The following is a 65805-nucleotide window of genomic DNA, read 5'->3' as shown; positions in this document are numbered from 1 at the left end:
TGGAGTGGATTGCCATTTCTTTCTCCGGGGGATCTTCCCAACCCAGGGATCGAACCCACGGTTCCTGCATTGGCAGGCAGATTCTTTACCACTGAACCACCAGGGAAGAGAATTTACTCCATGAATAATCTTTCCTGTAAGTCCACATGGATCATGTTGGATTTTTGTAGAGTGAAATCACCTGCCACCCACAGCTTCCAAGGGCAGGTGAGGGCTCACCCCTTTTGAAATTTAGCAGACACCCAAGAACTAGATTCTTACTGAATTTGCTTCCCAATTCAGGAACGTGAACTTGGCTTCCAAGATCATAGAAGGCCTGGATGAGGGACTTGGGGCTTTCATCCCCGGGATGGGTGGGATGGGGTGGCCAGAATGCCCTGGTTTGAGAAATGAATCTGTCCTGTGCAGGCCCCAAAGAGGAAGTCTCAGTTTCGTGTTTTGAAGTCATGGGCAAGGAGACAGAGCCATGGTGCAACCTGTTCCAATAAAAGTTACCAGATGAAAAAAACATTTCTTTATTGAATGCTTAATTGGTGCCAAGCCCTCTGCTAACTTTTGAATTATCTAATCATGGCAGCAATTTTGAGCAAGCATCTCTTTCCCATTTTATAAATGGTAAGTCTGGGACTCTTTGAGTCTGGGGAATCAGCCCTCAAAAGTTGAAACCCAGATCTCTGCTTATTCCGCTCTGCCTTGCTCTGGGAGATGGTGAAGGACAGGGAAGCCTGGCGTGCTGCAGTCCATGGGGTCAGAGATGCAAAGAGTCAGACAAGACTGAGCGACTGGACAGCAACAACAACTTGATTTGGGGGAGGCCTCCAGGCAGAGCCTGAATGAGGCCTGTTGGAGTGTCCACTTCTCCAGACCCTTGTAACCCCATGTCCTGGGATCAAGGAAAGGTAAACAAAAGAATAGTCAAACTTTGGCGGAGAAATTCACATAAGTGCTTAGAGTGAATATCTCTTGCATGCAAAGATGAGTGAGAAAAAGGAGACCTGAATTTACCATGTCACTAATGCATGCTAACCCTTAGCATAAGCATTTGGTAAGCACTTCCCAGGCTTTAGGCTAGGTGCTTTACTGCATACCTAATTTAATCCTCAGAGCAAGCCTATGAGCTGTGGCAGTATCATCATTTCCCATTTTAGAGATAGAGCTGAGGCCCTTAGATAGTATTTGCTCAGTGTCTTCACAGCTAATGACCTGCCGACCAAGGTTAGTCTCACGCCTGGGCCATCTCTCCTGATGCTAAGCCCAATTAGCCTGCCCCCACCCACCCCTGCAAACCAAAAGGCACAAGACAACGGCTTACTGACAACAGCTGCAACATTAACTTTGAAAATGATTCAGAGAGTGATCAAAGAAAGTAGATTCAAACGATATGATTATCTAGGCTCTCATTAACATTTAAATACTGTGTATCCCTACAAATTTCGGGGAAGTAATGCAATCTGTGACTATTACATTAAATTAGGTCACTGATTTTTAAAGACTTATCTTGACCCAAAGTAACTGAAGTAATAACTCTGCCCAGCTGGGAGTCCTGAATGGTCAGAATGGCCTGCTGTGTATTTCTGCATTGTATACATATGTGTGTGTGTGCGCGTGTATGTATATCTGTTTTCAAACTATGACTTAATATTTAAGTATTTCGACTGCCATTTTCAGGCTTTCCTGGTGGCTCAGACATTAAAGAATCTGCCTGCAATGCAGAAAACCCTGTTTTGATCCCTGGGTCAGGAAGATCTCCCGAAGAAGGGAATGGCAACCTACTCCAGTATTCTTGTCTGGAGAATCCCACGGACAGAGGAGCCTGGTGGGCTACAATCCATGGGGTCACAAAGAGTCAGACACAACTGAATGACTAACACACACACACACACACACACTGCCATTTTTGTAAGTGACTGAAAAATACATATGAAGAAATGTCTTAGAATTTCCCTATAGAGGGAAAACAGCACTTGGGCAATCTGTCATATTTTTCAGCATTCCTCATTTTTCTCATGATTTGTGTCGCACGGAACATGTTTATCCAATATGAAGAGGAAGAGTTTTCATTGCTCAAATTCCCTGTTTGTAGCTTTTTGCCTTGAAGCAATAAATCATCAGCAAAGTGACTTAGTGGACTGGGTGAGTTTTCCTGTATTTTCAGTTATTATGAGGCAATGATGGAACATTGAACACTCCCAGTAAATGTGCAGATGGTGGACATTAGGGTCCCAGATATTTTATACATGACAATAAAAATGGCTTAAAGTTTGAAAATGCACTGAGAAATGGGAATTCTGGTATACAGAAAAGACCAGGGGGGCAAATGTGTTGAGATTGGAAAACATCTCATGTAAATATAAAATGAACATTTGGCATTCATTCACTTACTCATTTATTCAATGTCTTTTTATATTCCCAAGTACCCTGTGGGTGGGCTTCCCCGTGACTCAGTGGTAAACAGTCTGCCTACAATGCAGGAGCTGTAGGAAACTACAGGAAACTTGGATTTGGAATATCCTGGGTCTGGAATATCCCCTGGAGAAGGGAATGGCAACCCACTTTAGTATTCTTCCCTGGAGAATCCCACGGACAGAGGAGCCTGGAGAGCTACAGTCCATGGGGTGCCAAAGAGTCGGACACGACTGAAGCCACTTAGCATGCACGCATCCTGTGGGTACCTGGAGGTCTGGGACCATGACTGCATCTTCTAAGCCTAGCACATATCAGGGATTGGGGAGCATGGGTTGATGGATGGATAGAGATCTACTGGGCTTCCCTGGTGGCTCAGATGGTAAAGCATTTGCCTGCAATGCGGGAGACACGGATTCGATCCCTGGTTCGGGAAGATCCCCTGGAGAAGGAAGTGGCAACACACTCCAGTACTCTTGCCTGGAAAATTTCATGGACGGAGGAGCCTGGTAGGCTATAGTCCATGGGACTGTCACAAAGAGTCGGACACAACTTTTCTAGAGATCTATTGCCGGGTGCCTTGGGAACCAGGGGAGTGAAATGAAGTGTAAGGAAGTTTGCATAAAGAGGAAGAGGAAGCTGCTAAAGGTTGGCTTATTGATAGCAATGAGAACCATATCACCCTGCCAGCAAAGGAGACAGAATTAAGAACCAGATAAAACGGTAGAAGCAGTTCACTGCCTGGGTGGGATTAATTAACGGGTGCACAAAAGTCCCCACAGGCAATAAAAGCGATAAGGTCCTCCACGTTGTTAGCCCCAGGAACTAATCCTTGTTCTATAATCTGAAGATGCCAACAGGTGGTTGTGTGAGTTATGTGCTCAGCCAATTGTTTTCAAAGGTTAGAGTGATATAGTCCATTTTAGAAATGGCTGCAGAAGCCATTTCATCTCTGTGAGCTTTTTATCTGTGAAGTAAGGATAACTCAACCTCACAGATAAAGATAAAAAGGGGGAAAGAAACCATAAAATATGCTAAATATGACTGTTATTAGTGATACCATCTCTGCAGGCTGTCCGTATCATGAAGTCACATGGTCGGTGCTTTCTGCAGAGGGCGGGGCATTCAGGAAATTTTTCAGAGCAGGAATGAGGAAGGGCCTTTTCTTCAACAGTGAGTTTGCCTGTAGATGGATTTAATTTCAAAAGACATAGCAATTCACCTGCTACAACCACATCCATTACTAGGAATCCCTGCCGTGTGTACGTTGGGTAGGGGCTGGAGTATCATGAACTAACCTCTAACCGCACAGAGCAGTGACCCAGTTCGATCCCTGGGCTAGGAAGATGCCCTGGAGGAGGAAATGGCAACCCAGTCCCGTATTCTGGCCTGGAGAATCTTATGGACAGAGGAGCCTGATGGACTACAGTCCATGGGTTGCAGAGTTGGACACGACTGAGCACAGTGCAGCAGGGACCCAGCCAATGACCAGTAGTGAGGTTGTGTCAGCAGCTGTGTGTGAACATAGTATTTCCTCTGACCCAAAGGTGGGCCTCCCAGTTGGTGCTAGTGGTAAAGTATCCACCAGTGAATGCAGGAGACACAAGAAACACAGGTTCAATCCCTGGGTGTGGAAGATCCCCTGGAGAAGGAAATGGCAACCCACTCCAGTATTCTTGCCTGGGGAATCCCATGGACAGAGGAGCCTGGGTGGCTATAGTCCTTGGGATCATAAAGAGTCGGACACAACTGAGCATAGCATAGCAAAAGTGGTCCACAGACCCTAACCTCTCCAGTTGAAATCATCTGTATTTTTCTTATCACAGTAGTGGCAATTATCTCGAGATGCTATTATGTCCATAGTTGATTGGACAGCAAATAGACATCTGAATCAGGCTGATCCCATTCTTCTCGTTAAAAGACACAAAGACCTGATTAGTTCTGGGTCCCAGAACCAGAAGGTCAAGTAGCCTTTGGGTTAGGACCATGGTTTTATGCTTTAGAGACACAGGGAAATCTGATCTTAGAAAGCAGGAGGCTTATCTCCTCACCAATCCCATCTTCAACTCAGAAAGCCAAACTTCCCCCTTCTGCCCTTGGATTCCATGTGGGACACAGTTGAGTTTTCATGCAGCCTGAGAAGCCCAACATGGATTTAGGCTACATCTAGGGCCTCCCAAGTGGCACTAATAGTAAAGAATCCACCTGCCAACGAAGGAGATGCAAGAGACATGGGTTCCATCCCTGGGTTGGGGAGATGCCCTGGAGGAGGAAATGGCAACCCACTCTGGTATTCTGACCTGGAGAATCTTATGGACAGAGGAGCCTGGTGGACTACAGTCCATGGGGTCGCAGAGTTGGACACGACTGAGCACAGTATGGCAGGGACCCAGCCAATGACCAGTAGTAAGGTTGTATCAAAGAAGGGGAAGGAGGAAGGGGCAGATGGAGGCCTGTGTTATCCCATACAGAGCCTGCATGTGGTTGGTCTTGGTGTACACTTGGTCTTCCAGCTGCTGCTGAAACCCAAGGGTCCGGGAATCAAAACCAAAACAAGCAGCTAGAACAGAAAATAGGTCCCCAGCTGGCAAACCATCTCTAAATAGCATCCGATACATGCAAACACCTGCAAGCGTTCACTTCTCTTGACGACGGAAGCCTGAGCTCCCAGGAGCTGATCGTGGGAGGTCTAGGGGGCCCTGTGCCGCGTATGCGCCCACTGAGATGGTGATTTCCTGCTGACTCTTCTTGCCTGCATTTCCTTTGTTCCTGTCTCTCACACAGGACCCGACACAGAACAGGCATTTACTGTGAATGCAGAAAAAGAATGAGCCTGTGTGCTTCTCCCCCTGTGTCTAAAGCAGGGCCCTTAAGCTGGACCAGGGATCCATGGATTACATTCAGGGGTTGTGTGCTTGGATGAGGGAGAAATGGATCTTTGCTTTTGTCATTGTCATTGTTCAGTCATTCACTTGTGTCCAGCTCTCTGCAACTCCAGTGACTGCAGCACGCCAGGCTTCCCTGTCCTTCACTCTCTCCTGGGGTTTGCTCAAGTTCATGTCCATTGAGTCGGCGATGCTATCTAACCATCTCATCTCTAATTGCAATTTAGCATTTCTTCCTACTTAAATGTGGTCCATAAACCTTAACACTGCAGTTGAAATCACATGTATTTTTCTTATCGCAATTGTGGCCGTTAATTCTTAAGATGTTTTATGTTCATTGCTGCTGCTGCTGTTGCTGCTAAATTGCTTCAGTCTACCTTGAAATTATATTGAGACCTACCTCCACATGGCTATTTCACTTATCAATAAAGAAACGCATGATGTCACAGTTAGAACATTTGGAGAATTACACTTCGAAGTGTAAGCAGTGTCTCCTGCAATGTCATTTGCTGGATTTATTGTATGCATTAAAGCTCTTCCTGCCTCCCTCTCTGACATGTGCAGCACACACGGTCACCCTCCCCACCTTCTCTGCCCACTCACTTGCTGCATGATGACGCAGACTGCAAAAGTGTTGACAGCTTATTACAAATGCTGAGAAACTCTTCAAGGACATGAAGAAAAGCCAGTATAGATAAACAGCATGCTAGCTATTTAAGAGGAGGGTGTTAAGTGTGGGCTGCATTTAGTAACTTGCTTCCAAAGAACAAGTATGGAAAAGCAGAAAAAGTGATTTGATATAGGAGACACCTAGCAAACATGACCTTGGCCAGGTGATCAAGGTCAACCTCATCCCTGTTAAATCACGTTGACCGATCATACTGACAGCACTAGGCGATGAGGATGCCACCGAGTGTCTGCATTCTTCATTTCCAAAACTCAGAACCCCAAATGAACCATGAGAACACCATGCACACAAACCTCAATCGAGCGTCGTTGTGCAAAATGCTCCACCAGGGCTTCTCAAAACTGCCAAGGTCATCAAAAACAAGGAAAGTCTGAGAAATTCGTACAGACCAGAGGGAACAAAGGAGGCAGGATGAAAACACACAATGGGGGAAAATGGTGAAATCCCAAGAAAGTATGGAGTTTAGTTAATAGTAATAGATCAGTGTTGATTTGTTAGTGGTGACCAATGAATCGTAGTGACAAGCGATGTTAATAATAGGGGGACCTAGGGGTGGAGTATATGGAAACTCTGTACTATCTTTGCAACTGTTTGCTAATTGTTTAAATTTTTTTACTTTTTGGCTACACTGCACAGCTTGTGGGATCTTAGTTCCCTGATCAGGGATTGAACTCATGCCCCCTGCCTTGTGCACAGCATTGACCACTGGGCCACCAGGGAAATGCTTTGTGGTATAAAATTTAAACTAATCTTAAATAAAAATAGAAGATTGTAGTGAAACCTGTTAACATTTTTAAATACAAGTGCAAGAAACATTACAGGCTTATCACTGGGTGGTCTTTTCACACACTTTCCTATTAAAAAAAAAAAAAGTTTCCTTCTTAATTATAGGTTGAAAAGCTTGATTCCTTTGTCACTGTGTTATCTGGCCACTAAAGTGCCTGAAATGGGGCTGGTCTGAATTGAGATGTACTGTGATGTAAAATGAGTTTCCCAGGGGCTCAGAGATACAAAGCAGGAGCTGCAGGAGACATGGGTTTGATCCCTGGGTGCGGAAAATCCCCTGGAAGAGGAAATAGCAACCCACTCCAGTATTGCCTGGGAAATCCCATGGACAGAGGAGCCTGGTGGGCTACAGTCCATGGGGTCTCAAAGAGTTGAAGACAACTGAGCACAGACATGAATGAATGTGATGTGAAAATACACCCTGGATTTCTCAGTAGGAAGAAAAGAATGCAAGGCACCTCGATAACTGTTATATTGATTCTATGTTAAAATGTTAATATTTTGGATATGCTGGCTTTCATGTATTATTAAAATTTATTTCACTTGTCTCTTTCTACCTTTTTTAATGTGACTACTTGAAGATTTGAAGTTACATCAGTGGTTCGCATTGTATTTTTATTGGACAGTGATGCTCTGAAGAATTCCAAAGGTGAGAGGCATGTGGGCAGGAAGCCCCAGGTAAGGAAAGACCCATCTCAATGCATGATCTCTCAGGTGGGGGAAAAAGACACAAGCCACTGCAAAGTTACAAATTTATTGGTCTGGAAATAAATACAAATATCTCATTAAGAAACTCTTCTGGAAAGACTTGTACATAACAGCTTCTTGTTCTGATTCAGCCATTTCTGCCTCCCAGGTGGTAGGTGACAGGTAAACTGAGTCATAATCCCCCAAGCTACCTAGAAGGCTTGACTACTTCCTCCCAGTAACCACTAGGCCCCGGTGGTTGATGCATGCTCTTCCATTCATTCTGATCAAAACTTGCTATACGAAGATCCATGGTTAGCCAAAATGAGATTGAAAGGCAGTAAGTAGTACAGGAACTCAACAGCTATGTTGACATTGCCCAGAAATGTCAGTGGTGCCACCCTGCTCAGGGAGAAGTTAGAGGGGCAGTGAAGAGGGGAAGGCAGGAGAGAGAAGGAAATCCCATGGAATACATGTTTCAGACTCTGTACATCTTCTGGGCCACCACTCCCCATGTGAATCCCACCCCCTAGCTGAAGATTCTGGAAGGTCACCAGGTCAGAAACCTTTGGCAGTCAAGTTCAGATTCACCCCCACATTGTCAAAGATTGGAAGCAGGATTTATCACACATGATTCCTGGGAACCAGATGGGTTCGACTGAAATCACAACTGCACTGGATTCCATCACAACCACAAGGAATTCCTTACGTCTAATCACCAAAAATACCACCCCACCCCAACGCCCCTGCCCCAGTGCTGCTGCCTGGAGACACAGCACAGCCAGCCCCAGCTGTTTGCAATCTTTCTCTCCATTTCAGAGAAAACAACTACAAATCTACACACTCTTCCCCATGAATGAAATAACCACTCGTTCATGTATTAGGGGTGGGAAGTAGGGGCGATGGAGGGGGAGGCAGGCAGCTGATTCAAAGCTTTAAACACACAAATACCAAATGCCTGCCAAGACCATTTCTTTGAAAAACTGGAAGATTTTGTCCCTTACTCTTGTCCGTTAAAAAATGCCAGGAAAACAGGCTTCTGGGCGTCAATCATAAAAAGTGTATATATGCACAAACGTTAAAAAAAAAAAAAAACCTATTACTTCAAGTTACCTATGGAGATTTGCTTTTTCCAAATACTTCGGAGCCTCCACGTCAATTCCACCTCTCTCCCTGCTTCCCGTTTGGCTTTTTTTTTTTTTTTAAAATAGCTCCCCACCACTCCCTGCCCTCCCCCTCCCCAATCAGAAAGGGCTTGGTTTCCAGAATCTGGGTCTGTTTTTTCTTTAGTTGGAGAGGAAACAGGAAGTAGGCGGGCCGGGCTTCCAACAAGGTGTCCCTTTGCGCCAGGATGCTCCGGCCAGGCTAGCCTTGGATAGATCGAGTGTTTACTCTGTGCTGGTTTCTGGCAGTTTGGCGTCTCCAAAGGAGGGTAGGAAGGTGGCCTCCCAGCCCCTCGATCGGGGGGAGGAGGGGGCACTGAGGTGCACGTTTCCCTCCGGTCCGGTCCACCCCACCCTACCCTCACCAGAAAGGGCAACCCCACAAACACCCAATCTCACCGTGTCGTCACCAGAGCTCACTTGTACAAAATAAGCTTTGGATTAATACCGAGTTACGAGTTAACGTGCGGTTGGCAGGCAGGGGTGGGGAGGGGGGCCGGAGGAGGGGCAGCTACAGCGATCGGTCCCAGAGTCCAGGGGCGGCCGGCCGGCCCCGAGGCCGCCTAGCAGGACACCTCCGTGGAGTTGGGCCCGGCGCTGCTCCCGGGGCCGCCGGAGTTGGGGATGATGTCCAGCCGCGTACCCTCGCTGGTGTGCGAGCGGCTGCGAGTGCCCTCGCTGGTATGCGAGCGGCTGCGGGCACCCTCCAGGGACGTGACGCTGGACCCTGACGCTGTGCGAGACCTCATCAAGCGGGTCATGCTGGCGGAGGGCACTGGAGAGAGAGGAGAGAGCCGGTGAGGGAGTGGGCAAAGGCTGGAGACACTCGCACCTTGGCAACGCAGCCTGCCGTGTGCCCTGCCTGCCCGTGGAACCTTTGCTCCTGTTCGTCTTCAAGGCCATCCAGACACTGGGCTCCCCGTCATTTCTGTGCCCACTCGAAGAGGTGAAGAGCCAGGCTCAGGCTGGGTGAGGACTGATGGGTCCCACCCTGGCATGAACCCACCAGCTGAGTCTCGATCGCAGCTGTCTGCTACTCGCTTACCAGCTGTGGGACTCGAGGAGCGTCCCTCTCTGAAACCCCGGCCCCACGTGTAAAATCAGAATACTACCATGGACCCCTGGCTATCAGCGCCCGAGTGCATGCCCACCACCCTGTGATGTCAACAGTTTCTAGAGTCAGGAGGATGTTCATAGTCGGCCCGGCTAATCCCTGCATGCCACAGGCTGGAAACCGAGGCCGCACAGAGTGGTCAGCTGTCACTTCTTCTTGCAGGCAACCTGTGAGCTCCCAGGAACTCTTAATGGCACCGTCCATTCCGAAGGACTTAAAATGCCCTTAAACATGGCAGGTGGCTGAGACGGTGGGATGAAGAACTCCACCTGTACTGGGTTGAAGAGCACCCTCCCAAGTTCACAAGCACCAGAATCTCTGACTATAACCTTATTTGGAAATAGGGTCTTCACAGATCTATCTAGATGAGTTCATCCTTGGTTAGAGTGAGCGCTAATGCAATGGCTGGTTTCCTCCTAAAAGGAGACAGATGCACACTCAGGGAGCAGCCGTGTAAAGACAGGGCAGAGGTCAGAGTGATGCAGCCACAAGCCAAGGGCTGCTGGCAAGCACCAGAAGCTGGAACGAGGGAAAGAAGGATTCTTCTGAGAATCCATACAGGGAGCGTGACCCTGCCTACATCTCGGTTTTGGACTTGTAGCCTCTAAAACTGTAGTACTGTGAGAATAAATTTCGTTGTTTTAAGCCATGCAGTGTGTGGAGATTTGTTATGGCCACCCTAGGAAGCTACTCCATCAGCCGATTGAAGCCTCTTTGTCAAGATCACATTGAATAAAAGACGCCACACACTGAGGCAGTGATAAGTACAAATGCATGGAGGGGTTATGTTATTGGCTCAGTGGGCATATGTGTTGGCTTTCCACCACAGATACTGACAAACAGAATTCATCCTTGCATACTGAATCTTCTTCTTAAAGAGCTAGCTCCTGAATCCAGGAAAAAATCAGGATCAATCCCACACCTGTTGCTCACATACTTTCTCTGAGCCCCCCTGTTCCCTGATCCCACATGTGCAGTCTTACTGACCCTGCAGGGCTCTGGTAACCCTAGCATGGAGTCATGGATGCTAAGGGCTTGTCACAGTGGCCCACAGCTGTGAGCAGGCACTCGGGAAATAAACGGTTCCTTTCCTCATCTTTGGAGGACGCCTCTAGCTCTTTCTGTTGTCTTTCCCTATGATCTGCAGGCTGCTTTCTGGAAATAGAAGCCAACATAGTGGGTGGGGGCAAACAAGGCCGGCCTCCCACTTCCTTTCTCTCCAGAATGCACTTTCAAAGCAGAAATCCAAACCCATGGCAGGTTCAAGACGAAGAGTTACAATTCACGCCTGCAAGGTAAACAAAGCCCTTCTCAAGTTACTGCCTTTGCTGCACACTTTCCCAGAGGGGCAGAGACCCACAGACAGATGTTTTCTGTTGGAAGAGGGTTCTTTGGGACACGATCCTGCATGGAGCATGAAAATCAGGCTTGCTGCTCTCAGCTGTGCTAGAAACTAAATGTGGCTGAGGCCAATCTGAAGACTGCGGTCAGTAGACCAAACATAACATTACTATTTTAAATGAGCAAACAGTTTAAGCCTCAGGAAAATAAAGAAAAAAAAAAGGAAGTGACTAGACATTCAGACTTCTTAATTAAGATGGGCACTCGAATTAGAAATCCAGGCAGCAGAGCGAGAGAGAGCAAAACCAGCCACATGAGGGCTGAAGCCGTGGCTGACACGCCAACATCTGCCGACGCTGGCTGCTGCCCGGAGTGTGGCTGGACTTAGGGCTGGCTGTCCCGGCCTCGGGACTGCGTTGCTGAAAAGGGGCTGTGTGTGTCTGTGAGCAAACTGGAGCCATACTGCAAAGAGGCTGCAGGTTCTTTAGTTGTGCTGCTATTTATCCTTCAATTCTCAAATCTAACGATTTAGCAGACATGCTCTGCCTCGAATATAAGTGACTTTATCACCCATTTGCTCGGAGATTTGCAGTTTTCGAAGAACTTTCACAGATCCCCAATCTGCTTCTTGCTTAATTTCTCAAAGCCTCAGTTTCATCATTTGTAAAATGAGGATAAGAGTATCTCCTAGGATTATTGTGATCATTAAATGAGAAAAAAAAAAGGACTTAATGATTTTTCATCACCACCACCACCATCACCACCACCACCACTATCTCACCCAGCACCATCCTCACGCCACCACCATCCTCATCGCTTCCAGCACCATCACCACCACCACCATCATTATTATTGCCACCATCCATCCTCAGGCTTCCCTTGTGGCTCAGCTGGTAAAGAGTCTGTCTACAATGCGGGAGACCTGGGTTCGAGCCCTGGGTTGGGAAGATCCCCTGGAGAAGGAAATGGCAATCCACTCTAGTACTATTGCCTGGAAAATCCCATGGACAGAGGAGCCTGTTAGGGTACAGTCCATGGGGTCACAAAGAGTCGGACACGACTGAGCGACTTCACTTTCATCCATCCTCACGTCACCAGCACCACCACCACCACCGTTATCATCGCCACCATCCATCCTCACGTCACCAGCACCACCACCACCATGACCAGCATTACCATCCTCACGACAAGTCTCTTAGGGAAACATGTAATCAAAATTAAAAAAGATTTTCATGGTTTCATGGGCTGTTGTCTTCTTGGTTCTCAGAGGGCTAGTCCTCACCCACACCTTAAAACATTCCCTGGTGTGAAACAGCTTCTGTTCAACAACGGGGGGAGAATGAGCCACTAGGGTATGAGGAGACACTGGAAGCTCTGTACTGCGGCCCACCCTCCACACACCTAAGTACTTCTTCCCTGACATGCCTGGCGTGCGAAAAGCTAAAGCTGCCCACGGTGACACAGAATCCTCGGCCCAATCCGTTTCCAGTTCCCACCACTGCCCCTCGGCCCACCCCTGCTGGGAAAAGCCATACTCACTGTATCCCATGCCCTGCACGAAGTACTTGAAGGCCTCGGCCAGCTTGGCCGGCTGCAAGAGAAAAGAGCAAAAGTGCAGTCAGTCACCGGAGGTCCGGATCACTCAGGGCCACTGGGAGCCAGGCCTGTGGTCACCTTCATTAAAGAGCTTGGCAAAAGACAGAAACACCACGTGTTGACAGGACAAAAATACAAGAGGAAAGCAAAGAACGGGATGATTATGGAGAACCAACTTAGCTTTGACCAGGAAGAACGTTCACGTTCACTACACAGCTGGAGAAATTTAGTCAAGTTACATGACCGGTCTGAGCCAGCTTTCTCACCTATATAATATGGGCAGAGTGCTACACCTGCAACTGAGGATTTCTGTGAAGAATACATCACTGGATAAATTGATGCGCCCAGCTCAGCGTCTAGAATGTAACGGCCACTCACTGTGCTAAGGGCTTTGCAGCACTCTCTCATCTTCTCCCAACAATGACTTTGCGAGGTTAGTACCGTCTTCATATACATGTCATAGCTGAACAGATTTGGAGAGGTAACAATCCATCCAAGGTCTTCTGGTTAATTAGTGGGCCTGCACATTAACCCAGGGTTTTCCAAATCCCCTAGCAGCTTACTCTCACCCCAGTAGCAGGCAGGCTGGTGGCTGGCTGGATGAAAGGATGGTGGATACATGGATAGATGAAAATGAAAAAAGGTGGATAGAAAGAAGGAAGGAAGATGGATAGATGAATAAAAGAAGGATGGATGGTCTTAAAGAAGGAAGGATGCAAGGATGAAAGGAAAGGAAAATGGAAAGAAAGAAGGATAGGATGAGAGGATGGATGGATGGATAGATGGATGAACAGACACATCTCTTATCAACTGGGCTACTTTAAATAAAATGAGCTGGGAATGCTGCAAACATACCCAGTTTGACCAATTACTCTCAAAGTTTAATCTAAACCAGGAGGTGAATGTTTGGGTAAAGGTCATATCTGAAGGCTAATTAATTCCAACTCTCAAATGTAATGTCTATTCTCACACCCTTTCACTTCACTGGTGAGCCATCATCAGAGTGGCCTTGTCCACCTCCACCAACTCCTGCCACTGTTCTCAAAGAGCCAGATGATATTTAAAGAAGAGTCTGTGCTAAAAGTGCCCTCTAGGAGTCACGGGACAATAAGATAAGAACAAGAGTTGCAAGCTGGAGCTGCGGAAAGCCAAGGGCATCTGTGTTCAACATGGCAAACAAAACAAGATGACGGGCTTGGAAATGAGATCTCGGCCCAAACTCAGCTCCCCTGCATGCCCATAGGCAATCTCTGCCATCTGATAGCTTCAATTCCCCTTCTGTGGCTGCGGTAGAAGGCACATTCTTCCTCTCTCTAAAGCTTATTGCAGGGATTGAATGGAATGAAGGATGGGAATGCCCTTTGTAAACACACCCAACTTGCAAGGGCAGGAGAAGGCAGGATTAAAGAGCCATTGGTTCTTGCTGGGCTGCCCTCTTGCGGGGCTGGGCTAGTTTAGCTCCTGCCATGACATTTAAAATGTGTTTTGGGACTTCCCTGGCGGCCCAGTGGTTAGGACTCTGCTCTTCCACTGCAGGGGCCACAGTTTGATCCCTGGTTGGGGAACCATGATCTCACACCAAAATAAAATAAAAAATGCTTTAATTATGGCTAGGGTTAGAGTCTTTTCATTTCAAATAGAGAAAGGAATAAAGGAGGGGGAGAGGAAACAATAATGGTGCCCCTTCTCTTCAGCCAATTTAAGTTGCACTGTCTCAGCAGGGTGTTGAGCAGGCAGTGTGGATAAACAGCCCATCATAAAATAGTGTGCAACTATTAACTCTTATTTACATCTAAGCAGGCTTGGCTGGGCACCCATCTGTTCCTGCTGAAACTGAACCATCCCATCCTTCTCTGGCTACTCCCAGCTATTAAACAGGCAAAACTCAACAGCAGATATGAATGTGAAAATACTTTGTTCTTTGCCAGTAGAAACAGAGAGGGACACTGGAGATGGAGGCTAAGAGAACCACCGAGGCCATTTGTGCCTGATTACTGCTGCATGCACACAGAGACACACACATGCACACATACATGCACACACACACATACTTATACACGTGTGTGCACACATACATATACACATGTGCACGCACACACATACACATATGCATGCACCCACAGGCACATATACGCACATGCATGCACACACATACACACGTGTGTGTACACACATACATATGGACACATGCATGCACACAGAGACACATACATATATACATGTGGGTGCACATAGACACACACATACATATACACGTGTGGATGAACACACACACACATACACATGTGCACACACACATAGGCACACACACACACTTTGGCCCATCTCCTCTCTGTGCTCCCTGCTCTGCCCTTGGGCTCTGGGAGCCCATGGCTATGGCCTTTGGTCTTCGGGGTCAGGCACACCTAGATTCTGGTCCATGACTGCCAAGCTATGTCCACTCAGCAAATCCCTTCCTGCCTTGAACCCAGTGTCATCCACTCCACAGAGGCTCCTGCAGGAGGATCTGACACGTCCTGACGCGCAAGCACTTTTACAAACGGTAACAGGTCTACAACATGTCCTCAGACGTCACGGTGTGGGGGCAGGGGGGAGCAGGCAGCGAGGGGGTAACAGGTCCCAGAGACCCCTGCCCTCCACGTGGAGAGTGGAGACAGGTGTGACTCACCTGAGAGATCTGCGGGAGGCCACCGCAATCTGCCATCTGGGGAGACAGGGAAACCGGTTACTGCCAAGGCCTCGGTGGAGGGCATGCCGACTCGGGCCTGGCTGCAAGTGGGCATCCACTCTGCCTGCTGCCCTACCCGGGTCCTGCCCTGTGAGGGGACCCGGGCAGGTTATGGGTGGGGAAACCCCCACGTCACTCGGCTAGGCTGCTTTGATTATTAACCATGTCGGCATTGAACTCTGCCTTCTCGCACCATTACTGGCAGCTCCTGACAGGCCAGGCGCTGTGCTAGGCCCTGTAGGTGATTTCGCTCTGCCCCTCAAGAACCCTGGAAGGGATGGCTGTCCCACTTTAGAGGCAGAAACTGGGCCAGAGGGAATTGGAGGAACTTGTAAAGTCCCAAGTCGGGTCTGTCTGACCAGAAAGCATTCACTGCACAAGGCCCCATACACATGATTTCTTTAAAGATCCCTCGGAAGGAAAATGCAACATTCAAGCCTTCAGGTCTGATGAGGCTCCTGGTTGGCCATCCTCGGTAAATGTTGTCGCTTCTGAAGGTCCTATTAAAAAGCCACATCCAAAGCCATCGCTGCTTAAGGCCATTTCAGGCACACGTGAAGATTTATCCAAAGCCTAGGGCTCTGGAGCACTTGGGGAGGGAAATGCGGATGGGATGAGGATAGGGAAACAGAGCTGGAAGGTCTCTTCCAGTGAGAGTGAGTGAGGCTGTGGCCAGCCTACAGTCCAGGCTCAAGGTCAAGGTCAGCTAACCCAGGGAGGCCCTCAGCCTAATGAGGATGTAGTGACAAGACAAGGGAATTGAGCTCCAGGGGCCCATGAAGCAGGGCAGGGTGGTACAGTGGGCAGAGTCTTTCTAGAATCAGGCCCTGCCCACACAATTCCTGTCCATCCCTCTCCAGAGTACAATGGCCAGCAGCCCATAAGCTCCTGGAGTCCCATACATAGATCCCTTCATCTTTGCAGTCTTGGGTTGCCAGCCAGCACTCAGTAGGTGTTTGTGAACAGACAGTCATCATTTCTGTGGTTTCTGACCACCAGTTATACTATAATCAGGCACAACTCAAGTCTGCACAAAATTTTTGGTGTTTCTAAGAAAGAATAAATGCAACCCCCCATCGTTTTCCCTGTACCTTGAGGAGAGTGGTCTTCGTTGGGTCCAGTTTTGAGTTGCACTCCACCTGGATGGGAAGAGGGAGAAGAAATTTCTGATTTCCTACCTGGAGCCAAAGTCATAAACTTTACCCCCTCCCTGCCACTCTGCTACCATCATCAGAAATTCCAATATTCCTACTGGCATGAAAGAAAAAACACAAGCTGTGGCATTAAATAGATGGCTTTAAATTCTAGCCCTGCTACCATGAGCTGTGTGCTCTTGGACAAGTTACTTAACCTCTCTGAGCCTCAGTTTCCTCATCAATAAAATAAAGATAGTATCTTTTTCAAAGGGTTGTGATGAAGATTAGCTAAACTGTAGAAGGTGCTACAGAAACAGTCACTAAATGAACGGGCTTCTTTAACCAGCTGCTGCCAATGACTCTTCAGATTCAACATCCCCAGTCCTGACAACTATTCTTCGCATGAAACCACATCCACCAAACTGGTTTCTTTCTTCAATTTCTCAGTGACCCTCTTACAAGTGCATCCAGAAGTGGGAAAAATCCTCACTTGGGATGTTCAGAGTGCCTAAAGTAGAATTATCACCTCTCTTAATGTAACCTATGTATCTTTATTGATACATCCTACGATTATGTCCAGTGGACTTAAGGTTAAGTGTTAGTTGCTCGTCGTGTCTGATTCTTTGCAACCCCATGGACTATAGCCCTCCAGGCTCCTCTGTTCATGGAGTTCTCCGGGCAAGAATACTGGAGTGGGCTGCCATTTCCAGTGGACTAGATTGCATGGTTCATTTGGATACCCCAGGTCTTTACTAAATGAACATGTGCAGACCCTGCACTAGCTCACCTCCCAAAGCACATCACAATTCTAGACTTTTCCCAATAGCCCCTAAGCCTCCCATGTCCCCAGCTATAGTGATGTTGGAAAGACAGAATCCTTGTTTTACCCTTACAACATCACAGGTGGGAATTAAGGGGTGAACTGAGCCTTTCCTAAGCCTTTCCTAAGCTCTGCTCCCAGGTCCCTCTCTGCCCTGTCAGATGATAAGGCTCCAACCAGGTCTGAAAGTGCCACCTGACTCCCAAATGGGCAGAGTCTCCTGGCCAGGAATTCAAGTGGCAACATGCCCATAGAAACAAGCCAGTGGGAGGCAGCTCGGCAGGTGAGGGGGCCTGGGAGACGAGTTAGAAGGCCCACTGCCAAGGAACTAGGGCTGGCAGTCACCAGGGAAGGAGGCTGGTGGCTGGGCCCTCTGCCCAAAGTCCAGTACGGCATCTAGAAGACGTCACTTGCTCTGATGGAAGCAGAGGAGGGGCAGAGGGTGGGCAGGGAGACTTCATACAAAGTCAACCAGATCTGGACCATCGATTTTAAGCACAGAAGCTACTGGTGATTTCTACATACCACAGCGTCCACAGCAGGAGAACTGTCCCCAACCACCAACAGAGCAGGACACCTGGGGGAAGGGAGAGACCGGGAGTTAACACAAGGTTCATTTAAAGGTTCTCATGCTCCCAGACCTGCCAGGCTGGGACCAGAATCCTTTAAAAAAAAAAAAAAATTATGTTGTTTTCCCCTGTACTCTTCGCTCTTTTACTATCTTCTTTCTCCACCCTCTGCTTTATTCTTAGGAAAAATGGGTAAGTAGTCATTTACACCCTAGTATGAATTTCAGCCAGAGACCTTCTATGCCCTGATATTTTATTTTCAAGTACTCCTCAAGGAAGGATGAGTAGGACTTTGCCAGTCATCAAAAACAGAGACAAAAAGGACACACCTAATTAAGGAAATTACATGTGCCAAATTCAGGTGTCAAATCATATGGTTCATGTAAGGAACTATAATAAGACATAGTCATTAAAGGTAGAATCCAGTTGGTTATACCCATGACTGTCTTTTCCTTCTAGTTTTATAAAGCACTTCAAGGTGGGTCCTGTGCCTTATTTGTCTCCAGGCTCTGTGAAGCAAAGCCTCAAACAGTTGGGCATAGAGTAGGTGTTTCATAAATTCTGTCGGGTGTGGTTATTAGCATGCCTTGTTTGAGATCTGAGGTCCCCCCAACCCTAGATCTCGGGGACACCCTATAAACCAAACTCTTGCAAAGAGAGATGAGTGAGACTGGGTCATGCCCAATCCATGGCTAGAATCCATCCAGGTCTTGCCCACTGGGCTGTCCTAGCAGCAGGCAGGCCGTCCTGCCAAGCTCAGGGCTAAGATGCTGCCGGCACTGGCCAGCAAAGCTGAAGAGACAGCGCAGGGGGGAGGGCAACTCACTGCAGGGTGACCGTGTGGGCTCCAGGCATCGGCCGCTCGATCTCCAGGTCCCGCCGGCTGCAGACAAACAACAAACACACGCACCATATAACAGCATGCCCTCCGTGGGAGGAAGCCCCCTTCCGCCCAGGCAACCCCGCAGTCCTGCGCTGGCCACTCTGGCAAACAGCCACCCACATCCCAAGCTGTGTGGGGTCCCACCCCAGCCCCTCTGGGTCCACCGAAGTGGCTTCAGGGACAGCAGGACTCATACATTTCCTGTGGACTCCACCTTATTGTCCTCTGTTTTGTTTTTTTCCTTTTATGCACAAATCACATCCTTCTGTGGAGGCTTCCTCATTCCCACCTGTCCCCCAAGCCACAGCCTTCACCTCCCAAATGCTGTCCAGGCTCTTCTTTTAGTCTGAGTCTTACTCTCACACCTAACTCGGAGTCCTCTACATAGTAACCAAACCATCTCTTCAGAACTCAGACCTGATCCTTTCACTCCCTCCTTTTAAACCCTCCTATGGTTTCTCACAGAGAAGGCAATGGCACCCCACTCCAGTACTCTTGCCTGGAAAATCCCATGGACAGAGGAGCCTGGTAGGCTGCAGTCCATGGGGTCGAGAAGAGTCGGACACGACTGAGTGACTTTACTTTCACTTCTCACTTTTATGCATTGGAGAAGGAAATGGCAACCCACTCCAGTGTTCTTGCCTGAAGAATACCAGGGACAGGGGAGCCTGATGGGCTGCTGTCTATGGGATCGCACAGAGTTGGACACGACTGAAGTGACTTAGCAGCAGCAGCATGGTTTCTCACTGTACGTATGGCCACCAGCCTCTCCCTGCCTGGCACCTCCCAGCATGAGACACCCTTTCCCAGCAGTCAGCTTGGAGCCAGTTCTGGATTCAAATCAGGCTCCTCTGCTTGCCAGTTGTGTGACCTTGGGCAGGGTGCTGAACCTCTCTGTGCCTTCGCTTCCCCAGCAGGAAATGACGGTGAGGGCACCCTCATCATGGAGGTTAGAAGGCATCAGTTCTTTCCTGAAGCATGTGGGGTTGCAGGAGCTGCTGCTGGTCTCCTCAGTGCCCACCGCCCAGTCAAAAGCCTGCCCACTCCAGTCCTCGCTAGTGTTTGCTGAATGAATGGGTGCTCAGCCTCCGTGTCTTCAGCTACTCGCTGCGAGTATTACCTGTCCCTCCATCACTGAGAGGCTGGGAGGAAGGTAGGCGGGAAGGGACATGAATGCCCTTCGCGAAGTTGAGTTCTTAACATGTGAGGAGACACAGAGCCCAGGTCATCCTTGACCCCTCTGTGGAGTGGCAGACTGAGTTCCTTGGGGATTCTAGAACCCCTGGCCGACATCAGTGGCCCCGAGCTGTCCCCTTCCCTAGCTGAGCCCCAGACTGTCGGCCAGGTACGCTTGAGAGGGCTGCGCCCTTGCCAAAAGCCAGGCTCAGCTGCTCCCTACCCTTGGAATGAGTCCCTCACCCCCCAGTAGCCTTTCTGGATTCCTCGCCACGTCCCTCTCAGCTCTCCCCACCTCTGGTCCTTCTTAGGGTCAGCCTCGGCACAGGCACATACGTAAATCCACGTGCAGACCATTTGCCATGTGACTGTTCCCACTCGAGCTTGCACCCCTGGTGATCTGGAGTGGAGTTAAGCTCCTTGCAAAGTACATGTGTGCTCACTCAGTCGTGTCTGCTCTTTGCAACCCCATGGACTGTAGCAGGCCGGGCTCCTTTGTTCATGGGATTCTCCAGGCAAGAATACTGGAGTGGGCTGCTATTTCCTACTCCAGGGGATTGTCCCAACCTAGGGATCGAACCTGTGTCTTCTGTGTCTCCTGCACGGGCAAGATGGATTCTTTACCAGTGTGCCACCTGGGAAGCCCCCTTGCAAAGGATCAATACTCAAAACTCCGGGAGGCACCTGACTTCCCAGGGCCCTTCCTGGGCACCCTTGTTCTGTTCATTTATTTGCTCCAGGGCTGCATCTTAAATTACCTTTATGTTCTCCCCTCCCTGCCCCATCTTAGTTCCGGACCTGCGAAAGCGGCCATCGTGTGGCTGAACGGCACGGGTACCTGTTGTAGGCGTTGATGAACAGCTGCAAGTTGCCAGGGTTCATGTCGTTCATGACGTGGTGTCGGTAGGCGTGGACCACCTCCACGTTATTCTGCATTTCCTCCTGCGTAGAGAGAGGAGAAGGTCGTTTGTGGGAACTATGGCACTGGCTGGTCACTACCCTCGCCATTCTTCCTCTTATTCAGGTACAAAGTGAAGACCGTAAAGCCTAATCCATAGGCCTGCTATGGGCCCGAGGGAAGCTTTGGGAAAGTAGAAGCTGTACCCAGAAGCAGACTGATGTCTGAATATCAACTGCAAGGAGAGCGATCACAAAGCTGGAGGGGCAAGCATGCCTTTCTGGGCTCAGATTTTGGGAGTTCTGATCTGAACTCAGTCCTCCTGGGTCTGAACTTGTACAAGTGTTTTACCTCTCTGAGCCTCAGTTTCCTTTAAAAAAAAAAAAAAGTGGGAGTGACATCACCTACTTCATCAAATTGTAGGATTTAATAAAGGCTGGGCAGTCTAGGAAGCCCATTGTAAACACCGACGCGACTTTAGCAATTACCATTATTTTCTTTTTAATGGAAGAGATGAAAAGAAGTTTTTCATGTTTGCAAAACAAAACTAACCCATGCAATGGGAAGTTGCCAGAAAGAAGCTCAATCTTGATTCCCAGGAGGGCCAACCGACCTTTGCAGAAGGCCGGCCTCAGCCTTCTCTCTCCCTGGTTCCTTTCTGAATGTGATTTGAGGCAAACAAGTTATGAGCCTGTTCTGTTTCTCATCTGTACAACAGAGGATGCTGCAATTTCACGAAAGGGCCTGATGTAATTGACGACAACCAGATCAAGAGTGGGAGGGAGCAAAGAGGGGCCAGTGTCAGCCCAGAGCTGTGTCAAGACAGTCCACGATTACTGAAGCAACAGGGACCAACCAGCTGTTCTCCCAGAAAAAAGAAAGTCACAGTCTGAGGAATTGTGCTGGGGTTACAGATCAAAACAACTGCAGTGGGTTGGGGGCACAGACACCCCAAGTAATTTCAGGTACAGTCAGGCAAAGTTCTCACTCTATACTTGACACCCCCCTTCCAAGAAAATACAGACAGTGGCTCTGATCTTTCCTGTATTCCTACGAGGTGCACGTTATACACTCAGGGTGGAGAAAATGTAATGGAAACTGAAACATAAAAAAAGAGGACTTTGGCGGCTTGAAAGGTTGTCCCAGTGATGTGTTCACATCACATTCCGGGACCTTGTGAAGTTAACTTATTTGGAAATGAAGGTCTTTGCAAATGTAATTAAGTTAAGGATCCAGAGATGAGGTCATCTTGCATTATCCTGGTAGGTTCTAAATCCAGAGATTTAGAACCAGTGTCCTTGTAAGAGAAAGGGAGATTTGAAACAGATACAGAGAAAGCCATGCAAAGATGGAGGCAGAGACTGGAGTGTGAGGGACCACCCGCCAATTGATGCTGAAGCCACCGGAAGCCGGAAGAAGCAAGGAAGGACCTTCCCCTAGTCCCACTGGAGGACTGTGGCCCGGCTGACACTTGATTTCAGACTCCTGGCCTCAGAAGTGAGAGAGAATGTATGTCTGTTGTTTTAAGATACCCAGCTTGTGGTGCTTTGCTACAGCAGCCACACCAACGAACACGAGGAGCAACACGACGCACACTGCAGCAACTCAGCAAGCATCTGCCTCCCCGGATGTCTAAGGTCACACTCTCCAGCCGCGGAGCAGGCAGTGGTGTGTAGGCCACACACAGGGAACAGAACACATCACCAGGCTGGACGGGCATCGAGGGGCACTTCAGACCCACATCCGGCCCTCTCCCTCAGCAGGAGGAACAAAGCCAGAGTCAGGGACCACGCTGGCCGGGGGACAGGGCAGAACCATGCACCACTCCCGTGTCACCAGGGGCTTGGCTCAGACCAGCCTTAGTGGGGGCACCTACACAGCAGCCTATCTGAGTGCCAGGTACCAGCGGAGGCACAGGTGGCCAGCGTCCTGCATTAGTTACAGGAACCCACACTGGGCCCAGACTCATGGGCTCCAATCTCAGCCCCTCTCGCTGGCTGTGAGACCTCACACAGGTCACTCAACCTCTCTGGTCTCATTTTCGTCATCCACCACGGGTGGGGGAGGGGGGCGGGTAATATGTATACATACATAACTGGGAATAAAAAGTCTTTCTCACAGGAATCACAGAGGCCCTTAGGACTGAGGCTGACACAGTCCATAGATGTGCATGCTGTTAGCTTTGTCATAGCCCAGAACTGAAAAGAACCCAAAGTCCCTCAATCGGTGAATGGAGAAGCAACCTCTGGTCTATCCACACCACGGAACACCACTCAGCACGACAAAGGGATGAACTCTCAATATGCCCATCAACACAGATGGATTGCAAAATAATTATGTGGACTGAAAGGAGCCAGATTGGAAAATTAAGAAGCCCATACTGTGTGATGCTGTTTACATAAAACTCTAGGGAACTGCGGCGAATCTGCAGCGACCCAAAGAGGGTTAGAGGAGGACCGAGAGAAGGAGGGCCAGGCTGCCCCGGGGAAGTCCTGGGGGAAAGCTGTGTCATTAGTCACCTGGGCTTCAGTGATGGTTCTTACCGGTGTATACGAATGCCAAAATCTCACATTTTATACTTTCAATATGTGCTGTACTTCAATAAAGCTGTTTAAAAAGACTTCTGTTGAAGGGAGAGTGAGAGAGAAGGAATGACTTGACGATTGTGAATGAGTCACGACTCGCTGTTTGGGGAGGGTCGGGGGGTCGCCCCCTCGCTCCGTGCCCTCTGTGCGGGGCAGCACACGACTGAACAACAGAACGCCAGGTCACACGCTCACCTTCCCGAAGAGGTGCGACACCACCATGTCTGGAAGGGCTTGGGTCCATCCGGAGATCTGGGAGGACAGAAGCAGGCGGGATTAGATCGCAGGCATTTGTGCAGCAGCCAGACAGGGTCAGCAAACCCCACTGCCCTGGGGCGGAGCAGTGGCATGGGCTCCCCCGCATCCAAGTCTGGGGTCACCCCATGATGGAAGGGGTCTCCAGTTACCTACGGGGCCTGGAGCCCTGGCAGACGTGGCCTGGCCCTCCATCCGTTCCTTATTCTCAGAGCCCAGGGCACAGGAGATGGGCAGAAATGTGTCTGAACAAAGATCTCACATTTTCCCAGCTTTCACCAGGCCACAGCTCACCAAGTCCTCAGCAAGGGGTGGCGGGGGGTGTGGGGTAGGGTGTTGTCTGTTGCTTCCAAACACACATTGAGTTGCTAGTCTATATAACAGGATCTGTTTATGCCCAACTATCCTTTCTATGTCATCCCCCAGATTTTCCCTCTCAAGCTAGTTTCCTGAATACTGTGACCTTCTCTTCTCTACCTGCTCCCACTGACAAAGCTAGAGTTCCATAAATGCTAGGCATATAGCAAGAACTCCGTAAGTGCTAGGCATACAGTAGGTGCTCCATAAATGCTGGGTATACAGCATTTATGGAGCTGTATATACAGCTAGGTATAAATGCTAAGTATACAGTAGGAGCTCCATAAATGTGTGTTGACCAACTTCAGTGTCAGGCAGGGACCGGAAGGGGAGAGAAGCTCTAGACCTGGGTGTTCTCCTAGCTGCGTGACCCTGGGTTTGGGGGCGTGTCACAGAGCCGCTGGACCTCAGATCTCTGATCATAACCAGGGTGCCGGGAAGCTCAGAGTCATAAGGCCAAGGCGAGGGCTACACAAGGCAACTGCTAGTGTCTGACACACACTAGACCCCCGAGAGAGAGGTCTTCTACCAGGGCTGCAGCTGAGAAGGAAAGAGACAGTGCAAACAGTAAAACCCACAAAAAGCGCTCAGGCCCACATCAGCCAATGGTCAGCGGCCCAGCCCCACGTCTGGCACAGGACAGCTACCAAGAAGCCAAACCAGCCCACTGCAATGTCACTCCCTTTGCTGGAAAACAAAATAAAAAACAGGGAGTGTGTTCCGCTCCTGAATATCATGCCGGCGGGAGGAAAGGGCTCCCGTGTCCTGGCAGAATGTTCCAGGAAGAAATGAAATATCAGAGTGGCCAGGGTGGGGTGGGAGGTGTGCGGAAGGGCACGACCCCTTCACACTCCCTGCCCCCAACAGGCACCCCAACCTTGGCAAAAACACACTTTCCAAATGAGAAGCCAGGATAACCCCGGCTTGAAAGGCTTTGTCCTGTTTCCATTGGAACAGTTTCCCTTTCTCCTTGGCAAATACTGGGGGCCTTTATGAAGAAAAACAATAATCATTTTTTAAAGATAAACAAGGAACCCAGCCAGAGCCAAGCTTCCCGAGACAGTGAGGGTCCTTCCCCGGGCAGGGATGTGCCCTGTTCTCTTTGCATTTCCTGCCCTGTGGAGCTTGGGTCCAGGCGGGCACCTGGCACCTGCTGATGGAGGTGGAGCCCGCGGTGAGCCCAGCTCGGGGGTGATCCGAGGACCCCAGAGTCCAAGGGGTCCTGTTCGGCCCCAGATCTCTCACTGCCCGGCTCTGTGCAACCCTGGACAACATTCTAACCCTGCGACCCTCAGTTTCCTCCTCCATAAGATGGTCATAACAATCCCCACTCCTGGGCTAACGGAGGATTGAATGAGGTCATGCAGATATAGCCACGGAGCGTAGAAAGAGAACCTGATAAATACTCAACACGTTAGCTAATTATTACCGGCATAAAACTAAGCGGCATAAAATCAGTACCAAACATATATATTTTTTAATTAATCCTATGTAGGGGACTGGGGTGACAGACATTTGTCTTTTGTCTTGTTCGTCTTTTTAGTCTCAGCATCTTGATATAAACCCAACATATGCTACGTCCCCGGTAGCTACATCTTAACCCAGGCTCTCCTTATCAAAGCTGGCTGGAGACCCACATCCTACTGGTATCACTGACTTGGACAGTAGTGATTTGTTGAAATCCGAATGGCGCATGGCTGAGATCATGTTCACTATTCAAAGCCAAGCAGAGGAAAGCAGCCTTCTTTGCTGGGGATAGTGGAAGGGGGTGCAAGGAGAGGTTCCTTGCAGTCTGCCCTCCAGGCAGAGTCGGGCACGCCTGCCCCTCTGCAGATTGGGATAGCCCCGGCTGACCCAGGCCCCCAGGCTCACCTTGGAGGCGGCCCAGTCCATCCAGCCTTCCGCACACGGGTTCACGTTGATGAGCACAAGGCCCTCCACCATCTCGGGGTTGTTGAGCTGCAATTCAAGGCACGAGGTGAGAGAGACAACCTGGCCACAGGAGAGACTGTGAACTTTAAAGTCAAACTGAAGACAGAGAAAAGTCCGAGAGGGTCCGTGTGGACCCCCAGAGCAGGCTGATGCTCTGGATATGCCCCCCAACTTCCAAAACTGAGGTTCCAGCATAGTAGACACTACGTGGGACTTCTGAGAGAGTACAAAGAGGAAACCATAGGAGGAGTAGAAGCACACACACTTGGCAGACCTGCCTGGGACAAGTCACTTCACCCCGCTGCCCCTCAGCTTCCCCAGCTGTGAAATGGGTACATCATACCACGGACATCATACATCAGACAAGGTAATCGGCTCTCCAGGAATCAGTAAGAATCCTCTTACTTCTCAGAGACAGAAATCTAAGATAGAGTTGAGACTATATTTTGTGGGCTCAGAGCCTAGACAGCCAAACCATTTTGTATTCGTGCTAGCATTCCTAACCTCTAGAAAGTCCGGCAAATAATAGGCCGTCAGATTACATATGGTTGAATACAATGTCTGGTCAGGATACAAAGGACCTGAGAGCCCCTGAGATGGACCCCGAGTAATGTCAGTGACATTCATCATGCTAACACGCGCATCTCTGATTAGTTAAGCATCAGTCAGGGTCCAAGACTTTCCTGACTACAAAAACTGTGCAGCTATCACAAAGAAGGGCCACAACAGAACACTCGGTGATGTGAGGCCCTGGTCATGATCAGGACGACGATAAAAGCATCTGCCTAGTGCGGCCTTTCAATGAAGGGGAAAGGGCCACTGCTGTGTGCCTGGGGGCACAGCCCTCACGTGCCCCGGGCATACAGAACTCTGGACCACACAGCCCCATGTGAACTGTGGTTCTCCCTTGGGAAATGCAATTATGGTTCATTTCTTTTTCCCTTTTGTGATTTTTTTATTTGTGGTTTTTCCAATTTTCTGCCTTAATCTTGAATTAATTTGACTTAAAACATATTTTTAAAAAATGTTTCTTTTTAACCAACAAGGACCTACTGCACAGCATATGGAACTCTGCTCAACATTATATGGCAGCCTGGACGGGAGGGGAGTTTGGGGGAGAATGGATACATGCGTATGTATGGCTGAGTCCCTTTGCTGTTCATCTGAAACTATTACAGCATTGTTAATCGGCTATACTCCAATAGGGACTTCCCGAGTGGCTCAGATGGTAAAGAATCTGCCTGCAATATGGGAAGTTCCCCTGGAGAAGGGGATGGCTACCCACTGCAATATTCTTGCCCGGAAAATCCCTGGACAGAGGAGCCTGGCGGGGGCTATAGTCCATGATATTGCAAAGAGTCACGCATGACCGAGCAACTAACACACTATATTCCAATACAAAATAAAAAGTTAAAACAAAAAACAAAAAGACTCACAGCAAAGCGAGTGAGTATGTAGGCACCTGCTCCAGTTCCCATTCCAATGATGCTCTTCAGCCTGGAAGCAGAAATAAAAATTCATATCCCAGGCAGGGGAGCCTTGCGAGGCCCTGCAGCCCTCGCCCCCTGCCCTGAGGAGCCCCGTCTCCCCCCAGCGTCTGTCCTGGGCATCCCTGGGGGTGGCTGGCAGCATGCTGCCTTACATGCCCTGGAGGAACTGCAATGCCACGCGCTCTGTGCCCTCACAGAAGACCACGACCTCGGGAAGACTCCTCTCCCCTCACTCTGCTCCTGATGGCGGCCAGGCTCGGACAGCGCCCGATGGCCACTTACGGGAAGGCCTAGTCCCTGAACTTCCTCTTCCCGCCCTTCAGCTGTATTTTGGATTCTAAAATTTGGAAGGCAAGTTGAACTGGGCAAGAACTCTGAGGTGTTATCATTACATGAAAGGCTCAAGGAAGAAGGAAATGAGCACTGAAGAAATAAGGGCCTGGAGGGAGACATGGAGGGCTCAGGTAGCCTGTTCCAGAACATCCCATGGGAAAGAAAAGGCAATAAGAGAAGAGAGGTGGGGAAAGGGTGGGTTGAGTGGCCGCCATCATGGGGTGGATCCACTCAAGAACAGCCCGACTTGCAAGCAGCACACCGGAGTAAAGAGACTGAGACATACACTGTCTGCAGAGTGTGACAAGCTGATTTCTTCCCTATCTTTAAACGTTCACCTAGATTTCAGGGGTGGGGCCAGACCAAGGCACCAGGAGAGACAGAAGCTGGAGGTCACCTTTCTCTGCAAGCTCTTACCCAAACTGCTGCAGGACTCCGGGGAGCATTTCAGCCAACTGGTCCATGGAGGGATACATGTACCTTGGGAGAGGGCACACAGAGGCGGTTAGCGAGAGCTCGGACCCCGGCAGAAATAAACAGTGCAAACTGGAACACGTTTGAAGGGCAGGGACGGTGTGACAACCTGCCTCGTGCCCCGGACTCCTCGGTCTAGTCCCTCGGTGGCCCTTATTCCAGGCACCCCCACAGTGTATCAGCCTGTTCCTCTGAGCAAGGATGCTCTCCATCCTAATCCCCCCACACCCTTGACTTTGTAAAGTGGCCCTTTACAAACTGCTTTCTATGTCCCAGGCCCCACACCGAGCATCAGATGGGCATTATAAACTCATTTGGGCTTCCCAGGTGGCTCAGTGCTAAAGAATTCCGCCTGCCAATGCAGGAGACGTAAGAGATGCAGGTTTGATCCCTGAGTCAGGAAGACCCCTGGAGTAGGAAAAGGGCAACCTGCTCCAGTATTCTTGCCTGGAAAATTCCATGGGCAGAGGAGCCTGGTGGGCTACAGTCCATGGAGTCGCAAAGAGTCAGACAGGACTGAATGGCTGAGCACAGCACATAAGCTCATTTAATCTTTACAACAAATCTCTAAGGTTGCTATGATTTCCCTCATATAAAGATTATAAATATCACTGAGGCTAAGAGAAAAGTGACTTGGTTTTATAGATGAACAGGGACTTTGAGCTCTGAGGATTTCAAAGGAGGTCCCCTGGCAGCCCTGCCAGGAAGGGTTCCTGATCTTATGGAAACCCCCTCTTAACTTCTCTCCCCAAGACATGCCTGGGACACAAGGTGGAGAACACACACCACCCTGCTGGGGTGGACACAGTGGCCTAATTCAGCTTCAAGAAAGGAGACCTGGGGGAGTTTAAGGCACAGAGACGCCTCGATTCACACATCCTCTGGGACCACAAATTTTGCTAACAGAGGGCTGGAGGAGCTCCCCTCTGTTCCAGACTGGCCCATGACAGCAGGTATGCTAGAGTGCGACGGTGTAAGGGCTCACACTGGGGAGGTTAGGGAGCCTGCTCCACCTGACACAAAGAGCCGACTCACTGGAAAAGATCCTGATGCTGGGAAAAACTGAGGGCAGGAGGAGAAGGGGGCGACAGAAGACGAGATGGTTGGACAGCATCACCGACTCGATGGACACGAGTTTGCGCAAACTCCGGGAGACAGTGGAGGACAGGGAAGCCTGGCGTGCTGCAGTCCTCGGGGTCCCAAAGAGTTAGGACTGAGCAACAACAATAGCAGGGAGTCTGCCAGCTGCCTGGGTCTGACTTCAGGGCGAGGCCGTCCCCCTTGCTAGATGCAGGAAGCAACAGAGGCTCCCATCACCAACTCCTTAGCAGGGCCTGGAAGGGGTCTCTTGCTCTCACTGTGCCCACCTTTCCAACGGGGACATGAGTGGTCCAACCCCCGGTCCCACATGGAGCTGCTTCCTTGCCTGGCTCCTTCCTCTCGAACAGCAGCAACCTTGCCCACCACGTCACGCTGAACCCAGGTTCTCCTTCCCGATATCTCCCATTTCTAGGCTGGTTCTGCCTCCCAAGAGCTGTGTGCCCACACTTACTCAGGAGGCCCCCACATGCAGGAAGCTGACTCCAGAGGCAGGAGGACCAGCCAGGGCTTCCCCGCCATCCCTGCTTTGCCAACTCAGCCTCGGGATGAAGGGCATGCACTCTGGAGGGCCGAGGAGACCCCCAACCACAGGAGGCAGACGGAAGCCAGACCCACCCCGCCCCCCACCAAGCCAAAGGCTGGAATTGCATGGTGACTTTGGGGAACAAAGACCCAGCACCTTAACCTCTAGGTCAACTGAATAAAAATTCCTGGGAGTGGAGTCAAGGTTTCAGAATATTTTTAAAATGTCCCCATCGGGAACTAAGAGCCACCAGGTCACCCTAACTCTTTTAATTTGGCTAAGCAAAGATATGCTGACAGACCTCTGTCTTCATCTGCGGCTGTATTAAGAAGTTTATAACCTGTATGTTGTATCTCTGGGTGTCCCTTCCCTTCCTCTCTGAGAAAGATGAATGATTTAGGATAAATCGGTGGATACGTGTATATGTATGGCCAACTCTCTTCACTGTCCACCTGAAACTATCACGACATTGTTGATCGGCTATACCTCGATACAAAATACATAGTTTACAATAAAATAGAATAATCTGAAATACGATGAACATATGCAGATGTATAACTGAATCACTGTGCTGTACACTAAGTCGCTCAGTCGTGTCTGACTCTCTGCGGCCGCAGGGACTGTAGCCCACCAGGCTCCTCTGGCCGTGGGATTCTCCAGGCAAGAATACTGGAGTGGGTAGCCATTCCCTTCTCCAGGGGATCTTTCCAACCCAGGAATCGAACCCGGGTCTCCTGCAATACAGACAGAATATTTACCATCTAAGCTACCAGGGAAGCCCCAACACAATACTGTAAATCGTCTATGCTTAGGTGCTCAGTCGTTTCTGACGCTTTGAGACCCCATGGACTATAGGCCACCAGGCTTCTACATCCATGGGATTTCCCAGGCAAGAATACTGGAGTGGGCTGCCACTCCCTTCTCCAGGGGATCTTGCCGAACCAGGGATCCAACCTGCGTCTCTAGCATCTCTTGCATTGGCAGGCGGATTCTTTAACACTGTGCCACCTGGGAAGTCCTGCAAATCAACTATACTCCAACAAATTGTTTCAGTAAAAAAAAAAAGGAAAGAAAAAAAAGGATAATTCAGAATAGTAACCAAAAAAGGAGATCTCTTTGTGGAGACCAAGAAGGCCTCTTCTGGGAGACTTTAAACCCAAGAACCTGCTCCCACGTTGGTTTGATCACACCATGGCAGGATTCTGCCTCTCCTGTGTGACCCTGACTGTCCAGTACATTCATTAAGCCTGGCCTCAGTCTCACAGCCAGAACTGAAAGGCCATGCCAGTCGCACACCACGGGGGAGCAGGAAGTGTAGACAACCACGAACAAGGTAGCCTGATGTTCCCAAGAGGGGATGAGCCTTAGATTCAGCAGACTGGGCTCAAACCCGATCACCCCCCTCCTCCGGTTAAACTAGTCGCACAGCCTTGAGCAAGGCAGTCAACCTCTCCATGCCTCAGTTTCTCCATCTAGAGAATGGCGCTACCAGCACTGGTTATATAAGGATTAAATGCAAATAACATTTGCAAATAAAGATGATTAAGCCTGGTCACAGGACGTATTTCACCAATATTACTTCCAACAACGCTCTTTTTCTGCCCAACTTTCTAGATCTTTCTGCTAACCATTTCATCTTGTCAAGAACCTCTCTCACTTCAGTCCTGTCTAGATCACAAACACCTATTAAAAAGTCAGCCTAAACGGGCTGCTGTGAGGCCAGGGACAGGGTGTCCAGAGGGGTGGGGGATGGGGAGTTAGTGTATGACGCTTGTGGGGCTTCAGTTTAGGCTCATAAAAAAGTCCTGGAGATGATGGTGGTGATGGCTGCACCACAGTGTCAATGTACTTAACACACTGAAAAATGGCTAAACATGGTAAATGTAAGTTATATACATTTTATTACAATAAAAAAGAAAAAAGTTAAAACCCAGCCAAGGCCTCCCCCCACTGCCTGTTTCCACCCTGCACGGCTTTCCTGCCCCTCTCCCGGGGCCCAAGGCTCCCTGCTCTTACCCCGTGGGGAAGGACGCAGCGCCGTCCTGCTGGCCGGGGGCATCCACGTGGCAGACGGCAAAGTGCTGGGTGATCTCCTGCATGTCCTCGGAGTTGAAGAGAGGGTTGTAGCAGGTTTTGTCTGGAGAAGAGGCAGGCGAGAGAGCAGAGGAAGAAGTTAGGAGGGAATGAAGTCTGCGTCCATTCTGTTTCACGCCTACACGGCAGACAGAAGGAACTTTCAAGAATGGTCACCTTTTATTTCGCACTGTCCTCTGCTGATAAAAGGCTAGAAGCCCGCGCACCACAGTGAAGGTAGCCCCACTCTCTGCAACTAGAGAAAGCCTGCACAGAGCAATGAAGACCCAGTGGAGCCAATAAATACAATTTTAAAAAAGGGACCTAGCATGGGATCTGGTACAAATGGTTATGGCTATGGGGAAGACATGTCGGAAAAGATGAGATTGATAAAAGGAATGAGAGTGAAGGACAAAATCAGTTTTCCGTGACTGACATCACTCCTAGCCTCAGGGTCTTAAGAAGCTGTGGCAAAAAAAATGTCAGTCAGGCAATCTGCTGATCAAGAATTGAGCAAACACCCAGCCTGCAACACACACTAGACTAGGAAGGCCTATAAGTTCCTTCCTAATCATCACAGTACCATTTCTGCTTTCTGAAACTGTAATGTTAAGTTGATCTTATTTCGGGCCCCCTCCATCAGTAAAAAGCCCACCTTTGGTAACACTTCCTGGTAATCATAAGAATCCACAGTCTAAACATTCACAGCAGCAGCATATGCACAATAGTCCAAACGAGGGAGCAGGGCAAATGCCCAACAGCTGGGAACAGATAAGTCATCTGTGCTGGGTCCACACCTCGGGGTCTCATTCAGAGAACAGAGTACTAATACATGGTACAATGTGGACGAATCAGAAAAAGCCAGACAGGAAGCCCACATTTTGTGTGATTCCACTGATAAAAAAACGTCCAAAGTAGGCAGATCTTAGGGACAGAAGGCAGACTGAGTGGAGGCCAGGGGTTGGAGGGCATGGGAGACTGGGTGACAGGTAAAAGGACAGGCTTCCCTGGGGACTCAGACAGTAAGAACTTGCTTGCAATGCAGGAGTCCGAGTTCAATCCCTGAGTCGGGAAGATCCCATGGAGGAGAGAATGGCTACCCACTCCAGGATCCTCGCTTGAAGAATTCCATGGACAGAGGGGATAGTCCAGGAGGTCGTAAAGAGTCAGACGTGACTGAGCAACTAACGCTTTCACTTCACTTTTCAAAACTGCTCTAAAACGGATTGTGTTGGTGGTTACGCAATCCTGTGAAAATACGAAAATCTACAGCATGCTTTCATTAAAAGCAGTCCCTGTCACACATGCTGACGGCAGAGGGCTCCTGAGCTCCCAGCCTCTCCAGGCCCCTGGGCAGTGCACTCCAGGCTTGTCCAGTCTGTAGCAAGAATTCTTCCCAGAACATCTCCAGGAAGTCCCCTGCATGTTAAGTTGCTTCAGTCGTGTCCAACTCTCTGCGACCCCGTGGACTATAGTCCGTCAGGCTCCTCTGTCCGTGAGATTCTCCAGGCAAGAATACTGGAGAGGGTTGCTATTTCCTGCTCCAGGGAATCTTCCCAACCCACGGATGGAACCTGCATCTCCTTGGTCTCCTGCGTTGGCAGGTGGGTTCTTTGTCACTAGCACCACCCATAGTGAGAGTTCTTCCCAGAACAGCTCCAGGAAGTCCCAGCAAAAGAGAAAGATCTGGATGCCCCCACAGCCGCCCTTCCTAGCTGACTGTGTCCCCCAGCCCTGGGGGGAACTGGCTCACCCAGAACTCCTCAGAACTTACGGTTCATCCCAATGTCGTGGTAGGTCAGGATGACGGGCCGGTTCCCCTTGGGGGTCCCACAAAGCGTGACGTGAATGGAGCCATGCAAAGTCTCAATGTCCTGCTCCTGGGGAGAGAATAGACAGACGGGCCTGTCATGTGGGACGTGAAGCCATGGTGTGGCTGTAATTACTGCCTGCAGACACCCAGCGCGTGCCACTGCGGTTTGCAGAAGCTTCTCATTTGGTCCTGGGCTTTGAGTGGCAGGTCTCTCTGGCTACAGAAATCACTCACAGAAGCAGAGATGGACTGGGGGTGACCACGGAAACCCACCCATCCCATCCCTTGCGGTCAGTGGTTGCCAATCTGAAGACCTTGACTCAAAAATAAAGAAATACACCCCACCCCCTCCGCACTCCTACCCAGGCCCTGTGGATGGGGTGGGCGGGAGGCCGCCGCTCACTACCGGGGACAAAAAATTAAAAAAAAAAAAAAAAGAAATACACCCCAATTCTCAGGTTCCACCTTGACAGCAGAAAAGCTCATTATCTGTGCTTTTAACAAAAACTCTCTCCCTTCTCCATCCATCTCTGTCTGAGTGATGCAAGGTCTCACAAGGCTTCCTCTTTGAAGACACCTGAAGCATCTCCTGGGCTGTACCTTGCTTCTATGAAATGGGAAGTATAATAGAGCCTCCTGGGGAGGGTGAGTGCTTTACAGGGGATGGTACTGGGTGTACCAGGCTCCCTCCTAGTACCCAGGCCTGCCCTCAGCACATGGGTCCCAGCCTTATGCCCCCCCAAAAATGAGTCCCTCATTTCCCCAGCCCTCTCTTCCTCTAAGTGCCTGCATTACAAGCGCTGGAAAAATCCACAGAGGATGCAGTATGGTCCGGCCCCCAGTGGGGGCCACAGGTCATCTGCCGGGCCCAGCCCTGGCTCTAAAGCCACCATGGGAACAATGGTTCATTGTGGGGGCTGCATTCTCCATTGTCTCTTCAGCTGACCCACATGGCGCCCTCTAAAAATAGGCCAGGCCGGGCAGTGTCCCCACTGGCTTGGGGCATCAGGGTTCAAACCCAAGCTCGGCCTTTTCCCAAGCCCTCTGAGACACTGGAGATCCATCTGTAAGACAGGAGGCAGCCACCCACCCTGGGTTCCTCAGCAGAGGAGATAACCTTGGACAGGGAAACAGAGCCAGGTGAGAGAGGGCTGTCCTGGACAGGACTCAGGGCAGAGGAGTTAATGTCCTCTTCCTTGTCGCATCTTTTCCAGTGGCATGTATCTGCTTCTTAGCCACCTCCCCAAACGGCCTGCAGATTTCCAGGGAGAAAGGGTGACTCTGCCCTCCACAGGGTCTGGCCTGGAGAAGGTGCTTAGAGATTTATGCAAAGGAGGTCAACCCAGTCAATTCTAAAGGAAATCAACCCTGAGTATTCATTGGAAGGACTGATGCTGAATCTGAAGTTCCAATACTTTGACCACCTGACGCGAACAGTTGACTCACTGGAAAAGACCCTGATGCTGGGAAAGACTGATGCTTGGAAAGGGCAGGAGGAGAAGAGGGAGACAGAGGATGAGATGGTTAGATGGAATCACCGACTCAATGGACATGGGTTTGAGCAAACTCCAGGAGCTAGTGAAGGACAGGGAAGCCTGATGTGCTGTAGTCCATGGGGTCCCAAAGAGTTGGGCATGACTGAGCGACTAAACTGAACTGAACTGTAGCCAAAGGTGGTCAGAAGATTCAGTTCTGGCTGAAATGTCAGCAGAAGTTTCTGGAGCTTTGAGGAGAAATTTTTTTTAAAGAGTCAGACTTGGCCTTTTGAGATTTTCCTTTCACCCATCTACCTGCCTACTACTTGGAACACAGATGTGATGCTTGGGGATTCAGCAGTGATCTTATGAGCATAAGGACAAAACCTCCATGCTCAGGATGACAGAGCGGGAAGCTGGAGGAAGTCTGAGACGGGTGACATTTATGGTCTGCTGTACTAGTCCTTCTGGGTCGGCACAAATGTCAAACTTTACCCTCTTTAGGGTACTGTGTGTTCGATGATACTAATTCCAATGCTACACTCACCCTGCGACCCTGGCCAAGTTACCAGACTTCTCTGAGAATTCCTTCCCTCAGCCGTAAACCAAAGTCAAGAACAAACCCATCTGCTTATGGAGATGCTCCTAAGACTAAAACCGTGGTAGGGACTGGACATTGCAATGTCTCTCTGCAGGCTAGCTGTTCCAGTTGCCTCTCCAGAGACAATTACTGTCAAGCTACAAAGACCAGCTCCCAGGGTTTAAGTCAACTGGCTGAATGATCTAGGAGAGCTCTGAGTTCTGCTGCCGCCACCTCCCTCCATAATCCGCCTGCTCAGCAGGCGCTGGGGAGACGCTGAGCACGCTGGACTCTAAGAGGATGACACACTTACCCAGGCTCCAAGTCAGCTGGCGCACTGGGCTGCCCCTCCCCTCAGTCTAGCAAGCCTCCGTCAAGGCACGGCCTGCAGATGGAAGGCACCCTTGGGAACAACAGGCAAAGAAAGCTGGTTTGGGGCTCATATGGTGCAGCATTAAGTCAAGGCTTGTTGAGGTGAGAAAGCCAGATCATGAGAACAGAGGCTCAGGAGAAAATGCCAAGGGCTGGCCCCACCATCATCTTTTTGTGAAATAAGGTACCCTTCCCCCATCTTCCCAGTCCCCTGCCTGGGCGCACAGTGGGGAAGGGTGGGCCTGGCTGAGCCACTGATCTCTCCCTGCCCATTGGGTAAGGAGCACGTGAGTTATGAAGACTGACAGGAGGGGTGCGTTGTAGAAGACACAATCGTATTTGCACAGAAGGACACCATCTGCTTCTGGGAAAGCTCTAAAAAGCCAGGTCTGGACCCTGTGCTCCTAGGACAGCCATTTCACAGAGGACAAATGCCAGTCCCGGGGGCTGAAGCCTGGCATCCAAAGGTACACAGCTGCAGGTCATTGAGTGAAGATTCTGGACAGACCCCTGGGCCTCTAAGTCTTGATCTCTGGCCCACTGGGACATCTAGAAGAGGAGATCTCACAGAGGTCATGCTCCCTCCATTACTCAGCTTTCCTCAATGTTGTCATCACATCGAGAAACAGTCAAGAAGTTACAGTCAGGAAATGATCTGCAGTGGGTGAAAGGGCGACGGCCTGGGAATTCAGTCCAAGTCTCCAAGGAGGACAGCCTCTCTTGGATTACAGAAAGAGGAAGAGGGGAAGGAGGGCCATCCATGGAGCACAGGGAGGCCCGCGGGACTTCCCTGATGGTCCAGTGGATAAGAATCTGCCTGCCAAAGCAAGGGACGAGCATTTGACCCCTAGTCTCAGAGGATCCCACATGCCAGGGGGCAGAGAAGCCCGTGTGCCAAAACTACAGAAGCCTACAAGGAAGAGCAGCCCCTGCCTGCCTCAACTGGAGAAAGCCTGCGTGCAGCAATGAAGACCTAGTGCAACCAAAAACATAGGATCAGTTCAGTTCAGCCACTCAGTCGTGTCCGAATCTTTGCTACCCCATGGACTGCAGCACGCCAGGCTTCCCTGTCCATCACCAACTCCTGGAATGTGCTCAAACTCACGTCCATCGAATTGGTGATGCCATCCAGCCAATGATACATAAAACAAAAAAGATTCTAATACATCTCTTTTCAAAAACGTTTATAGTCAAACAGAATCCTTGGAGTTGGTTCTTGGACATGAGTGTGCCTTCTCTCCAGACTGGACTCCTGAATAAAGCAACCTTTCCTTTTCAACCAACCCTTGTATCTCAAGGATTGGCTTTTGAATGGCAAGCAGCCGAACACAGGGTGCCTAACCTGTGTTCCGTTAACAGCATCACAGCAGATTTTTTAAAATTGATTTATTGCTCTGTTGCTCTCCTACTCTCCCCAATATGCAGAAGTTAGAAACAAATTAATAAAAAAATATAGCTTATGTAGTCACTAAAAAAAAAAAAAAAGATCCTAATACATCTTTAAAAAAAAATAGGAGGCATGCATGCTGAGTCTGAAGCAGTGACAGAGTGCGACAGTCATGACACCTCGGGGACAGTGCTTCTGCCCCCATTGTTACAGGTTAGAAGACTGAGCCCCTAGGAGGTCAGGCGATGGGCTGAAGATACAGGGCTAGCAGAGGCAGAGCTGACCAGCACCCGCTCTGTCCAGGACACCTATTTATTCCTCAGGACCAGGAGATGGGCGTGTACACGAGGTCAGTCTGATGGCCTGGACTGGACAGACCTGGCGAGCCGATAGGAGCCCCACCACGAGGCTGCTGCAGGCGAGGCGTTCCTGACCCCTCCACCAGGACAGTGTTCCCAGGAAACCTGGGAGGAGGGCAGAGGGGTTAAGCCTCACTTGGCGCTGACCCAGATGCGTGCCACTGCCATCTGTCACGCTCTGTCTCAGCGGCTTCCTCGGAAGTGAGGCTGGGGGCAGGCGGGGACGGAAAACGGTGGGTTGAGGATTTCCAAGCCTCTGAGTTCTGCCCACCTTCAGTCAGGGGGCAGGAAAACAAGAAGCAATTGTGTGCAAAGAAAGACATTCGTAAAAGGTCACCGTTTCCATTTTCCCTGTGAGTTGATCTGCTTTCAAGAGATGGGGGGGCGGAAATCAACTCCTCTACAGGCGGGAATCAGACCCCCTCCCCACCCCGGCAGGCCCAGCTCCACCAGACTGGGAGCTCCAGAGCAGGAGAGGGACCCCAGGAGACCCTCCAGCCCCCACCCCTCCTGCCCAGCCCCCTCCATCCCCTCCACCCCCAGGCCCTGCGGGTAACATCAGCTCATTGCCCGGAGATCCCTGGTGAGCACACAAACACAGATTCCCATGGAAACCACATCAAATCAAACCATCCAAATAACTAAAGATCCAGGTGGAAGGAATTAGAAAGAGCAAATCCACCAAGAGGGGCCAAAGGAAGTGACCCAGCCCCTGGGCGGGGGGAGCTACGAGCAGTGAGCTGAGATCTGCCGCCCCCACCAGCTCGAGGGACTGAGTCAGGCTTTGCCGTCTAACTTATCATTGTGTGACCCTAGGCAAATCCCTTACACCCTCTCTGACCTTGTCCCTTCAACAAGGATGCCAACAATACCTCTTGTAAAGGATTGTTTTGAGGGTTAAGTGAGATGATGCAGGAAAAGAGGTCAGCACAGTGTGTGACATACAGCTAGTGCTCGAGACATCAGCTCTTACAGCGCCCAAATAGACAGAGGGACCACCTTTAAGACTATCGCAGTAGTACCCTCTGACCAGTTTCTTAACATCTCCACTCTGGTCTCTTACCTGCAAAGCAAAGGTCACTTCCCACCTTAGCAAGAAAGCCCTGAGACAATGGACGGACACAATACCCCGCCTCAGGGGCTTTCCACAAAGCCTCCCCACCTGCAGCAGAAGGGGCAGGGCTGGATCAGTAAGCATCTGCCAGCTCCGATAGTCCCGGATTCTAGAATTCTAGCCAAAGAAAATAAACCAGAACTCAAAGTACTTCCACTTTCCCCACTCATCAAATTTGCAAACACTACTGCTTAGGCTGATGCCAGACCCATCTCTGCAGAGCCAGATCAAACCACTTCCTTCCTGCAGCCCCAGCACCCCAGGCCAGCAGCCCACCCAGCTCCACGCTCTGAGGGCATCAAAGCCCCTCCAAGTGAAGGACAGAGCAGGATCTCAAGAACTGCTGGCAGAATATCACATGCCTGGCCGGGCACCCATCGACCTGCCCTAAAACAGCACCCAGGCCAGAACAAACTGCCCATTTCAGGTGACATCAGCCAGGATGAGATAAGGCCCAGATGCCATCAGCTCTGGAGGCTAAGCCGTCTCCTGAGACAGCAGCCATGAGGCTATTTCTTACTGAGGACCTTTGGGCTAACTGTATGTATTTTGATTTGTGCACACACACACACACACACACAAAGTTCTTGACCACTTTGGGAAAGGAAACGAGTCGGCCCCCATTTGGCTAAAATGCTGAAGCACCAAATATTCCTCGAAAAATAACACTGGCTGCTTTGGGACACTCACAGTGAAGAAGAGCAGCCTCCTTCAACTCAACCGCCAAGAACTGCCCAGAAGGGACTCTATTCCATGAGCCTTAAGGACCAACTAAATGAACATGTAAAAGTGGACTGCCGTTAAGGCACATCGATGCTCCAGCCCTTACATCAGGTCCCTGTCCAGGGTTTAAACATAAACCCACGGGAGCACTGTTTGGATTAGCTACCTGGCCAGATCTTTTCTGATAAAAAAAATTGCAAAGGTAAACTGGAACCTAGTCCATAACACGTAGATTGGCCATTCTGGGGGTTAGTCCTGCAGTATATGTCCTGGTTGACAGAGTCGATCTGGGGCAGAGCTGGGTTCAGTGGGGCCCCTTCACAGCTCTTGGCCATGGGAAAGCCTCGGTTTCCTCATCTGTCAGGCAGGCATGAGGGTGCAAGTCTCAAAAGACTCCAACAAAAGAACCTGGGAAGGCCTGGGCCTGGCCTGGCTCATCAGAGAAGCTGAAGCCCACCGTAGGCAGGAGCGCCCATGTGAATCTGAGGTCAGGGTGTGCAGGCGAGTCCCCGGGCTGGGACGCCCATCAGCTACCCTTGAGCAAGATGCTGTCAGTCTCTGCTCCTGGCGCTGTGAGCCGTAACCCGTCAGGACCCAGAGAACATCAGCCTTTACAGTATGATGAATCTTCTAAAGGATGCCCTTCAGAAGTGACTCACACCCACGGTTTTAGAGACTGCTGGAAATCTGTGGGAAACCTTCATAAACATTGTGAGTCAACCGGATCCAGGAGCCAAATCCAAATGAATATAGTTTTATCCAAAGATCTTTTCGGAAGCAACCTTGACAAAGCATCACTTGGTACTCAGATTTAGCTCAAATATTGTGGTTCATTGGTAAGGTGGGCTTCCCTGGTGGCCCAGCGGTAAAGAATCTGCCTGCCAATGCAGGAGACACAGGTTCAGTCCCCGGGTCGGGAAGATCCCCTGGAGAAGGAAATGGCAACTCACTCCAGCATTCTTGCCTGGAGAATCCCATGGACGGAGGGACTTGGTGGGCTTCAGTCCATGGAGTCGCAGAGTCAGACACAACTCGGCGACTAAACAACAAATCGGTAAGGTGGAGTCTATCAGCAGCTTACAGCAAGAAGACTCAGAATCCGAGCCAGGGGGCCCTCTGCGTGTGCTGTCGCCTTTGAATAGGTGATCGGTCCCTACTCTTCTGTCACGGGAGTCCACGTTTCCCTCAGGTCTCAGTCCAGTGTCACCTGCTCCAAAAGCCCTTCCCGACCCCTCAGCCGAAGTCCTCACCCCATCACGGCAGCCTGCGCCATTGTCCTCCAAGCCCCGACGGTAGCCCAATTTGTCATCTTGCTCAATGGATCACAGGTGCCCCACTCCACCCCACCTCGGCTTCTAAGGACTCAGGAGGAATGGCTTCAATCCCAGCTTTATCCCCAATCCCCCTACACCGTGACCTCAGGCAAGTGACTGAATCTCTGTGCACTCAGGCTGTCCATCTGTCAGAGGCAGACAGGATTCGTGGTGAGCAGCAGGAACGCCAAACGGGCAGCTCACTCAGAACAGTGCTGAGCAATATACTCCTTTAGAACTGACTTCCCTGGAAATGGGGTCACTGCCTGTCACACTCGCCCCTGTATCCCCAGCACCGAAGATGATGTCAGGCACAAAGCAGGCGTTTGTGAAAGGGACAAAGGCAAGCACAGTCGGAAAAATGCCTCCAGCTCCCAGGAGAGCTCTGGGATCCAGTGGGAGGGCTCGGCCCAGGCTGATGACCCTCATCCTGCCTCCCCGGCCCCTTGCCCAGGCTTTCGTCCTCTGCGGTATTCAGGTCCTCACTCTGCTGATGTCCAGAGGATGTAGAACCCCCCACACCCTTCCCTAGCCACCCTCAGGTCCACCGGTGCAGACGGGTGGGCCCCACCCTTGTTCTCCGCTGTGCCTCCCACCTGTGCCAGGGGCAGAAGCCAGTGGCAGAGCTCTGCAAACAGTCACAAGTGACACAAAAGCAACGAATTATCTTCATGGGGAACAGAGAAACTACGTCTTCGAGGTTCCTCCCATGACCAAAATTTTAGAAATCTATGGCCCGCAAAGAGATCAAACCAGTCCCTCCTAAAGGAAATCAACCCTAAATATTCATTGAAAAGACTGATGCTGAAACTGAAGCTCCAATATTTTGACCATCTGATGCAAAGAGCCAACTCACTGGAAAAGACCCCGATGCTGGGAAAGACTGAGGGCAGGAGGGGAAGGCGTCGACAGAGGATGAGGTGGTTGGATGACATCACTGACTCAATGGACCTGCGTTTGAGCAAACTCCAGGAGATAGTGAAGGACAGGGAAGCCTGGCGTGCTGCACTCCATGGGCTCGCAATGAGTCAGACACCACTTAGCGACTGAACAGCAAACACAATGACCAGAGGACCCAATAATTTCACTTTTGGGTATGTATGCAAAACTGAAAGCAGAGTCATGAATGGATGCTGGACATCTGTGTTCCCAGCAGCACTAATCACGACACCCAAAGGATGGAAGCAGCCCAAATGTCCACTGGTGGGTAAAAGGATAAGCAAGATGCAGCCTGGACATAAAACAGAGCAGTAGTACTCAGGCTTAAAAAGGGATGGTGTGCTGACACTGGCTACAGTGCAGACGAAACATGAGGACGTTACGTTAAGTGAAACAAGCTAATCCTGCATGATGCCACTTATGTGAGGTACTGAGAGCAGTTAAACTCCTAGAAACAGGAAGCAGAATGCTGGCTGTCAGAGGATGCAGGGAGGGGAATGGGGAATTAGTATTTCATGGGGACAGAGTTACAGTTTTGCAAGATGAAAAGAGTTCTGGGGACTTCCCTGGTGGTTCAGGGGCTAAGACTCCACACTCAAAGCTCCCAATACAGGGGGCCTGGGCTTGATACCTGATCGGGGAACTAGACCCCGTGTCACAACTAGGAGTTTGCATGCTGCAACTAAGACCCAGCATAGCCAAAGTCCATGGGATTTTCCAGGCAAGAATACTGGATGGGTTGCCATTTCCTCCTCCAGGGGATCTTCCAAACCCAGGGATCGAACCAACATCTGCTGCATCTTAAACAAATAAATATTTAAGAAAAAAAAGATGGAAAGAGTTCTGGGGGTTGCCAAGGGGTAGGAGGTGGGGAGAGGGATGGATTGGGAGTTTAGGATGAGTAGATGTATACAATTGTGTGTATAATGGATAATCAGCAAGGTCCTACCGTATACCGTATAGGCAACTATATTCAATATCTTGAGCTAAAGCATAATAGAGAGGGAAAGAAAGTGAAAGTCACTAAGTCGTGTCTGACTCTTTGTGACCCCAAGGACGATACAGTTCATGGAATCCTCCAGGCCAGAATACTGGAGTGGGTAGCCTTTCCCTTCTCCAGGGGATCTTCCCGATCCAGGGATCAAACCCAAGTCTGATGCATTGCAGGCAGATTCTTTACCAGCTAAGTCACTAGGGAAGCCCAAGAATACTGGAGTGGGTTGCCATTTCCTCCTCCAGGGGATCGTCCTGACCGCGCGTCTCCTGCATCTCCTGTATTATAGGAGGAGTCTTCGCAGCTAAGCCATCAGAGAACCCCCACGTTACATATGTATTTCAACACAAAAAACAGTTGGAAAAACCGGGTGTGTTATTGGGCCAACACTGACTGGGAAACATCACGCCAGGTTCCTCTATACAAGCTGGAGTTTTGGTCCCCATGTGGCAGATGGGGAAACTGAGGCCTAAGGGAGGTGAAGCATCTTGCTCTGGGCCAGGCAGCCAGGAACGGGCAAACCTGGCTCTTGAATACGCCGAGTCTGGGTGACTCTGTGGCCTCGACCCTGGGGGAGACGGACATTACAAGGCTGCTGCAGGAAGGCAAAACCACAGACTTGATGGCTGCTTCCTGCGGAAGACGGGGACAGGGACAAAGGCTGACATTTCAGTGACAGAGAAAGTAGATTCGTCTCCCTGCCCAGGGCCCCGCCCAGCCCAGCCCGGAATGATCAGCCAGATCCTGGGACTGCCGCTCCAGCCCCACGGCCCTTGGAGCCCACCAGATAACCAGGGCCACGGCTGCCGTAGCTGTTGCGTCTTTCCAGTCCTTCCACCCTGGGACCCTATCTTCACAATGGTGGGAAATGGCCAGACAAGGATCCAATGTCATCCCTGTTAGCTCCCCCACCGCACAGCACTGCACAAGCGATTCCCCTCTCTCTGTCCTTCAGTTTCTCCCGCTGTAGAAGGAGGGTCTGGATGAGCTAAACCCGGGACGCCTGGAGGCAGTCTATCTACCTCCCACTGTCCCCGGTGCCCCCACATGCCCAGTGTCCTGAGACAGAGACCAGTGGACGGAGCTCTGGCCTGGGGATGGGACAGACAGAGACCTCGGCCTGTGGACCACACAGTAAGAGCACAAGCTCCCTCTCTGCTTAGACAGATTTGGGAGTGATGCCCAGTTCCACCCTCTAGCCTCAGTTTCCCCATCTGAGTGATGGGGATAATGGCACTTCTGCTTATGCTACTGTGGAGGTGTTAAGTGAGATACTGGCTGGGGAGCCCTTAGCAGAGGGCCCGGCTCACAGGAAGCATCGCTAAGCCAGTGGCATCAGGTGACGCAGAACAGGAGGCTCTCAAAGCTGGGAGAGAGAAGGCCCGGGGTCTGGTGCCACCTCCCTCTCACTGCAGGGGGACCTCTGCCAAGTGACTTCCCAGCCCCGATTCTCTTCTTAAACCAGCCCAATAAAGAGCATAACAGGAGGCCATGTCCCTCCGCTCCTTGAGGACCAAGGTCTGTGTACTGGGTGCTGAAGCAGCCAGTGAAGTGAGGGGTTCAGGTCCCCCCCACCCTCTGATGGCCTAGAAGGGCAGGGAGCTGATAGTCTGAGTCACAGTGGGAAGAGGAACCAGACACAGCGGGTGATGGTGGGGGTGGGTGACTAGCCTTTGTCCCAGGGCCTGAGTTACTCACAGCCTCCACTCCTGGCTCAAGTCTCAGACCCTAGGGAGCAGCCCCACCCATCCCAGGGCCCACTCTCTGTTCCTCTGCACAAAAGGTGGGCTGAGCCCACCAAGTGGCCTGGCTTCCAGCTCTAGAGGGGCTGCAGATTCAGCCAAGACCACCCGGCTGACGTTCCCACCTGCAATGACCCCAGAGGAGAAAGTGTGCCTGGAGGTCTGATAACGTTTCCTCCTATTCCCCAGGGACCTGTGCTGGAGGGAGCTGGTGGCTCAGGAGGTCCCCAGACTTCAGAGTCTAATGATCACCTCCACACATCCATCCATGCCTGTAACCTGCATTCTTGCAGAGAGCGTGGCCTCTGCTTCCTGAGCAGTAAACACAGCCCTGAACAGCACTGGAGTCTGAGTTACATCCAAGAGAGAGGGGAACATGAAATCCGGGGGGCCTCCTTGGCTGTGTGACTTGAAGGCACTGCTCATCTGTAGTAAGACGATAGCAGAACCCCCCTGCCCCAACCAGGGCTCTTATGAAGAGTAAGTGAACATATTTGATTAAATAAGGGCAGGGTGCTTAGAACAGTGCCTGGCACACTGCTGCTGCTGCTGCTAAGTCGCTTCAGTCGTGTCCGACTCTGTGCGACTCCACAGACGGCAGCCCACCAGGCTCCCCGTCCCTGGGATTCTCCAGGCAAGAACACTGGAGTGGGTTGCCATTTCCTTCTCCAATGCATGAAAGTGAAAAGTGAAAGTGAAGTTGCTCAGTCGTGTCCAACTCTTAGTGACCCCATGGACTGCAGCCTACCAGGCTCCTCCGTCCATGGGATTTTCCAGGCAAGAGTACTGGAGTGGGGTGCCATTGCCTGGCACACAGTTAGTACTCAAAAGCATCCATTCTTACGGTTGCGTTACAGATGGCGGGTAACAGGCTCAGAAGTTCTGAGTAACTTGCTCAAAGGCACATACCTTGAAAATGTCAGCTAGAATTAAATCCGGTTGACCTGACTCAGAAAGGGTAGGGGGAAAGATGCTTTCGTTCAGGATGCCACGATGTCTCAGCTGCAGCCTGACCGTGGCGAGTCTCACTGTCTGGGTGGCTCAGTTTCTTCATTCATAACATGGGGAGATGCCAGCCCTGGTCTGGGCGCATCCACTGCAGGGGTACCGAGAGGCTGGGACAGCAGCGATGCTGTAAACCCAGGCTGATGAGTCAGGGAGGCGCTCCTGAAGGATGCGAGGGTGTCTCTAGACTCAGCTGCTTTTAACCACAAACTCCTAGGGTGGAAACGACCTGTCCCGGCCCAAGCTGTCCCTGTGGCCTGCCCCAGACACCCGTTGACAGCGAGAGAGGCTCGAGGGCCCCAGGCTGGAAGGACCTCCCTCGGGCAGGGAGCTTCCCTGCCAGCTCACGGAGCCCCCTTCAAGCCAAGCCGGTGCCCCTCTGAAGTAAATGGACATGGTGGCTGCTAACCGTTGCTCAGGCCTCCTGCTCACGGCCCTGACACAGACGCTACCAGGAGGCTGTGAAAGCAGGTTTCACGGTCAAATTGCAAAGAGCACAGTACTAGCTGTGCCACCACGGACCAGGCACACCTAACCTCTGAGCCTCAGCTTCCTAAACTTGAAGAATGAAGACAGTGACCCGGGCTGTCTAAAGCTATTGGGGTTCAGTGGGGTGTGCCTGCGGAGATCAGGGGCCACGTCTGCCTGGGTGTCAGGGCCTGGTGCACAATGATAGTGCAATTGGTGTGTTCTGAACAGGCAATATAACACAGTGGGATGTGTTGACCTCAGAGGACAAATGGCTGAACAGAAACCAACACCTCGGATTCCCCAGGGTTTCCCGGGGCCCGGGGTCAGGGTGGGCTGCAGGAACAGCCAGGATGACCTGTAAACACACTAAAGCCCATGCACCTCGCCTGTGCTCTTTGCATTCGCCTCCCTGACTTCACACCAGCCAGTGTTTCCAACCCCACTCCCTCTTTCCCCTTCCTTCCAAAGACAATGCCAAGATACACAGCCTCTGACGGATGGCAGGCCAATCACTGAAATACAAGATTCAGGAGGACCAGTTGCTCTTTGTGGGGAGGAAGGAGCTGAACGGTATGATGGAGTTGCAGGACTCAGGATGGGGCGGAAGCCGGGGTACCCATGTGATGGGCAAGCAGAGGGCCAGGTGAGCATGCCAGCCTACGCCCGGCCTGTATGAGGCCCTGTCTTCTCCGGGAAGCCCACGTGACCTGGATGTGCTCAGGCTTCTGGCCCCACCCCCCAGGGCCCGGCACAGTGTGGGGGCCCACACAGCTTTGGAATAAGGAGTCCAAGACTCACATTCCCTGAGATTCTGACCCACCCCTCAGCCAAAAGAGGTCAATCCCCTCTCCTGAAAGCCTGTTCCTGGACAAACCTCCAGAGGCACCCCCCCAATCTTGCTCCCATGCCAAACCGGAGCAAAGAGGAAGCCGGAAGACCACAGAGAAGCTGGTTTCACTTTCCCATGTGGAGCCAAGAACATCAAACCTTTGCTTCCCCATCCCCTCGCATCACAGGGTCCCAAGCCCACCCAACGTCTTGTCATTTCCTGTGCACATGCCTCCCAGCTCTGCCCAGTTCTGCAGGGTCAAAGGGGCTGCTGGATCTCTGTCCGGCTTTCACAGAGGCTAACTGGCTCCTGCTTCCTTGGTCAGAACTCAAACCCACTTCTCTCTGGGGAGAAGGAGCTGAGTGCAGGGAATCAGCTTCCATCTCTCCCCTTAGCCCTAACGTCTGAACACGGATCTAACCCATGGAAGAAAGGGGAAAGGAGAAGACAGAAAAGGTGAGGGAGAAGGGAAGCCACATCTTCTACTTGCCTGAACATCAAACTCCTGCAGGAGGCCGGTGATGGTCTATGGAGAGACAAGAGAGATGGTCAGTTTCATCACTTTCCCAGGGCAGAGAAGTAATGTCCGAACACACAGACCTCCCCATGCCCTGAGTCTATCATATCAACCCTAGGTCCTTTGTGGAGCCTATTTCTTTCCAGAGAGACTGTTTATCTCAAAGAATAGCAGTCCAACTAAAAAGGAGACAGTAGATGGATTCCTCTTTGACTAGCACCTTGGTAAAAAAGATCTGAAGGTCTAAGCTAACCACAACTGCCTATAAACTGGTCTCTGTCTCCACCCATGTGCTACACTTTTAAAGCTTGAACTTGATTGTGTCACTGTCTTTACATCTCTTCCATGGCAGCCCACCATCTGGATTAAAATACCTCTCATGGGAGGAGAGCAGAGCATTCCCCGCCATCCAACAATCCTGACTGTCCAGCTCAAATTCCACCTTTCACCAGAGTTAGTGGCAGGCCTGGCCCAGGAAGATGGGAAAAGGGCTCTCATCCCCCGGGTGGCAGTGAAAGTACAGGTCAAAGTTGGGGCTGGAATCGCCCTCGGCCAATGCTGGCACCCTTTCCTCCCAGCTCAGGATGGAGTTCAAACACCCCCTGAAAGCTGAGCCCAGCTGGATCCACCACCACCCACCACGCAAGAAGACAGCTCAGCAGAGCAAAAGGAAAGAGAGGTGCTGGAAAGGGGAAGGGGACCCCTTTGAACAGCCAGGGGCTGGGAGTTAAAATTGTAACACCCAACTGCTGAAGGAGATTAAAGTAAGGGGCGGGATGGGGGGTGGGCATGAGACTCAAGAAGGAGATGATATATGTATGATTATGACTGATTTGCATTGTTGTATGGCAGAAACCAACACAGCATTGTAAAGCAATTTTCTTCCAATTAAAAAAAAAATATATATATATATATATAAATAGCTTCAAATCTCCTGGGGCTGGGGTTAAGAACAGAGGGAGTGTGATAAATTCAAGTGGAAGCAAATGGCGGCCAACATACTTTGTGTATGTGTGTGTATGTGTGCGTGTGTATTGACAGGAGAGAGTAGAAAAGCTGCTTTGTACAACCCTAACCTTCACAATGTTAACAAGAGTGCAGCTGTCATTCAGATTGAGGATGGACATCAGCAAACCTAATTAAAGACACTTTGCTCAGTCAGTCTAAGGAAATGAAGGGCTTACTTCCATTTAAACCTGGAAAGAAAAGGCCAGTATCTACTTAGAGACAGACTGACATGTAACTTGGAGTTAATAACCTCCTAGATGTTTATTTCAGAAATAAAATTTTCCAAGGGCAGCACTAGGCCGCCTAAAAACGTATAAACGCGGTGTGTAAACATGCATGTACCCTTGGACTCAGCGATGCCACTTGGGGAATTTATCTAAGACCTGCACATGTATGAAACGATGAACATGCAGGATCCAAAGAGTCTATGAATACCTGCAGCTCTGCTGGGAACAGTAACGTGGCCCCAGGGGTCCACATACAGGGCCCTGGTCAAACAAACGTGGTGGAGGACTGAGACGCTGGAAGGACAGAAGCAAGTACCCTATGGACTGGTGTTAGAAAGGTCTCCGACATAGGTGATTAAGTAAACAAAGCAAATGTGGTATACTATTGCATGTGGTTTTTCAAAGCGGGAGGGATAAGAATATGTTAATATGGGGCTTCCCTGATGGCTCAGTGGTAAAGACTCCATCTGCCCGTGCAGGTGATACAGGTTAGATCCCTGTCCTGGAGGGCCCCACACGCCTCAGAGCTGCTAAGCCCGTCACCCCAACTACTGAGCCTGTGCTCTAGAGCCCGGGAGCCACAGCTACTGAAACCATGTGCCCGAGAGTCCCTGCTCTGCAACGAGAGAAGCCACCGCAGTGATAAGCCCGCACCGCAACTAGAGAAAAGCCCAGGCAGCAGCAGTGAACTAGCACAGCCAAAAATAAATCAAATAAATAAACAAAATTATTTTTAAAAGATGCTAATATGTATTTGCATCACCTGGGAGTTTTTCTGTTTCTTTTTTTCTTTTTTTTCAAGACTGTGTCAAAGATGCAGTCAGAAGAGGAAATGGATTTGAAGCATACATACATAGTGAACAGTATTGGAGTTGGCCAACTATGGGCCTCTACCTTCCTCCACCTTCTTTTTGTAAATAAAGTTTTATTAGAACACAGTAAGCCCATTGGCTTCCATACTGCCTAGGGCAGCTTCCAGGCTGTAACTGTAAAACTGAGTAGTTACAACAGAGACCATGGGTCTTCAAAGCCTAAGACACCTTCCAACTCATCCTTTACAGAAGACGTCTGCAGACCCCTCATGTGGGAATGATATCGAGGATTCTGCAGCTTCCCCTGGTCTGGCTTCTAATCCTATCCAATCGACCTTGGGAAATTCTCTTCCCATCAAAATGAGTTTCCATTATCTATATAATGGAAAATAGAAAGATGCGTCTCACCTTCATTAAGAAAAGTCCATGATATACACACACTGCTATATTTAAAATGGATAACCAACAAGGCCTGTATAATACAACTCTGCTCAATGGTATGTGGCCGCCTGGATTGGAGGGCAGTTTGGGGGAGAATGGATACATGGAAATGTGTGACTGAGTTTCTTCGCTGTTGGCCTGAAACTATTACAACATTGTTAATCAGCTATACCCTAATACAAAATAAAAAGCTAAAAAAAGAAAAGTCCACGAAATAATGGACCTAAGACAGAGCAGCCACGTGCAGAGTCATAAAGGAATTAAATGAATAAGTCCATTTGCCAGTGGTAGTTGGCCTGAGTTTGGCTCCACGCCCCACACTTTGTAACCATGTGACCGACAAAGAAGGACAAATTAACCTCCCGGAAACCCAGCTTCCTCGTCTGTAAAACGGGAACAATCACAGAACCTAGTGTCTGATCAGCCATAGCCTTATCCTTTAATTTAGCAGGAAATAACCTATGAAGTATGATTAGTCCAGAAACCCACATGCAGGGCGGGGCTGGTGTATGTTAATTATTACTCTGGAAAGCATTTAGTTGACCTCAAAGTAACCCCACTTTTGAACCCAAGCTTTACATTTTACAAAAGGTGTCTCAGCACAGGCAGTCACAAAACTCAGTGAGAACTGGGATGTGAACGTGGTTTAAAAATACAGGGTCGACCATGAAAACGAAAAGGTTTCTCACATCCATCCACAGCCAGTCCAGGACGGATCATGCCAGGCTAGGCTATACGGCAGGGGAGTCTGCTTCCAACAAGGACGTCTTGTTGACTTGAAAGGTTTGGCCAAAAAAAGAGGGTGATAATTGCAGCAACACGAGAACACAAGCACAGCTGGTCCCCTTCAAACTGCTCCACGTGAATTAACCCCCTCCATCCTCACCCTGGCCCCATGACACTAGTCCTAGGGTCACTGGTTTTTAAAGTTGGGGACCTGGAGCATGAAGAGGTTGAAGGATTCGCCAGTGGTCACGGAGCAGCAGAGTGTCGCAGGCAGGACCTGAACCCAGGCAGTCTGGTCCCTTACCCACTGAGGTGGGGCAGAGCCGCTGGGCAACGGGCTTCAGGGGCAGGTTTAGAACCACAGGATGTTGAAGGTGGAGGTGCTTGGAGGAACTCTGGTCCAGTGCCCCTCTCATTACAAATGAGATTGGTGAGGACAGAAAGGCCAGAGGTGGGCGAGGCACCTTAGCCCTTGCCAGCCAAGCTGGGGCCTGAACTAGAACCTCCTGGCCTTTTGCAACAGGACAAGGTGACCTGTGGAAACCAGGAAGCAGTGGACATATGCGTATGTGTGCATGTGTATGCACACATGTGTGCATGGATGTGTGTTCCTACTGTGCACACACATATGTCCATATATGAGTGGGGATGGGAGGGGGTGTATCCAGGGCTTCTCCACTTACCTCCCCTTTCTCCACCAAAGGCTTCACCTCGGCGAGGTCCACGTCCTGCAACTCCCGAGACATGTCCTTGATGTCACGTGCCTGCACAGAGACAGAGGCCAGGGGGTCAGCAATTCCGGCTGCTAGGTGTTTCCAGACAGAAGCAAAACTGAGGCCAGGGAGGAAGCCTTCACTCCCCAGACCAGCAGTTTCTACCTCCCGCCCACCACCCCGACCCAGTCTTGCCCCTGGGGATGGAGGGAAGTCTGTTTCCTGGAACAGGAAACTGAGGCTTTTGGACAGCTCAGTCGGTAAAGACTTTGCCTGCAATGTGGAAGACTCAAGTTCAATCCCTGGGTCAGGAAGATCCCCTGGAGGAGGAAATGGCAACCCACTCCAGTATTCTTGCCTGAGAATCCCACGGATAGAAGAGCCTGACAAGGCTACAGTCCATGGGATCACGAGAGGTAGACACAACTTAGCCACCTAACCACCACGGCACTCAAAACCAGGCCCTGACACCCAGGCCAGGCCCACCCACCACACCAAGGACGGATGTTTTTCTCTGCACTTTAGAAGGAGACCCACGTCGCTGCCACATCCTGAAGTCAGACAGCCCCAGCTTGACAAGCAAAAGGGGACAGAAGGTCCCGGAGGCCGGCCATGGGGAGGCATGGCATTAGCTCCCTTCTCTTCATCCCCACACCATTGAGATATCCCCAACAGAGGGACGGCCACAGAGACAGCCCCATGTTCATCTCTGGGCAGGGTACTCTGCTCCCTGCTAGGGTGGGGTGGGGGGAGCGGGCAGGAGAAGGGACTATCTCAAGCCAAGATGACAGGACGGAGCATTTGGGAAGACTGTGAAAGAAAAAAGATCTTCAAGGCACAAAGCACTTGATGAGCCAGAGTGGGGGCAGGAAAGCAGGGGTGGGGGGCCGGGGTGGGGGCAGAGATCGGGGTGGGCCAGAAGGGGCCCTTCGGGGTCTGATGCCGGGCCAGCTGCAGGAGAACCACAAGAGCAAGACGGAGTGGAGTTCCAGCAGTGGAAATGCCACCGTAACTGACCTCCCTGGGGACCGAGGCTTGGGGGGTGACAGGTCCTGAGCACACTCCCTCCTGGGGGGCTCAATCAGGGACCTGGAAGCATCAGTATTTCTTCTTAGGGGTGAAGAGTCAAGCTGAGAGTCTGAAGCTCCCCACACCCAGTATTGGGGTGAGGTGTAATGAGCTCAGAAGGAGGGGTAGGTGCTACAGGCAGAGCTGAAGAGATGGGAGTGAAGGAGTAAGTGACAGGAGACCAGGGACCCCCGCCAGGTCACAGACCCAGACATTCTGAATCAGGAATTGGGTGAAAACATGCTGGTTTCCAGAGTGGGGACCTCGCCCCAAACTCTTCATGGCTCCACAGATGTAATAGCCAGACAGAGAGCACAGGTCTCTGAACGTCTCAATTTCAGCTCCTCTGAGGGCCCAGCTCCCTGAACCCAGAGGAACCCTCCTTGTAAAACACCTCTCAGGGGTCAGCGGGCGACAGAGCGGGACCGCCCCACACGTTCCCCCCACGCCAGCACGTGGTGCTCTGTGGGCAGATCCCCTGGGACGCTCTGGTCTAGGGCCCCAGTAGATAACCAGCCCCACAAGAATGCCTTTATGCAGCCTCTGGAGTCTAGGCTCCAGAACATTCCGAAAACAAAGTCGGTTTTATATTTGCGAGGATTCCTGGGCGGCTGCCAGCTCGGAGGCAGGAGGCATGAAAAGCCAAGGTCTGCCGGCCTTGCTAACTCAGCGTGTTCACGGTCCCGAGACCCTGGCCATGGGACACCTCGCCTACACAGGCCAGGGAGCATTCCAGAAGCTCACGGCTCTGGCAACGCTAAGAGCTTGTCACACGGGCTCCTTCAGAACCCAGGGGTGAAGTCAGGGTCTCTGGCTATCCCTGGGCCTCCGTCCCCACCTGCCAGCTCCCCAGGACAGGTAGGTAGCCTACCTGGCTCATTCCCTTCCCTCCCTGTAGCCCCTAGCATCACAACAGACAGAATGAACAGACAGATGCACAGCTTTTATGCAGCTTCACAGCAACTGATCACTCAGTCGTGTCCGACTCCTGCAATCCCATGGACTGTCACCTGCCAGGTTCCCCCGTCCCTGGAATTCTCCAGGCAAGAATACAGGAGCGGGTTGCCCCTTCCTCCTCCAGGGGGATCTTCCCAACCCAGAGATCGAACCTACATCTCGTGCGTCTCCCGTGTTGGCAGGCAGATGCTTTACCACTGCGCCACCTGGGAGACCCATGTTTCTGTCTACATTCGCTCTTACGTGGCTTAGTAAACCACAGGAGTGAAACGCCTCGAAAACAGGTCCACGTGTATTTCAGGCTGCAGCTCAGCCCAGCGTGGTCAGGTCTCCTTGGCTGGCTTGACTCCAGTGTGATCCCACTGGAGGATCAGCCTTCACCTGCCCTCTCACCCTCCCTCAGAACCAGAAAGAGTTCAGGTCCAGCTTTCCTGGCTTTCCAAACATGCTCCCGGAGAAATCCCTTTACCCCACACCTTCTTTTCCTCCTAGAACTCAGCTTCCCAGACCCCAGGAGACAGTGGCTTGAAAACTGGTGAATCCCCCTTAAACATCAGTATTTGAGAACTGCTCCTTTTTTGGAAGCTGGAGGAGGCCTCAGGGAGCCCCACCCTTCATGTGCTCAGGGCCCTGGGGAGACTCAGAAAGGAGCTCACAGAGGACTATCACAGTGTTTGTCCAGACGAGGGTGCTTCTGTCCCCCACATCTGGCAAGGTCCGGAGACATTCTTGATCGGCACGACTGGGAGATGCTACTAGCATCCAGCTGATGTAGACCAGGGAGGCTGCTGACCACCCCACGGGGGCACAGGGCACCCCCACAGCAGAATTATCTGGCCCCAGGAGTGAAGCGGCTGAAATGCCCTGGGCCCAGACCAAGCAGCCAGTGAGAACCCCAGGGCTCTGAAGTCTGCAGGGAGACCAGATAAAGCAGAGAACACTCCAGGTTCTCCTCGTTCCCGGGGGGGTGGGGGTGGGTAGGAGGTGCCGTTCCCGCAGGCCCGGGGCAGCCTGTAGTTCATAACTGTAACTGGACACGTCCCGACAAGTGAGTTCAGCCAGGACCTCCAGCCAGGTCACCGCCTGCGATTCCCAAGACCACACAAACGGGCTGTAGAAGGTGCACCTTGAGCCCCGGGCCCCCACACCCCCTACCCCCTTCTCTGAGCTAGGGTGCTCTCAGTCCATCTCGGCAGACTTAGGCCCCTTGAGGCCAGCCCTTAACCCCGTCTCTGTTGCATCCATCAATAAACATTGCAAACTTTTGTCTCAGAAGCTGGGGGTCTAAAGGAAACCTTATAAGGAAGTTCAATATATAAAACTGTTTTTGAGAAGAAAGCTGACACGTTTTAGATGAAGCCAGGGACACCTCGTGTTCCCCATCCCTATCGTCTGCCCCCCACGAGGCAAGACCAGCCCTCAGAGCCCTTCTGAGTTCCAGGAAGCATGTGCAGTAGGAAGGTTTACTCGGAGGTGGTTTTCCTGCACAGCAGTTGTATGTGCAGACACTGAGTGGATCAAGAAAGGACTTATCACAGCTCTGTGGTGAGACCCGACTATGTGACAAGTCAGGCATAGACAGGAGGTGACCTGGTTTGGGTGCCAGGGCTGGTGCCCTGCCCCGTCCCCTTCAGGCTCCACTGAGAGGGTGCCCACACCTGGGGTCACCCCCCGCAGCCAACCTGCAGCCCCACTGGGCTCAACAAGCTCTCTCCCTGGGTTTGAGGCCAAGCGCCGGATGCCAAGCCTGCCCTTCTCCACCGCCTCCTGCAAAGTCCCAGAGCAGGACGTAGGGCTGCAGAGGCCCAGGCAACCCTGCAGGAGCGGAGGGTTGCAGGTGGCAGTTCTGAAGGGGGCCAGGCCGCACCGGGCAGGGTGGTGGGAGCCTGGGTGTCTGACTCCAGCCCCCTATGCCATCCTGTAGGGTGGGCTCTGTCACAGCACAGAGGGAAGCCACTCCACACAGGAAATGAGGTCTCCTGCCAAAATCCCACTCAGTGCACACAGCAGAGCTCCCGGTCACAACACCAGCTGCCAGACTGGTTTATACCACTTCTTCCTTTCCCACCTGCCTGCCCAGAAGGAATTCTGAGAAAATCAATATTGCAGAAGTGAAAGGCAGCCAGGAGTTAATGGGGAGGCGGGGGGAGATCTGAGGGTCATATCTGAACATTACCATTGATTGGCTCTGCGATCTAACCTCTGAGCCTCAGTCTGCTCATCTGTAAAATGGGCATAACAACTCCTGCTCCCAGAGAGTAGTGGGAGGCCTTCAATGCAACCATGGCACACAGAATCGGGCAAATAACTGCCTCATTAATCAGTGCACTTCCCTGGTTGCCTCAGAGACCCAGGGCCATCTGTGGGGACACGGTCTGTATTTTAAACATTCTTAGTCCCCGAGTGGCCCAGCAAGGAGAGGACACAGAAAAAAGGTCCAGCAGGTGTCACATGGGTTTCCAGCAATCAGACCCAATGCGCCACCACTCGGGTCAATGAGTAACAAAGGCCCAAGGGGCAGGGGCAGGTGGGGGGGCGGGCAGCGCAGGCAAATACCTTTCCAGTTCAACGGACCCAGGAGCCAGTCAGCAATGAGCTGAACTCCATGGGTTCCAGCAAAGCCAAGACTGAGATTTGCTCGGAGGAGCGAAGAAGGTGACCTCGGGGACTGGGAAGGCAGTGAGCGAAGGCATCTCAGGCCATGAGGCCATGTGAGAGCTGTTAGCCAGTCACCCTGAGAGCAAGGGGACGGACAGCGCCCGGGATTCTCACAAGCCCTGATGGAGCAGCGGGAACACTGTTTAGGAGCTGGCGCGTGGGAAACCTGCCCCTCCCGCCACATGACTGTTCCCAAGCCATTCATCCCCTCCCTGGGCCTCGGCTTCCCATCTACAAAATATGTGGCAAGTGTTCTACAGACACCGTTGTTCTTGTTTAGTCGCTAAGTCGTGCCAGCTCTTTGTGACCTGCCAGACTCCTCTGTCCATGGAATTCTCCAGACAAGAATACCGGAGCAGGTTGCCATTTCCTTCCCCAGAGGATCTTCCTGACCCAGGGATCGAACCTGTGTCTCCTGCCAACTGGATTCTTTACTGCTCAGCCACCTGAGAAGCCCTCTATGCACATCACATAGTCCCCAAAACTCAGGACGGATGGGAGCCCAGGCAGGAAGGTGCTACATGCAGACAAAAGGGAGGTGCCCCCTGGGGTGCTATGAGGGCCTCTTGCAGCATGGCTCCGCTCAGGTCATCTGTCCTGGGAACCTGGAGGACCCTCTTCTCCCAGCCGGGACCTCCTCCTCGTCCCTAAGACTGGAGTCCTCCACCAGCTCTGGCATTCCTCCAACAAGCCACCTGGAGGGGGCATTTGCCCTTCCTCTTTGGCAAATTCTGCTGGGCCCCTAAAGCCCCTCCGAGGCGGGGGCGGGGGGCGTCAAGCACAGAAACACCCAGAGACTTCTCCTGTGTGGATCAGCTGGCAGAGTCACGTGTTTCTCTCTCCACCATACACAGCCCCCTTGAGTCACCACCAGAGGCCCAGGCTGCGAGCAAAGTCCACATCTTAGACATTCTCCCTTCACAACACATAGAAGGGATCCGCCATATTCAATACTTCAGAAAAAAGCTTCATTGCATTATTCTGTTTGTTCCTGGAGGAGGTCCCTGGGAGAATGTGGATTGGATCACCTCAGCTTACGAGTGGGTAATCTGAGGCTCAAACGCCAAGGCCTGTGTGACTTCCTAAAGGCCTAGACTCCATCCTTTGGAGTGAGTGCAGGTGGGCAGGGCAGGGACAGGCAGACCACAGCCTCCCAGAGTCCTCCAGTGAAGCAGAGAGAGAGGGGAACCAGGAACAACTGTTGATAAGCTTGCATCGATTGTTACTGTCAGCCACTGGCCCAGATTTTGTCCCCTCCAGAACACGCCTGGTTTCCAAGCCACGTGAAAGCGGTGTTTTTTTCCAGCACACTGGGCTCTTTATAGAACAAAATTTAAAAGGCGGGCAGGGGATCAATGGACGCTGCTGATGTTCGCCATAACATCCTCTCCGAGTACAGTCAACTCCAGAAGGTTTGAGAGAACAGTGCCCCGTCTGCATTAACCTCCAGAAAGGCAGCCTTGGGGTACGCCCTGCCTCCCCGCACCTTGCTATGGACGTGTCCTTTGGTCTTTTCTTTGCCAAAGAGATTCTGAAATCAAGCTACCAGGCAGTCCATGGGTTCTCGTGATGTTTTCTGGACCTTCTGAAACCCAAGCCTTCGAGGAGGGTGAAGAAGCCGATGGCCTCTCAATGTTTTTCTTATGTAATCAACCTAGTAAACAATAATGGCCGGACTCACTGGACCTTCTAGAAAGTTCCCCAGTTGAGGGGAAGGGAGATAGAAAACAGGGCTTTCAAAAGTCTATAAAACGAAAAAAGACGATCAGACAATCAGAATTCCTTCAAGAGGCCCTGGGTGCTTCTGCTTGGAGGCTGAACCTCAGCAGCATCCAACAGACTGTCTGATATTGAAAGACTAAAAAAGAAATCACTAAAGAGAAGGCACCCCCCAGCTGCATCCATTCCCTGGGTACCAGGCTGGAGACCAAAGGCAACTTCTCTGTTTTGGGCCAGAGCACAGAACTAGCAAGAAAGTCTGGGACACAATAGCAGGAAGAGGGAGGGGCCCACACGTGGTCCTCACCCCACCCGCTGCTCCACAGCACGACCCAGGACCTTCCTGTCGGTTCTCCGTGGAGGTCTGGCAGCACAGCCACCTGTCTGGCAGAGAGAAAACCAGACCGTCTGCGGGGACGCGAAGGATAACGGAAGTCTAAAGGAGGATGCTGGGTGGGTGAGAGGCTTTTTCTGTGAATCTGCAAGACAAACACGAGCAGCACTGGAAGGTCTGTGAGATAATGTGTGGAAAGCACACAGACGGAGCCAGCGTTAGCATGGGACGTGGAGGCAGATTCCTCCTACACAACCCTTTGTCCCTGAGATGGGACAACTGCCACACTGAAAGAATCTTTCCCCGAATTGGTCTTGCTGCTCTTACCCTCTGGATGACCTTCCGATCTTTCCTACACAACAGGGCCCACGGTTATTTCCTTAGTAAATGGAGGTATCCTTTGGACCAACATTGCTTCCCTGGTGGCTCAGACAGTATAGAATCTGCCTGCAATGCAGGAGACCTGAGTTCGATCTCTGGGTCGGGAAGATTCCCCGGAGAAGGGAGCGGCCACCCACTCCAGTATTCTTGCCTGGAGAATCCGAGGGACAGGGGAGCCTGGTGGACTGCCGTCTATGGGGTCACAAAGAGTTGGACACGACTGAAGCAACTATGCTACTACTACTTGAACCAATATTAACTGATTGCCTACTAAGTGCACTCTCCGGTCTACGGCAAAAGGGTAATTAAGCAGACACAACCCAGAATGACCCAAGAAGGGCACCCAACCCAGTTGGCCTGCCTGGAGGGGGAAGTCAGGGAGGGCTCACTGGAGAAAGCAGGCAAGTTCAATGATTAACAAGAAGAGCAGAGGAGGGGGAGGGTTCCCAGCTAAGAGAGTCCTCAGAATTATCTACCTCTTCGGAATGACTCTCACACTCACATTCAGAGAGAGCTGCCCAGAACCTTCTCAAAGCCAATAGGTGGAGTTGGGGGTAGAGATGGGGGAACAGAATGGAGCCCTGTTCTTCCTTAAAAAAGGTCCCCATCCACCTCTTTAAGCAGAGCAGTACATGGGCATATCGTTTATAGGTACAGAGCTTTCCACAGGTTTAAGGAGGAAAAAAAAATTTTATAAAACAAAAGATGAATCCCCCAGACTGCTAAGGAGTCCCACTTCCTAGCCCCTCAGTTGGAGGAACGCCTCTGCTGGACTGGAAATGCCTGGAGACGGTGCCCAGGTGGGCAGGTCTTCGGTAAATATACGGTATGAAGTTCAGGACTGGGTGGAAGAGAAACCTGTGTGTGGATCCACACTCTGTAATCAGGTCTATTCGGCAGCGCCAAGTCAGGGTGCCAGGGTTGCCAGGGTTGCCAGGTCTCTTCTCACAGGGCGTCTGCCCTGGAGCAGTGGGGTCCGCATACTGGCGATCACACTCCTCCGGCACACCCTGCTCCAACAAGCCTGGACTGGCGCAGCAGGGGTCAAGCGAGCATCCAGGGAATTGACCTCCGCCGGGTCCGCAGCAGAGACGGCCAACCTGCCTGTGTCTGTCTCCAAACTTAAAGAGAAAGAAAGGGCAGGGCTGGGCCCAGACTGAGATCAGGGAGTCAGGAAGGGCTTCCTGAAATGAAGCCAAGAAACCAAGTCCAGGTTCCAAAGATGGATAGAGGAGGGCCTGGGCAGCCTCAAAGGATAATGCTGCAGGGAATGGTCCACGGTGGCCCACCGGGAACGGAGCCCCATCACTTGATTCTGGACCAGCAAGGGACCTGCTCAAGCCTCAGTCTTCTGATCTGAGAAATAGCAAGGATGTCTCCTGTCTCAAAGGAACAAGGAGATGCCTTGAAATCACAAGGCACTTTAACCAAATAAAAGCTATTTACTCCAGACCCTGGAGATATGAGGAATGTGGCCCCCTTCTTTCTTTTGCTCTCCCCCAGCCATCATTCTGGAGCAAATATCCTCCTCTCTGGCAGTACACTCTAGCCCAATCCAGCCCAGAAAGCACTGAAACAATGCAGATCCCTAGCCCATCCCAGACCTACCAGGCCTGGAAATTTGCATTTCAGACAAAGTTCCATTATATTTTTATGCAATCTGCATAAGCCTAGCTTTCTGTAAAAACTTCAAGAAGCAAAACATGAATCCAGCATTTGCAGGCCTTCCCCAGGCAATGCCTTGAGAATGCCGTTGGTGGAAATGATTGACCGCAAGTTCCCTCACCGTGGCCTCATGGGCAAGTACTGTCCTCAACTCTTGCCGTAGATTAACTCAATTAATATTTACACGTCCCGGTGAGACAGTATCTGTTACTCTCATTTTTCAGAGGGGGAAACTGAGGCCAGAGCTCTGGCTGGCCTCTCTGCTCTTCTCACTCAAGCCTTTTTGCAGTCACCCCAACGTGTCATTTTGAAAAAAGAACAAAGGCTTTCAGGTCTGATGCTCTGGGTTCTCAGCCTGCCCCTCCCACTTCCAGTCACATAGCCCACAAGCAAGTCCCTTAAACATTCCTGGCCTTGGTTTTCCCATCCATTCAATGGAGCCAAGACAGCACAGGGAGAGCTCTCGTGAGGATGAGAGGGGCTGTGGGATATAGCTGCTGATTCGGAGAGAGAGAAAGGTCCTGTCCCTTCCCAGCCCCCTCTGCCTGAGTCAGGGCCCCTCCCTGCTAGAATCTTAGATGCTGAGTCATCATCCTGGCTTCCCTTCTGAAGCACAGGGCCTTTTGAGTCACGCTTTGGATAGGATTCTCTGGATCCCAAGGAAGAACTGCAGCTTCAGGCCATCAGAAAAACACAATGAGATCTTTCTTCCCCATCTGTGCTGAGGCCGCTCAGGCCAGGAGATTTCAGTGCGCTGAGGGCAGGGGATGTGTGTGTCTGGGGGGCAGGGCAGGGAGGGCTTTGTTCACATCTGGGGTCCAGCCTGGGCAGCCCAAATCTGGGCCACCACCACTCAGCAGGGCTGCAGCCCTTTCTCACTACGCTGATTCTGCTTCTGTCTCAGGAACTCCTGATTCAGACTGAAAATCAACTGATCCATCAATCACCCACATTCTGTCTGGAAAGTTTCCCCACCAGAAACTCAGTGAGGATCCAACTCATTTTCTGACCGCAGAAAATACATCTCTCAAGACGGAGATTCCCCGTTCACCACCTTCCATCACAGCCGGGAAACTCAGGCTGACTTCCAGGCTTGGCTCCTCCTTGGCAAGTCATTCCCTGCCTTTGGGTCTCAGTTTCCATCTGTAAACTGGGCAGAAGTTGGACCAGGAACTTGTGTGAATTTTTAATTTCTCCAAATTATTAAACCAACAGATAGCAAGCCTGGATTTGCTTCTCAGGAAAAGAGACCCCAAAAGATTCTCCAAGGTCTCCTTGGAAAGCGCAGTCACATGCTATCACCAAAAATTTAACTGCCTGTGGGATCACAGAGGAATGGGGCCATTCAGTTGATTCAGTGTCTGTATTTGATCTCCTCCCAAAGGCCTGGCCCTGGGCCAGGTGCCAGGTGCCAAAGCGAAGCAGGCGAGGCCTTCCTTCTCGCTCTGAGAGGAGTGAAAATGATGAGAGACAAAGTGCCACAGAGCTACCAAGTCCTGGGTCTGGGGATATCCGGCTTCGCTCCTGACTCCAGAGCACTGTCCCTTTAAAGGTATCCTATCACTTCCTGACCACTCCTGTGTCCCCTCCTCCCCTGACCCCCACCCTGAGTCACCCCAACAGTTACCACCACAGAGGGCTGGGGTCTGCACCCTTGTCTGCATTTCTGCCCTGGCTGGGGAACCTCTTGAAGCCAGGTGCAGTGGGTTGCACTCTCTGTACCTTGCTTATTTCAGTTCACCTTTGTGAAACTCAGTCAAGATTCCAGCATTTCTATCCAGGAGGAAGCTGGGCTGGAAGGTCTGCCTTGGGACTGCATTTTTCATGGCAAGAACACACTCTGTGTTTAGATATTCTGTTCTTTAGGAGGTGAAGTATGGCTGATGGCTAAAGCCCTCCTGCCTGGCCACTGGCTGAACTCTCTCTGAATCTTTCATCTTTCCCAGTGACTCAAAGGAACCAAACAAACTCAAGTGCCCAGGACATTTGGGAAGAAGAGATGGTCTGGGCACAAGACAATCGCGCCCTCCTCATCTAGGTTTGCCTCCCCTACCAGCTGCCGGGCACCTCCCCCACACAAGCCACAAGTCGGTGCTGCCCCAGACCTAGAGGGATGTCTGACAGCAGAGGCGACAGGCGGGCGAGTGGGGGCGGTGGAGCGGAGCAAGGCAAATAGCCACTAAATCCCAGCTTCAGCCACTAATGCGACCCAAGCGGTGACAGCGCGTTTCCCCCGGAGCCCACCACGGTGCACACGCCCTGACCCCGGCTGAATCCAAGACCGCGGCGGATCTCCCAGGAAGGGCCGGGCAAATCCAGCTGTTATCCTCCCCTCGGAGGGCAGGAGAGAGAAGGGAAGCTGGGGAGAGTGGGCGGAGGCGAAAATGACGCCACTCGAAGCCCCAGCCAGCGCAGAGCGGCCAGATGTCACACGACCCCTCTGGTCCAGGCCACCGCTTACGCGCCGCCACAGCGCCCAACCCGGGCCACCTCGGGGGGCGACCCTGCCCAGCAATGCTCGCCAACCCTCGCTCCCGCGCGTGTCACACGGGCTGGAACACTAGGACCCTTCCCCAACACACACACGCGCGCGCACACACACACACAAGCGTGCTCCACCCCGACTTCCAGGCTGAATGGGCCCCCGCCCCTCAGACACACACTGGTTGGGGGCAGAGTCTGGGAAGCAGACACACCCACGTCCCCTTCTCGAGCCTCGTCCCTAGCGCCGCTCACCCCTAGCCATCTCCTTTCTACAGGCGCACTCAATCCTTCCTTCCCCAGACACCCCACTCCAGGGACACACCCCACCTCCACCCTCAAACACACACACACTCCTGGTCTCGCCTCCTCCCACGTCCAGCGCGCCCTCCAGCCTGGGGCGCCCGTGTGAGCCCGGAGGGCCTTGGGAAGCAGCGATCAAGGTATTGGGGGCTCTCCACCCCCTACCCCGATCCTCAGGATCCCACTTCCTCAGCTAGGGGAAAGGTGAACCCGGACCTTTTTTTCCCTCTTGAGGCCGAATCAAACACCCCCACTCCAGTAGTGCTCGCACCCCCAAAGCCCCTCCTGGCGCTCACCCACGGGCCACCGGGAGACCGAGCACTTGCAGCTCCGGGAGTAGGGGAGGGCTGGCCACAAAGGGCGGTCCAGCAGAGGCAGGAGCACCCGTAGGCGACCGATCCCACCCCTCCTGGCGGGAAGAGGGCGTGGGGCTTACCTAAGGACGAGGGAGAAAAGCGAAAAGGACCCGGAGCTAGGCTGCAGGCGCCCAGAGGGAGCGAGGAGATAGGCAAAGAGACGAGTGCGCTCCACAGGCGGAGCTGGGAGCCAGGCGAGGTTTGTTTATGCCCGGGAGGAAGGCGATTTTATAGGCGCCGCGGCCCCGCCCCCCGCGCCTCGCCCCGCCCCCCCCCCCCCCTCGGGGCTCCCTCGCCGATCCCTCCTCCCGGGAGCTCCTCCCACTCCCTTGGGCGCGCCTGGCCCTGCTGGGGCAGCGCGCGGGGGTGCCAGCCCGAGCCGCCGCCTGTTGCGCAAGCCCGCGTGGAGGCGAGGCGGGGAGCGGCCCTCCGGGTCCCGGCGGCCGTTCCGCAGCGCTGTCCCTTTCCTCGTCCGGAAGGCAGGGGCCTGGACGTGTGCAGCGGGCGTGTGTGCACTGGGGATCCATTTGGGCGCGGGTGCGTGTGCTTGGGCGCGCTCGCGCGTGTGCGTGTGGACTTCCGTGTGTCTCCGTGTGACCGAGTGGCCCCCGTCTCCATCTCAGAGTTTCTTCTTCCGAGTACCCTTGCGCCACGCCTGGACTTCCCTTAGAAGCGACTCCGGGTCTTAGATCCCAAGTCCCGAATAAGCTGCCTCCTTAACTTATTGGAGACCTGCTCCCTGCGATTCTCGCCCCATGACCCTTCCTTGTTGCATCAGCTTTACGTTGAAACCCAGACTCTCGCTTAATCGCGTCCATCTTGCTCAGCCAGTCCTTGGGCACTCTCACCCAACCCCGGTTCCCTAGTTCGAAGCCCACCTGCCCTTTCCCACCCTGCGTCCTTCTCCCCGCCCCCAGAACCCTGGCAGGAAAGGAAGGCTCTCGCTCCTTCCTCGCCCGGTTCCCAGAACTTGTACTGAGCACCCTTTCCGCGTTTAGCCGCCTTGTCTACTGTCTGGTTTGTGACTCCGTGTTCCCAACGCGCTCTGCTTATCAATATCCCCCGCGGAACTTTTTTTTAAGAAGGTACGGGCCAGGGCTCCATCCCAGGTCGGTTTGATCAGAATCTCAGGGAGTGCAGCCCACGCGTCTTTTAAGAGCTTCCCAGATGGTTCTAATGTGCAACCCGGGTGAGACTCACTGCACCTGCACCGGGAGAATATTATTTTATGGGTGAAGGAAGACCCTACCGTTGTCCCCAGGCCCCTTGCCCAGACTTGTGTTTGCTTGCATCTGCGCTCCTCCTCCAGCCCTCTGCCTGATGGTGGTAAACCTCTTCCCTCCACCAGCCCAGGTTTTGCTCAAGACAGGGCCCTGGTTCTCCTCTGTGCAGCCCACTGGCCTCCAGGAGTCCTGGTATTTACCTATTACGTCATTCCACAAATATTTATTGAGCCACTGCTTTGAGCCAAGTTCTGCATTCAGCTGCTGGGGAAAAGGACTGAAAAGCTGAGGAGCGCCAAGATTCAGTTTCCCCATTCACCCAAAGAGAAGGTTAAGCTGGGCTCATTTCTTGGGTAACTGGATTGAGCACCTGCTCAGCCTCTGTTGTATGCACTGGGGGCATGGTAATGAACAAAATTAGGCCAGCTTTCTTTTACTCCACTTACACACATCCATTTCCCCTTACCTCCCCTATTTCGATTCTCAACATTTACTGAGCTGCTCTGTTTATTACCTGGCAAAAGATATAGAGGCTCAAGTTCAAAAGTGGAGTAGGCCACTACTTCCTCAATAAAAAATGGGAGCCCTGGCACGTGGACTGGAGAGGGCACTTTGCCAGAAGAAGCCACTTCCACCCCTTTGAGGACGACTTGGGGGGTGGAGCACTCAGGGCGGTCCAGACCTGCAGCAGGCTCTGTCCAATGGCAGACGAGTCTTGTGCTTAGGAACTCAAGCCTTCTGGAAAACAATGAGCAGAGAACAAGTGAGTGGATCAGGGAGACAAGATACCAGAGACAAAGAGAGGAGAAAAGAAGAATTCTTCCGGAGTGGGGGATGGGGTGGGGGTGGGTGGGTAGCATTTTCTGTGGCATTCTCCAACCAGGGTGAAAGGAGATCATTGCAGAGTCCAAAGCAGCTCGGAAGAGTTCTGAAGGAGGTGTCGTTTGGATCACAGACTCCGTCTCATGGGTCCAATACAGCCTGTTTTGCCTTCAGTGCTGCAATACTTTGCTGTTTCTGCAATGCGCTGAGTGCCCAGATGAAGCCGTTTTCCTGCATCCACTTGTAGGAAGGAAGGACTCGGGGGCAACCTTGGATGGGCAC

General features: G+C 51.5%; 1 protein-coding gene across 2 annotated transcripts; it reads right to left on the bottom strand.

Moving 5' to 3' along the window:
- Positions 1-7500: 7500 nt before the first annotated feature.
- Positions 7501-63734, bottom strand: NDRG1 (N-myc downstream regulated 1). Of its 2 annotated transcripts, XM_061438540.1 has the most exons (16): positions 63559-63734; positions 51527-51607; positions 47603-47638; positions 33771-33876; positions 31940-32060; positions 28243-28305; positions 27439-27499; positions 25943-26029; positions 23654-23710; positions 20814-20917; positions 18743-18799; positions 17873-17924; positions 16483-16530; positions 15332-15367; positions 12607-12658; positions 7501-9387 (listed from the first exon to the last, which is right to left on the bottom strand). In XM_061438540.1, exons 2-16 carry the CDS (start codon positions 51587-51589, stop codon positions 9176-9178), a joined length of 1155 nt encoding a protein of 384 aa, XP_061294524.1. In that variant the 5' UTR covers positions 51590-51607; positions 63559-63734; the 3' UTR covers positions 7501-9175. The 2 variants fall into 2 exon arrangements, with proteins under 2 accessions (XP_061294524.1, XP_061294525.1); XM_061438541.1 differs by lacking the exon at positions 47603-47638 and having other exon boundaries at positions 63559-63694.
- Between the last annotated feature and the right edge of the window lie 2071 nt (positions 63735-65805).

This window comes from Bos javanicus, chromosome 14, assembly GCF_032452875.1.
Source record: "Bos javanicus breed banteng chromosome 14, ARS-OSU_banteng_1.0, whole genome shotgun sequence".
Lineage (NCBI taxonomy): Eukaryota > Metazoa > Chordata > Mammalia > Artiodactyla > Bovidae > Bos > Bos javanicus.
Note: the sequence above shows the minus strand (reverse complement) of the source record. Positions and strands in the feature narration are given on the sequence as shown.

Coding starts and splice junctions, on each gene's coding strand:
- NDRG1 (XM_061438540.1), bottom strand. CDS start 51,589: ATGTCTCGGGAGTTGCAGGACGTGGACCTCGCCGAGGTGAAGCCTTTG. Junction 26,030..27,438: donor ACATACTCACTCGCTTTGCT/GTGAGTCTTTTT, acceptor CTTGAATTGCAG/CTCAACAACCCCGAGATGGT. Junction 16,531..17,872: donor CTCCTGCTGTGGACGCTGTG/GTATGTAGAAAT, acceptor CTTCCCATCCAG/GTGGAGTGCAACTCAAAACT.